This window comes from Lepidochelys kempii, chromosome 6 (genome assembly GCF_965140265.1).
Source record: "Lepidochelys kempii isolate rLepKem1 chromosome 6, rLepKem1.hap2, whole genome shotgun sequence".
NCBI lineage: Eukaryota > Metazoa > Chordata > Testudines > Cheloniidae > Lepidochelys > Lepidochelys kempii.
Window position 1 is genome coordinate 13,381,182 of NC_133261.1, and position 60,948 is coordinate 13,442,129.

General features: G+C 49.1%; 1 protein-coding gene across 10 annotated transcripts; it reads right to left on the minus strand.

Annotated features, from left to right (window-relative positions):
- Nucleotides 1–1,031: 1,031 nt before the first annotated feature.
- On the minus strand, nucleotides 1,032–60,135 carry CTNND1 (catenin delta 1). 10 transcript variants are annotated; one of them, XM_073346742.1, is made up of 22 exons: nucleotides 59,989–60,134; nucleotides 59,597–59,655; nucleotides 30,481–30,599; nucleotides 29,122–29,432; nucleotides 26,803–26,874; nucleotides 25,606–25,764; nucleotides 24,786–25,318; nucleotides 16,842–17,305; nucleotides 16,574–16,757; nucleotides 16,046–16,163; nucleotides 15,228–15,381; nucleotides 14,869–14,886; nucleotides 14,536–14,604; nucleotides 12,722–12,849; nucleotides 6,311–6,461; nucleotides 5,691–5,883; nucleotides 5,425–5,539; nucleotides 4,501–4,588; nucleotides 3,999–4,046; nucleotides 3,659–3,759; nucleotides 3,264–3,326; nucleotides 1,032–3,025 (listed from the first exon to the last, which is right to left on the minus strand). In XM_073346742.1, exons 4-22 carry the CDS (start codon nucleotides 29,314–29,316, stop codon nucleotides 3,014–3,016), a joined length of 2,865 nt encoding a protein of 954 aa, XP_073202843.1. In that variant the 5' UTR covers nucleotides 29,317–29,432; nucleotides 30,481–30,599; nucleotides 59,597–59,655; nucleotides 59,989–60,134; the 3' UTR covers nucleotides 1,032–3,013. The 10 variants fall into 10 exon arrangements, with proteins under 10 accessions (XP_073202843.1, XP_073202842.1, XP_073202846.1 ...); XM_073346741.1 differs by having other exon boundaries at nucleotides 59,597–60,134; XM_073346745.1 differs by lacking the exon at nucleotides 3,999–4,046 and having other exon boundaries at nucleotides 59,597–60,135.
- Between the last annotated feature and the right edge of the window lie 813 nt (nucleotides 60,136–60,948).

Below are 60,948 nucleotides of genomic sequence, written 5' to 3' on the forward strand. Positions count from 1 at the left end.
GCCGTCGCAGAAGCCTATTGCATGTTAACAGCACTGTGACTGCAAATGACATTTTTGTAATATATTTGTTTAAACAACCCACTGGGGGCAGTTGCCTACTATTCAGAGACTCGGGGGATTAAGAGCAACTGAGTTGTGCTGTTCAGAACTCCAGTTACTATATTGTTCCTGTGCATGGAAGCGTTCGCCCCATCTAGGGGCAACCTGTGGAAATTGGAGAGCAGAAGGGTTGTGGATGGAGGAAGAGGCATGGTGAGCCAAGAATTGGGACTGGCCTTATTGGGATCCAGGAAGCGGGCGGGCGAATTACAAGGGCCAGCTCACGGTCAAGACTGCTGGCACCAAAGGCCTCAGATCACGGGCACTGCTGCTATTGGCGAGGGGAGCCACCCCAGCCAACTAGATTACAGGGTTTAGGGTGAAACAAGGAGCAGTGTAAGGGGGATGTAGTGGAATGGTCGGCTGCTATGGGAATCTGGGATAAAAAACAACCCATACTACTGGGCTGGGCTGACAAGTGCTTCTTCTGTAGCCAAGAGGGAGTGTTCTTATGAAGTGTCTCACTATGAGCCAGTGGTGCTCAATGTAGTGGCCTACAACCCCAGTAATGGCCACAAGCCAACCTATGCTGGGCTCATATACCCTAGAAAGCAACATGAATTCACCCTCTACAGTAGCAGATACAAGCAAAGGGTAGGCCCAGTGCTTAGGGCACTACCCTAGGACTTAGAGACCCCAGTTCAATTCCCTTATCTGCCACAGCCTCCTCATGTGATCTTAGGCAAGTCCCTTAGTCCATTCCTCAGTTCTCTCACCTGTACAATGGGATAAACAGTATTGCCCTACCTCGCAGAGGTGCATGAGGATAAAATACTGTAGCATCTGAGCTTCTCAGTCAAATGTAATTAGGAGTCAGAATACTGGATAAACCCCTTCCATAGTCCTACCAGAGGACCAGCTCCACACTGGTTTGCCTTACTCTGGCACATGGCTCCAGCCTGTTCTGAAGGAGCAACTCCACTTTCCCCAGATTCACACTTTAAAAACTTTATTTATATAAAAAATCATTTTGTTTTAAAAGCATTACAAGAGAGCGCGCAGGAATCAGACGAAGAACAGGTTCCCGGCACCCCAGAACAAGGGGTACAGAAGAGAGCAAAATAGTTAGTTATTGGTTCCCCACTGCAGACGCTAAAGCAGTCTGTGGGGGAAAGGAGGAGTTTTTGGTTCATCTGGAATTAAAAAAGGAATTAGTGTTTTACATACATAAGAGTTAGACCCCAGAAAGACAGCTTGGATTTGTACTTCAGTCTCTTCCAAGGGAAAGAGGCTGGAAGCAACAGAGGTGGGGTTAGAGAGGCACAGAGATCTCCCAGCCCAGACCCTTCCCCCTTGTGTAGTGCATGCACAGTGGGGGGGGGGCAAAATGAGAATCCCATTTGAGCATGCAAGACTAGAGCAATCCAGGTCCAGTTTGTGGCCTTAAGGGGAGGCTTCCAGTTGCACTGTATGCAGAAGAGGGGCTAGGAATGTCTTCCATGGGGAGGCAAAGACACCCCCTTCATCAGAGCACCCATGGTTTCCTCTTCCACCTGGCTGAATGGTGTGAGAAGGCCAAGACCACTTGGTGTTCCCACCTAAGTCCATGAAGCTTCCCAGTCACAGGTTGACAATGCTCTCCCTTCCCCACCTCACTCCAATGAGGATTTAGGTAGGACAGAGAAGCCCTTATTTATCCCCACAACCCAAACATTCCAGGAATCCAGCTACCCCTTGTGTCAAGGGGAGGTATCAACACAGTAAGACTAGAGCCCCAAGTGGGGAGGAGAGCAGAAGCTAGTCTATGCCAGAGATCCCCAACCCCTTGAATCCAAAACACACTCCTCCTCTACCAGGCAAGAGAGCCTACGAGTTGGAAGAAACTGTTTCACAGTGGCAAAGAAAGGCACATGTCGAGAGACCGACAGACACTGCTGCATTCACCCAAGGTGTATGGGATGGGGATAGTAGTTACAAGTCAGTTTTTGCTTCCTATCACCATCCCTCCCAATCCATCACCCCCTCCTCCCGGTATACCCTAAGCCATGGCACTCTCAGACTTAAGACAGTTAACGAAACAGTGCACCTCTTAAAAAACTTGACATCTGAGAGCCAGCCCTGCCCTTGCTACATACCAGGATCTTCTCCCTCACATCCCTCGCCACTTTCTTCCAAGCTGGCTCCTCTCTCAAATACCTGCCCCGAACAACCCATCCGGATGAACGCTCACCCAGGCCCCACTAGAGAGTGGGAAGTGAAGTGTTCCAATCCTCACCCTTGCACGTCCATTTACACACCTCTCCTCCCCCATATAAGAGGCGATAGGCCAACTAAACAGAACTCAGCTCAGGACAGACTTTCCCCCAAACAATTATCTGACATCCAAATGCAATCAATCATGAGACAGGAGTATTGTGATTTCCCCCTCCCCACAATTGCCAGTCCCTACCCCTCCCATCACCACTGCCTGGAATGTTCCCGTATTCCCAGCATCCTTTGTTGCAAAGTGATCACACACAAAAATATATTCTATAGGCTAAGAGGAGGCAGTGGGCTTTAACCCCTGCCTCCACGAGCAGAGCTGATGTCTCTTAAAGGAAAAGCAGACCCAGTACAACAGGGCTCCACTGAGATCCACCTTGCGCCGAGAGTGCAGCAGGAGATTGTGGCGTCAGGGGAAGAGTTCCTTGAAGAGCCTGCCTTAGTCGCTCCAGTGAGATCCATCGGAAGTATTTGGTCTGCAGGAGTTGCTCTTGGAAGGAAAGATAAAAGGCGTCCAAGGATCGAGGGGCAGCCGTCTACAGAAGGGAGTGGAGGGCCCCATCCGGATGTCCCCCACCCCCAGGCAGAATCATTTGGCTGGGTAGTTGGCACAAAGAGTCCAGCAAAAGTAAGGTAAAAATCAGTCCATTCCACCACAAAGAGTTGTATATAACATACTATAAGCCCAAACTGAGCGGAGGCAGGGAGGAGACTAGATCTTCTGCTGTGGAGAGAGAGAAATGAGAACTGGTTAGCACCGGGGGGAGGAGTTGTCATCAAGCAGGAGCACAATGCACACCAAGCAAAACAAATCAAGGTAGATTATGGTCACAGATCAGCAAGTGATTGGGATCTGGAATAGAGTATGATTTGACTGGCCAAGCACCACCAGATTGCCCAAGAAGGTTATCCTCCAGCTTCCTGGTGTACATGAGCAGGAGACTCAAAAGTCTGGGACATACCATAGGGGGATAAGCCAACAAGTCGTCATCCTCCTCATGCAGGGATTCCTGCCCTTCATCCTCCTGCAGACACATATTGTTAGTGGGGTGTGGGGAAGGATGCAAGACAAAGGAAAGGGAAAAGAGAGGCTGAGCTTGATGGGTTGAGAGGGAAGACGGGGACTGTCCAGGCAGCAGATAGGGCAGAGCAGAAAAGCAGAGTCACCTGACGAAGCCTGGATCCTCTCCTTGGCTCCTTCCAACACAGAGGCCAACAAGTATCCTTCTTCCAGTTTGCCTGTCCTGGTGACCTAGGTCCAGAGCCCTTCCCTCCCCACCTGCCCCAGGTTTCTGGGATTCAGTAGAGCAGAAGTAGCAGGGGACTAAAGAGACTCGAGAGGGGTAGCAGGTCTTACCATCAGTGGTGCTCCCTTCAGTGGCTCCACATCGCCCAGGTCTCCAGACCCGTCTAGGGTTCTGTTGTGGTCTCTCTCGTCCAGCGTGGAGTAGTTGTTGTCTGGATTAGAAGGACACATGGCAAGTGAGACAGACCCCTCCAACCAGCAACTGGGAGCTTAGGCCGCAAGAAGCTGGTAGTGCCAGTCAAGAGTTATTTACAGTGACTTTCCTGACCCTTTACATATTCCCTCCCTCTCCAGTGTTGGCTCTGATCTAAGCAGCAGGACATGTTCTAGGCAGATCCCCACATACTCTAGTCTGCGTGTCTGTGCCGTAAGCCAGCTGCCCATTTCTTACCTGGTCCCATGTTGCTCATCTGGATCTCCTCTCGGGAGGATTTCTTATCTAGAGAAAGAGGATGGGAGTTTCAGACTCCAGACCTCAAGGGTACTCACCCAGCCAGGCAAACTCTCAGACAGCAGATAAGCTGGTTCATTGTTTGGGCTCACTCAGGTAAGCAAGAATTACCTAAACCTGCAGTGAAGTCAGATGGCTCACAAACTCAATGCAAGATGCTGTACGGCCTTTATAAACACCAGCTACATTCTCAGTCTAACCCATGGACTGTTAAGTTTGGAGCATAGACACTGTCAGAGGTGCTGAGCAAACAGCTCCTAGTGAAACCACCAAGAGTGAGGTGTAGAGGCAGCTCTTAGAACATGGAGCCCACTAACTGCACTGGACAACAGTCTGGGTTTTGCAGAAAGAGCAACTGAAGCAATCTGAACGTAGGGGGTCAGTAGGTATGACTGGACTTGTGAGGGCTGCATGGCTGTCTACAGGGAGTGGCGTGACATACCTGCTTTTTGGTTCCTGTCAATGAGGGGCAAGGTGCTGTCATCAAACGAGTTACCTCCCTGGCTCCGAGAGGCATTGTTTAGATTCACCTGAAACAGGAGGGGGGCCTGTAACATCCATGACCCACACATCCCAGTTTCTAGATCACACAGAAATAGGTCCCTTAGCCTGCCACACCAAGATACCCAGGCCTCTACAGCTGGAGCTCAGCAATGGCAGAATCCAGACTGATCCAAGCGTGCTGCCCTCTAGTGTCTGAAGAGAGGTCAAGCCCATTCCAGGGAAGGCTAGGAACCGCTGACACGAGAGGTTCAATATGCAGTGGAAGACACGATTTGGCCTGGTGAATAAGCTTCTTTGCATTTTGACTCTTCTGCAAGGAGTTGTGAGAATAGTGGTCTATCAAGGGGGAAGTTTAGTGACAGGGATTCAAGCCAGAATTCTAAGATCTGTTCCTAGATCTAAGATCTGTTCCTAGAGAAGTAGCCAGATTGTCTGGAGTTCTCAGCACCCAACAGTATCTATTCAAAACAAGCTGAGAATTCTGCACTGAGAATGGGAGCTGCTGGCTTCCGAGTATCTGGCCCCACGTGACTTGCCCAAGGTCACACAGGGGGAGCTGGGAACTGAACCCAGACGTCCAGAGTCCCAGGCCAGCACCTTAGCCACAGGATGGCCTTCCTCCCCAGGATTTCATATAAACACAGCTGGGATTTTAGCCCACCATGAGGCAGCAGGGCTACTGGCCAGCTTGTGTCAGAAGGCTGGCCATTGCTCTTCAGCAACAGGGAAGGAGTCTAAACATGAAGCATTATTAGAAACATGCTAGAAGGTCCAGTGGAGTTCCCCTCCCCAAATACAAACCTTTTCTCTCCTCTGAAAGCCAATGACCCCACACCAACAACCTCCCAGTCACCTCAGGTACCTGGAAGTCAGATTTCTTCCATCCTTCCTTCTCCAGTGGCTTCCGCAGTTCCTTATACCCCCAGATTGTCTGCAAGACTAGGGCAGCAGCTCGGACTTCCCTCTCTGATCTGTTCCTGGAAAGAGCAAGACATGAATGTGAAGATGCAGTACGGGGTAATATCCAGCCCCCTCTGAGTCATGCATGGAAAGACAGAGGGTGGGGAAAAAGGGGGCAGGAAGTCTCAGGCAAGATTCCAGCATACCCTTCCCCTGGGACACACCTACCCAGATTTGTTGATCAGCACCAGCTTCTCGATGCCCTGAGTCTCACGCAATTTTTTTGCAGCCTCCAGGTTGTCCACAATGACCTCATTGATAGTGTTGAGGATCGACACCACTGTGTCCTCAGACAGGTTCTTGGCTGGGGTCTGCTGCCCACCTGGCAGGTTCTTCACTAGGTTGGGGATGGCATGTTTACCTGGAGCAGGTGGGAGAATTAACAACTGGATCAGAAGGCATGAGGAACACTAAGCAGCCAGATGAATTGGGGGAAGCCATGCAGGAGGGAAGATGAGTCAAGAGGATCATCATGGATGGACAGAAGTGTTTGGCCATGCTTAGTTCTGATGCCTTTCCCCCTCCCTCCACAAAGCCTACTGGAGGCATTCTGGAAGATAGCACAGCACCCATGTTAGACATGATTGGGGTCAGACGAATGGAACAGAAGTCAGCAGTTCCCAGAGGAATGAGGGGCATCACAGTACCCTTGAGGTGGCAAGGGCAGCAAGCAAGAACCACGACAGCTCCTGGCTGATGCAGAGAAAAGACATGCCCTCTTGGTTGAGTGGAGTGTAACGGGGAGGGGGAAGCAGCTACAGAGCAGACATTGCCTCCACAGCTCTTACCTATCAGTTCTTTGTTGCGGGAATCCACTGCCAGGTTACGCAAGGCTCCAGATGCTGCTTTCACCACCCGCTCACTGTCATGGGTCAGGAGGTCGGCGACAGCAGAAAGCCCCTTCTCCTGGCGCAGCGCTGAACGGATGTACCGGCCATACTGCAGGAGGATGAGAGCAGGGTGCCATGGGGTTACAAGGGAAGGCAGGTAATGGGTCCTCACTGACAGCATTGTGCCTTCCCCCCACTTCCATCTCTAGGGCTGGCACCCAGCCCCATACATGAATTGGGGGGGTGGGGTGGTTCAGTGGAAGCAAGGAGGGTCCTGCCCAGGACGACTACAGGAATCATCCCACTCCAGCAGGCTGGTATTGAACAGCTAACACTACATGCTACCAAGGTGGGCAATGCCCCCTAACAGCCTAATCAATGCAATACTACAGCAGAACAGAAGTGGGAAGGTTTCCCTGACCCCAGCTAGTGAACAGTTTCTGGCAGGTCTGTGCACCTCAGGCAGTCCATGGTAGTATTTGAACTAGGAAGCTGTGGTCGTTCAGGGAATGAATGAGGTACTCAAATAATGGCTGAATCACCACAGTAGAGAGACTTGGGTAACCTTGTCTGGAAACTAGCAGTACATGAGTCCCTTAGATTAAACAGCACAGGAGAGACCAGGTTCTGCTTTGATGGACTTAAATAGTGCAAATTAACCACGTGTTCAGCCACAACACAGGAACCAGAGCTGTGCTGCAAGTACCACTAAGACAGAAGGTTAAGTGGTCATACATCAGAGCATGAGCCATGGACTTACTGCCCAGGGTCAGGAAGAAACTGCATATGGGACCAGTCATTAACAGTTGTCCATTAAAGTCTCACACCTTCATCTGACAGCTGGCCTGACCACATCAGAGACAGGATACACTGCTGGAGAGACCATTGCCTGACATTTGCAGGAGCATGGGTAGAGGTCTCAACCAACTCAGGAGTCCATTGTGCTAGAAGTGGCAAGGGACAGTTCCCATCCCAGAGAGTTTGAACCAAAAATACAATTCACTATGCAGTTATGGGCAACTCAACCATTGACTAAAGAAGTTGCATTTAATGCAGGGTCAGTCTGAAAAAGGAAAGCAGAGGCTCCCCAAGAAGCTAGGCCCCATAATAAGCATGTTATTCAGACAGCTTGCACAGCACATGCAAGACGCCGCTTCAAAGGCACAGATGACAACTAGTTTAGCTGGACTTCGGCATCTGACTCACAGCTGTGGGACTCAAGACACTAAGCACCCCTTTGTGGGACACAGAAGTAGTTGTGGATGCTCCACTTTAGGTGCAAGTCTGTGCGTCCCTACGCTGCAGATCGGAGATTTTAGGTAGCAGTGCGCGGTTGGGGCATGCGCACACAGCAGCTGTCTCAGTGTCACTGGCGCCTCTTGTAGCACGCGCACAACCCGAGCCCCTCCGTTCCTTCACCACCGCGGAGTCAGATAGCAAAAACTCCAAAGCAGAGGGGAGGAGGGCGGGTAGTGGAGCACCCACAAGGGGACACATCTTGAAGAACCATCGTTACTGCACAAGGTGAGTGACTACTTTGAGTAGTGTCCCTGTGGGTGCTCCACTTTAGCTGTCTGTAGAATACTGCCCCCCTGTGGATGGTAGGGGCTTCGGCGCGTCCGTCTCTCTCTCACACACCATTAAAGGGACATTGTTTAGGAAGGCTATTGATGTAGCCATAGCACATTTCTAGTGGTAGATCGTCTGCTGTTTAGTAATCTCTGTTTCACTCTTTCTGAACAGTCTAGTTCTCCATTTTGAAACCATGTAGGAGCCATGCTTTGAGGTGGAACTTCTCCAGATGGGGATGGAGTGTTTGGCCCTTGTTCTGTGACAGAAGATCCGCCCATAAGGAAAGGGTGTGTGGAGCACACACTGCCAGGTGTAAAAGGTAGGGGAACCAAGTCTGTCTGAGCCAGGTGGGGACAATCAGAATGGTGTGCACTCTGTCAGTCCATATCTTGTGAATCAGTCGTGAGATTAAAGGTATCGGCAGGAACGCATACAGGAGTGATGTGTTCCACAATATAATAAAGGCACCCTTGTCAATTAATATAGAATATACATGTGATGTTGTCCGTTAGTATGCAAATTGATTTGTTCTGTATTATTGGCAGGAAGTGATGACATGCATTGTGTACTGCTCTGAGCTCTAAGAGGTTGATGTGAAGTTGAGTTTCCATCACCAACCACTTGCCCTATATGATGTGGCGGTCCAAATGAGCGCCCCAACCCATCAGGGACGCGTCTGTCGTGATAGTGAGCGATGGAGGGTCCTGTTGAAAGGGGATGCCCATACGAACATTTTCTGGTTTCATCCACCAGTGTAAAGATGTGAGGGCCTTTGGAGGCCATGTGACTCTTTTGCTTAGGCTGTTTGCACTGGGCATATACACAGCGCTCAGCCAGCCCTGAAGACAGCGCTTGTGGAATCTTCTGTACTTTACGATGAAGTTCATGCCCGCCATATGTCCCAGGAGCTGAAGGCAAGTCCTCACAGAGGTTTGTGGATTCATGGTGATAGTCGAAATGAGTGTGTTCATTGTCATGAACCTGTGGTTTGATAGTATTGCCTTGGTTTGTACGGAGTCGAGGTAGGCGCCTATGAACTCCAGGCGTTGTGTCGGGGTTAGAATTGGTTTCTTTGAATTTATCTGAAACCCTAGCTTATGGAACAGCTCTATGGTTATTTGTACCATGTGTGTCGCCTCCTCCCGGGTCGTACGTTTCAATAGGCAGTCGTCCAAGTACGGGAAGATCAGCACCCCTCTGGGTTGTAAGTGTGCAGCTATTACCGAGAGAGTTTTTTTTTAAAAAACACTTGAGGGGCAGTGGAGAGGCCAAAGGGTAGGACTCAATATTGGTTGGATCCTACTGTGAACCTCAAGAATTGTCTGTGGGCCGGATGTATGGCGATATGAAAATATGCACCTTGAAGGTTGAGGGCTGAAAACCAGTTCCTCCTCCCCATCTAGTGCTGGTATGATTATGGCTAATGTAACCATTTTGAACTATGGCTGTGGACAAATTTGTTTACCTTCCGGAGATTTAAGATGGGTCTCCATCCACCACTTTTCTTTTTGGTGAGGAAGTAGTTTGAGTAGAAATCCTTCCCTTCGTATTGATTTGGAACTCGTTCCACAGCACCCAGATCCAGGAGGTGGTCCACCTCCTATTGTAGGAGGTGCTCGTGAGAGGGGGTCTTTGAAGAGGGATGGGGAAAGGGGAAGAGTGGGTGGTATGGAGAGGAAGGGGATAGCATAACCAGATCTTATGATTTCCAGTACCCACTGGTCCTTTGTTTTTGCTGCCCAAGTGTGGTAAAATGGGCATAAGCGGTGGCGAAAAATGTGCACAAGTGTCTGATAGTGCTATAATCTGGGGGAGGTCATTCAGACCCTTGACCTAGACTTCAAAATTGAGGCTTGGTTGTGGATGGTTGAGAAGACTAGGCCTGATGTTGCAGGGCTCTACGTCTTTGAGGATGTTGTTTATTCCGATTATGGTCAAAATGCCGCTGTTGTTGGGGGTGGAAAGATGTGTCTTGTTCTTTGATATGGTGTGAAACGACATCATTTGTTAGGCAGGGTGTATGTGCTTACGGTACGTAATGTGGCCTGAGAGTGCTTCATAGTATGTAAGACCTCATCTGTTTTAGACTAAAAGCTTTTCACGGTCAAAAGGAAGGTCTTCACCTTTAGCTGTAGTTCTTTCGGGATTCCCGACACCTGCAACCAGGATGCTCTGTGCATCACCACTGCTGTGGCAGTTGTTCATGCGGCTGTGTCTGCCATATCCATTGAGGCCTGTAGAGCTGTGCGGGCTATTATCTGTCCTTCGGTCATGATGGCCTTGAGCTGGGGATGTTTGTCTTCAGGAAGATCCTCTAAGAATTCCTGCAGTTTGCCATAATTAAAGAAGTCATAATTTGCCAAGAGGGCAGAATAGTTCACCACCCTGAATTGGAGTGGGGCTGAGGAGTATATTTTACAACCAAAGAGGTCTAGTCTATGTTCCTTGTTCTGTGTAGAATGGAACTGGGGTTGCTTGTTGCTTGCTGCTGTGATTGACAGCTTCCACCACTAGGGAGTTGGGCTGTGTCCCATTCTCTGGCTCGGAGATTGCACTGTGTCAAATAGGAGCAATTGCGGTGCTGAGGAGTCAGTTATGTCCCTCTGGTGTAAAAACAGCACCGGTTCTGCTGTGGCCAGTGACACGTTGGTATTGCGGTCAGCTTTCGTGGAGGTAGTTGGTGCTGTTGAAGGTCGATCTGTCAGTGCCTACAAATGAGTCAGTGCTGGTAGCAGCAGCATGGGAGTCAAAGGAGCTTTCGGCACCAGCTTCTGCACCAGGGTAGTCAGTGCTATGGAGGAGACTTGGTGCCTCTATTCCGAGCCGGTGCATCAGACTTGGCAGAGGTCCGCGAGGGGACAGTGCCAGAGGTGCCTGGGGTCTCATAGGAGCTCTCTTTGGATAAGCTCGGCACTGAGGGCAAGGACCTCACTGGGGAACTCCTCTTTAAGTAAGTGTCCTGTTTCAGGAGGTCAAATCTCACTTCCTTGACGTTTTGGAAGGCTGAGTATTGCCCTTGTCAGAAGTTTTGCTGGTCTGTGACTGAGTTGTTGGTGTCTATGATGGAAAAGTCCCTGCAGCCATCTCAGGAATCATTTTAATGCAGAGATCTTTGTCTTGCCATGCCCTCGCTTTTAGACTTGTACAGTGAATACATTTCTGGGGGATACGAGTTTCCCCCGGGCAGCAGACAGAAGATGCGTGGCTGTCAGAGACGGGTACTGCCTTGGGGCAGGAGTCGCATCTCTGAAAACCAGGTGAGCCAGGCATATTGTGTCCTATGCTTTTTCCCTGCAACTGGGTCAGGAAATGTGAAGAAAAATGTAGAAATGGCTAAACAAAAAACTATTTCTACTGCTAATCTAAGAAACTAAAACTAAAGGGAAAGAAAAAGAAAAAGAAAATTCCACCCCTCCCCCCAAATAACTGCCTAAGTCAAGTCTAATCAAACTAAGCTAGAACTATGATGTAAATGATTTTTTTCCTAAAGATTTTTGAAGAGGCAGCACTGCCATTGAGCTCCGTCTGCAGCAGAGGATGATAGAGAAGGAACGGAGGGGGTCAGTTTGCATGCACGCTACAAGAGGCGCCAATGACACCGCGAGACAGCTGCTGCGCACGCCCCGAACGAGCACTGCTACCTAAAATCTCTGATTTCCAGCGCAGGGACGCACCAACACCTAAAGCGGAGCACCCACAGGGACATACTTGAAGAAGAAATAAGAGCTCCTGATTGGTCTTCCCTGCAACATCACCCTCTGTCATTTCTCCTGTCTCTCTCCTCCTACAGCAGGATCTGCTCAGCACTCCTGCATGAGGCTTAACCTCAGAGACAACCCACCACCAGCTTGTGCAACCAATTATATTGCACACTAATACAGAGTCGATGCCCAGGGCACAGATGGCTGAAGATGTTGGGCAGATGTTGGCATTTATACTGAAGGAGTGCCCACGCATGGCTCTGGAGGGAGGGGTATGTGCTAGAATTAGAGTTAGTATCTCTCCACGAGATTACCCGTGTCTTTGACTTCGGGTTGGTCCCAGTAATGAGTCTGGGAGTGGGACATGGCTCCTACAGCAGCTTTGATGTCATGGTAATGCTGGAAATCAGTTACACCAATGCCCAGGGGACCAAGACAGACCACCCCCCTCACAGCGGAAATCTGTTGCAGAAGGGGAAGCTCCAGCAGCAGCGCCCACCCCTGGTCCCCAGCAGCCTGGGGGCAGCCCCCAGAGCCCCTCCCCCCACCCGACAAGCCCCCACATCCCCCACCCATGCCTCGTCCTGGGCAGAAGCTTTGGGGTGCCAAGGGAAACCCCAGTGCTCCCCACCCCCTGCACTGCCCACCCATGCCCTGTCCCAGGAAGAAGCCTTGGGGCAGCAGGGGAAGCCTGATCGCCCTACATACCCCCACACCATCCCTGGCAGAAGCGCAGGGGTTGCAGGGGGAAGCCCCTGCACCTGGACACCCCCTGCAGCCCTGGAGGAGCTCTCTCACCACTGCAGCCCTAGGGCCAAGACACAAGGATAGAGCTTCTTGGGGCTGCAGTCAGGGGTGGATCCTGGGTGGAACAGGGGTTGGCCCCAATAAGGGGCAGAAAGGAGGGCTCACTTGTTCTGGCCCAGGAACCCAGGAAACCTTAATCTGCCTCTGGGTGCCTGGACCCCCTATGCCAGTACTGGATGGGTGATCCCTCCTTTCTGATGTGCCCCAGCCCCACCCAGCTCCAAGGCTTCATTCTCTCCTCATTTTTAAGATCAGGTTCCCAGTCTGTCTCTCCTTGGAAGTGACTCACCGTCCAGCGACCAGCACACAGGTTCTGGATGGCTCCTGCTGAGGCCTCTAGGATGGCAGGGGTCTTGCTCTCCTTCAGCAAGGAGATATATATCCGGACTACTTCTGGTTGGAAGAGGAGCTCATACCCTAGAAAGTGAGACAGGGAGTAACAGGTAGGGCTTATCCGAGAGGTTCATTAAGTAGCAGAGTAAGCAATGGCCTATCCAGTAGGTTAGACAATTGACACAAGGTGCATTTTTGCTTCTCCCCTTCCCAAGTGACTAGAAGTATAAGAACTAGATCAAAACAATTTAGTTTTTAAAACATTGCCCCATAGCACTGGAAACCCGGATAGCACAGCACTGTGGCCAGCACTCCTGCACTAGCCCAGACAGTTACTTCAGTCAATGAAGCAGCAGAGCACTCAGACAGGTGCTAGAATAATTTTTAAAATCTAAGGTGTTACTAAGAAAGGGTAAGGTTTAGCTATTTGATGCGGCATGCCCCTTTGTGCCATTCTTCTTACACCAGGCCAGATTTAGGGGAGGTAATGGTCACAGCAGCCAACCACAGCAGTGTCCAAAAGCTTGATACAGGGAGAAGAGGGAGGACTCAAGCCTCATCGCCAGTAGATACTCTTGGCACCTACAGAACTAGTTCAAGCAACTGTAATGTTTACAGAAGCCTTTCCCGCCAACACATGAGCACAGCAGGAACACTTCAACAGTGTTCACAGCCACAACTGCACAGAACAGGTCTTCAAACCAGATCAGCTGGAAGTGCTGGGGTTGCAGTGACATACAGGTGACATTAGGCAGAGGGGTTTTTTGTCTCCGGTCCTGCGAAGTGCTTTACTGAAAAAGACTAGTCTACATACTGATTAGGGTGCAAAGTCTCATGAGCACCTGTTCCTTTGTTTGGACTAGGGCCGGTAAAGTTTCATTTGAAATTTTCATTTTTAAAACCCATGTTTCTGCAAGAGTTTTCTAAATTTTCTCATTTTGTCAAAAATTGAGTTTTTAGGTTTATTTCTTCTCCACGCCTCATTTTCCAGTGGAGAAACAGAGAGAGAGAGAGAGACAAAAATTCACAGATGTTTGAAGAGAGCCCTTTGAATTTCAAACCCTGTACCTTTCCCAACCAGTTCTAGTTCTGAATGCCTGCAGCTCCTGGAGTTTAACACTCACTCTTTGTTTTACCAAAAGGTGTAATGTGCACAGTCTCGTCCTGGTTTCAAAAGAATCCAGGACATTTGCCAATACCACTGCTGCACTTGTTCTGCACAGCAGGAAAGTTAAAGTCAACAGTAGCTACTAGACACTTGCCATGACAATGGTATACCTGTTATTGCCCTTACCTTGGTCATGTGTAGCTCCAGTCACCCATGGTGCTTATCTGCTCTCCCCCACACACACCCCAAATCACTGTAGTATCTGAGTACCTCATAATCTTTAATGTATTTATACTCGACACCCCTTGGGAGGCAGGGTAGTGTTGTTATCCCTGTACAGATTGGGGACTGAGGCTAAGTTATTTTCCCAAGGTCACAGTATGGCATAGCAAGAAATTGACCCCAAGTCCTAGGCTAGTGCCCTGACCACTGCACCATCCTCCTCCTTATAAGCCAAGCAGGAGTGGCTCTTCCCAAAACTCCTGTGTGTCATGGATTTATTACACTAGGCAGCATTTATTTTCATGTAATTTAGTTGTCTGTATCTCCACCCCTTCTAAAACCGGTCTTTGTTTAACTGGCTTCTATTTAATGGAGTTTGAGATAGTATCACCAGGAGCTGGGGGAGGAGAAGGGTAGAGCAAATGCACTGGGGAGTATACCTTTTGCAGGGCTTGTTCTTTTGGGAAAGTCCACTGTATCGGCACCAGGCTCTTCTAGAGGCTTTTTGCCTTCAGAAGGAATGAAAGTAGTGAGTACAAGGTATTAGCATAGCTTATTCCACCACCTCCCAGCCATATCCCTTATTTCTCTCACTAATTGGAGCAAGTGTATCAGAATAAATCTTCAGGTGCTGTTGGGATAGCGTGGGCATCTCCTACAGAGAGCATTCCTTAGCCAGCGTTGTGAACATCCACCCCACATGCACTCACTGGGAAGTGGACAGAGGAGAGAACCCAAACTAACATGAGGGAAAAAGACAAGAGAGTACTCACCTCTGGTGAACCACTCGTCTATTGAAGCGGAGAGGAGGACAGGAGAGAGAGGAAACAGGAGAGGATAGGTACCAACAGGATCACAGGGTGGTTTGGCAGGAAAGCAAGAAGGGAGAGGGGAAAAAAGGAGATGGGAAAGGCCTGAAGTTAGTGGAGATCCTTCTGTCATTTCCCTGACAACACAGCACATCAACCCACCACAGGGCCCTGAACACCAAGGGCTAGAGATGCAGGCAGGGGCAGTCTCACTGTTGTTACAAGAGGTCTTGGGGAAAACAGTGATTTAGCCTTTTTGCTAGAGATTGTTAGCGCATGATGGTAAGAAGCCTCATTTTCCTCCCCACTAAGACAGGCATTACCTTTGCCTTTCTTGGCACCAAAGCAGCTGGCAGCGTGGGGCCCAGCATTGTTGACGGGGTTAAGGGGCGTCTCCTGGTAGCGCTCAGCGTGCGGGATCTCACGATGGACTTGGTATGATAGGTTCCGCAGCAGGCAGACACAATTCTCCACCAGCTGAAGGGGGGGGGAGAGGGAGGGCGGGAGTGTCATTCACAATGAGACACAGCTGGCTTACCGGTCACCTGATACTTCACAGTCATAAGGGATAGTGTGAAGGTTCAGAGGTCACAGGGAGGAAGGGGCAACTGTTACTTGGCTTAGGGCAGTAGCTCTCCAGCACTTCCATGCTTCAGGCTACTGCTTAAGATGATAATTCCATCATTACCTCTCCTTCCCAGCCTCAGATCCCCCAGCCTGGTGCTTGATCCTCAGATCATGCTCTGCTCTGTGGGCACCAAGGCTTGGTCACCTGCTGGTGATCAACCCATGGACCAACGTTTGGATACCATTAATTCAGAGCAGCCTCTACTTCCAAGCACAGAAAGATCACCCAGGCTGCAAACCATTCTGAAAAACTCAGTCCTGTCCCGTCCCCACCTTTAAAACGTCAGGTGGGTCCAGAATCTCTTCCCCTCCTGGCCCTAGAAGGGAACTGATGCTGAAAAGGAGGAAGGAGAGTCACAGGAAGGAAAGGCAGTGACTGAAGAGAGGTCAGTACTACATCTCTTCCTACAGGCACTGTCGGAATCAAAAGCAGAGCCAGATGCCAAAACAGTCACTGGTTTGGCCCCCGCAACATGCTCCCATCTACTGGGGATGGAAAGTGTTGCTCCATTACCTTGCTGTTGCAGTCTTTCTGGCCAATCTCTGACTGGACAACGTATATCAAGGCATCCACCAACCCATCGCACTCACGCAGTTTCCGACGAGCCTCGCTGCGCTCAGAGCTCACATTTCTAGAGGGGAATAGAGATTGGAGGGTGAGACGGCCGTAGTGGCAGCACCTCGGAGCATATGAAGGACTAGATTGCTCTCATGTTCCTGCTCCCCACCAAGCTGAACGACCCAAGTCTCTCCCTGACCTAGAGAAGGACTGAGCTAGACAAGCCATAAAAGGCACGCCAGGGACTGATCATGCATTGGAGAGGCAATTAATATCTTCCCATCACCAGCACTACCACTGCCATGCAGTGCCTCTAGTCATCCAGATACCAAGTCTAGAAATCTCCCCTTCCCCAAAGAGCTATGATGAAGAAAAAGCCACCAGCCTCCCGAAGGTGGGAGGGGAATTCCAGTTACAGCACAAGCTCAGCCTGAGGTGCCACAGGCTCAGATGCCACCCTCCTGTCACCTCTCCAGCATATACCTAAGGCAGCCAGCGGTGTTGGTGAGCACCGACCCCCACTCTATGTGGCGTGGCTTGGAGTCCTCGTTGGGCTCTCTTTCCCAGCCGGAGCGTGGGATGATGACCTCGTCAGTGAGGGCATGCAGCGCGTGGTCCACAATGGCCATCTTTATAGAGTCATGAGAGGAGAGATTCCACAATGTCCCTGAGACAGAGCACATGCAGCCAGTGAGACCAAGGCACTACACAGGTCCCCCTCCCCAGCAACCACTCCCAGACCACCCATTACCTGTGATGACCTCAGTGAGGTCCATGTCACGGGCCTTGCGCAGCAGCCGCACCAGGGCAGGGACACCATCACAGTTCTTGATGGCAATCTTGTTGTCCTGGTCTCGGCCAAAGGAGATATTCTTGAGGGCCCCACAAGCCCCATAGTGTACCTCCTTCTTGGGGTGGTCCAGCAGCCCCACCAGCACTGGGATGCCCTTCAGCTTTCGCACCTCCGTCTTCACCTTGTCATTGCGGTAGCACAGGTGCTGCAGGTAAGCGGCCGCGTTGGATTTAACCGCGTCCAGACGGAAGTTCAGCATGGCAATCACCTCAGGCAGCTCTGGCTGGCGCCAATTGGCTGGTAGGGTCCCTCCCTTCCGCAGGCTGTCCAGGCTTGCCAGGCTGCCCCGCTCATGCTGGGCCAGTGGGGCCCAGTAGTACTGATCAGGGACCACCTCATCCACCAGCATATCCTCATAACTCCTGCAGAGGAGAGAGGAATGGAGTTAGAAAGGGAAACAGAGCTTGAGCTCCATGAAGGGGAGTGGACTTCAGTCTCCATCCCCTAGCGCTGGGAAACAGCAGAACCAGAGAGGCTAACAGAAGTTCCATTGTGAGACTGGGACTCTGAGAACACTAGAAACCACGCGCCTCTGCACAGGTAGTATCAGCATCCCTTCATACAGGCCCCCAGGACTAGAGAGCTCTTTCCCTCTACAGAAGGGTAATTCTGTCTTTATGGTTCTTGGAGACTATTCATTGTAGAAGCCATTGGCAATTGCGGTGAAGGGGGCCAGATGTGGGTTTCTGTCTGATTGGAGCTGGACTGTGGCCAGCCAGGTCTACACCCTCTTCCCCTCAGCCCTTCAACCTAAGCCATGTAATGGTTAGCAGCTTCCTTTGCCTGGACAGATAAATGTACAATAGCAGGACCATGCCCAGGGCAATGGCAGCTACTCTTTCCTGTCTGCCCTTTGGGGCAGCATCTTACTAGGCTTAGAGCACCTGACAACAGTAAGTCAGGGCACCTGGGTGTTACATCAGCATGTCGTGATTATCCCCAGAGACCCTAAAACCACAGAAGCAGCAGCTCTACTTTCTTAAGACAGAGAACGGTCTGTGAAACAGTTCCACCTTCTGGCCGCTAGAGGGCAAGCTGATGCCACCAGTGTAAACCCAGATAAGTCAGAGACGGAAACAACCTATTAGGTCATCAAGCCTGCTCTCCCCACCCTAGCGAAGGATCATTCCTATTTAGTGTTCTCCAGAGCCTCTGCCAGGCTGGTTCCAAATGTTTCATGCAAAGAGGACGATTACAGAGTCATTAAGTGGGTACAGCCTCCTGTTAGGTAGCTGGATCAGATTTCAAGAATACCCAATTCCTATGGGATACAATAAAATGTCAATACTGCTGCTGCTGCATCAAGACAGTCAATTCCTCCCTTTGCCAGGAGTCGTCATGTAATGACGTTGAAGATACCAAAACACACACAGTTTAAGTGCAAAATTGCTTTTCACAAAATGCTTTGAGAAGCCAAATATGGACAGAGTTGTTTTCACATAACTAATTTTGAAGTCAAATATCAGAGGGGTTCGCCCTGGCGGAGGGGGTGGGGATGGGGCGGGAGAGAAGAAAGAAAAGGTTTCAGAGTAGCAGCCGTGATAGTCTGTATCTGCAAAAAAGAAAAGGAAGACTTGTGGCACCTTAGAGACTAACGCATTTATTTGAGCATAAGCTTTCGTGAGCTACATACAGCTCACTTCATCAGATGTAAGTGAGTTGTAGCTCACAAAAGCTTATGCTCAAATAAATGCGTTAGTCTCTAAGGTGCCACAAGTCTTCCTTTTCTTTTTTGCAGATACAGACTAACGCATTTATTTGAGCATAAGCTTTTGTGAGCTACAACTCACTTACATCTGATGAAGTGAGCTGTATGTAGCTCACGAAAGCTTATGCTCAAATAAAATTGTTAGCCTCTAACGTGCCACAAGTACTCCTTTTCTTTTTGGAGAGAGAGCGAGAGAGAGAGACACACACTTAAAAAGCAAAACAAAAAAAAAAAAATTCTCCCTGAACAGAATGTGGTGCTGATCCTGGCCTAGGGGCTAATGCAATACAAACAAAATTACTGTCTTCCTACATGGAGACTAGCAAGGGAAAAGCCTATACGAATGTCAGCTTGTGGTTACAGCACTGGAGTGTGACTCTGGAGATTTCACGTCAGTTCCCAGTCCTGACACAGACACTGTCACCCTGGCCAAGTCTCTACATCTTGGCTACCCCTCTTCTGCAGAGTGGAGAAACAATACTTCTCCCTCATACTTTGACTGGTCTATTCAGGGCTGTATGCTCTTTGAGGCAGGGGCTATCTCCATTGTACATGTGGTGCCTAGCACAATGGGGCCCTAGGTAACCAGGAGCAATACTGACTAAGTCTAATGTCACTTTTTGCTGGACGCAGACAGAGTAAAAAATAGCACACATGCTGACGAGTCCGTTCTGTTAACCTTCTCAACTGCGTTAGGTTTGTTTTAGGACTGTCAATCGCAGTTAACTCACGTGATTAACTGAAAAAAAATTAATCTGGATTAATCAACTGCAATTAACAGTGCAATTAAAACTGAAATTAAAAATTTTGGCAGTTTTTCTACATTTTTATATATTGTATTCTGTGTTATAATTGAAATCAAAGTGTTTATTTATTATAACTATTTGCACTGTAAAAATAGTATTCTTCAATTCACCTCATACAAGAACTGTAGTATAATTTGTTGTGAAAGTGTGACTTACAAATGGAGATTTGTTACATAACCGCACTCAAAAAACAATGTAAAAACTTCAGAGCCTACAAGTCCACACAGTCCTACTTCTTGTTCAGCCAATCGCTAAAACAAAACAAGTTTGTTTACATTTACAGGAGATAATGCTGTCCTCTTCTTATTTACATCACCAGAAAGTGATAACAGGTATTTCTATGGCACTGTTGCCGGTGTCACAAGATATTTACATGCCAGATGTGCTAAACATTCGTATGCCCCTTCATGCTTCAGCCACCATTCTAGAGGACATGCTTCCATGCTGATGGCGCTCATTTTAAAAAAAAAAATGAAAAAAAGCGTTAATTAAATTTGTGACTGAACTCCTTGGGGGAGAACTGTATGTCCCCTGCTGTTTTACCCACATTGTGCTATATATTTCATGTTATACAAGATTTCACAAAACACAAAGAAGGTACCAATGTGAGACTTCTAAAGATAACTACAGCACATGACCCAAAATTTAAGAATCTGACATGCCTTCCAAAATCGGAGAGGGATAAGGTGTGGAGCATGCTTTCAGAAGTCTTAAAAGAGCAACACTCCAATGCGGAAACTACAGAACCCAAACCACCAAAAAAGAAAATCAACTTTCTGCTAGTGGCATCTGACTCATATTATGAAAATGAACATGCATCAGTCCACATGCCTTTAGATAGCTATCGAGCAGAACCCATCATCAGAATGGATGCATGGCCCCTGGAATGGTGGTTGAAGCGACATATGAATCTTTAGCACATCTGGCACGTAAATATCTTGCGACACCGGCAACAACAGTGCCATAAGAACACCTATTCTCACTTTCAACAAGAAGCAGGCAGCATTATCTCCTGCAAATGTAAACAAACTTGTTTGTCTGAGCGATTGGCTGAACAAGTAGGAGGACTGAGTGGACTTGCCCGGCTCTAAAATTTTACACTGTTTTATTTTATAACACAGTTTTGTCTTGTTTTTTCACACACAATTCTACATTTGTAAGTTCAATTTTCATGATAAAGAAAATCTAATACAAGTACTATAGTGCCACTGAAAATTTTTACAGTGCAAATACTTGTAATCAAAAATATAAAGTGAGCACTGTACATATTGTATTCTGTGTTGTAATTGAAATCAATATATTTGAAAAAGTAGAAAACACGCAAAAATATTTAAATAAATGGTATTCTATTCTGTTTAATCGCACGACAGCCCTGGTTTGTTTCAATCCCTACAATGATGAAATTAAATCTATCATCCCAGGCACAAAAATATCCTCCTACTTGCCTGCCCTTATTAGGAGAACAGAAAAGGTATTTGTCAAAAAAAAAAAAAAAAAAAAGATTTGCCCTTTTGTACTTTGAATTGCAGATCTAAGCAGCCTAATTTAAAAGTAAAGCCAGTCTTAAGAAAGAGGCATTGCAGTAAGAGGCTGCTTAAAAAGCCTTGCATGTGCAAAACTCATACAATGCAGTGTTCACACAGGTGTTGACCAGGCCTGGAACATGCCAGCACAGTTATATCAGTGTAAGCACTAGTACAGATATACCTATACTGACAAGAACTTTTATGCCAATATACTTTGTCAGAGAACTAGTGTAAATTATGCCAGTAGATTATTCCAGTAGTGTAAATTATGCCAACCACTTTATGCCAGGCTGTACAAGCTGCATCTACACTAGGAGGGCTTGCTAGTATAGCTACGCCTGCAAAAACTTTTCTAGTATGGACAAGACCCCAGCTAGGTCCTGTACCTTGGATCAGCTTTGCCTACAGGAGTTTTTGACTGATCGTACAGTTGTCTCTTTGCATCGGATCAAGCGTAGGACATGCCCACTCTTACATTACAACCATGGATTATCTGAAGGGTTTCTGATTCCACTCACTGGTGAGCATGCTGGATATGTATTAGACAAAAGGAGTAACGGTCTGATCAGTGGTACAGCTTCAGGTCAGACCAGTTACTCCTGTTGGGGTGGCAATTCTGTTTGAGTCACCCTCGGAAGCCATTTTGATTGGCAAGTTCTGGGGCAATGGAGATTTTGCTGCTTCGCCACCATCAGTGGTTACCCTGCAATCCAGTGCCCCACAGCCATGTGACAGGGTGTACAGACTGACTGCCATGTCACCCTCTGCAGTCTGTGACAAAAGGCTGAAGCTCTAGCTCCACAAGACCTGATCTCAGTAACACGCCACACTGAAGACAGTTGGTTCCTATGCCATGGCTGTGGTCAAGACGGAGTACTCCTTAACTGTTACATCTAACTCCAGTTCAGCTCAGTATTAAGCATCCACACTAAGCTGGGCTGCATCAGGACACTGGCAGTTCTGAATGCCTCTTGCTACAGTGAAAGGTCAACTTGTTTCTATTGACTCAGGACAGTCCAAGTGTTTCCATGGGAAAGCGAAGGACAAAAGAATTCATCTACAGTGCTTTGATCTCATTCAGTTTCATGTCCTGAGGTTTTGTGCATGCTTAACAAGTTGCAACTAGACATGCAAGATGGACCCGTGTCCGTCATGGCTGATTATAGCCAGTAGAGACACTAGGCACACCGGGGGTGGGAGAAAGATGGATTGTTAATTACTTCCTTCAGGACGGCAATTTGCCAAGCACGCTTCAAAGTAAGTAATGTTTAGGACCTTGCTCAAAAAAACATCTTGGGGTTGTTAATCTTGCCAGGTACCATCCCCAAAACCAGGAGATTCAAGACAAAAAGGTAATTGAGATAGTGGTGATGAGCCAACTCCAACAACGCTTGGATTCCATGGATTTCTGTGATCTTTATCAGCCAGTCTGCGGATAAAAAACAGAGCCTGTTCCACAGCTGGGGAGCTGGAGGACAAGGGCATGACAGCCACACAGATTCTGCAGTTTGTGACACCAGTGATGACAGAGTACTGCTAGCTGCCAGGTGCAAGGATGCTGACGTGGCGTGACCCTTCAGTGAGTTCAGTTCTTCCCAGATGAGAGCCCATGGGGCTATGCTAGGACACTGCTTCTTCTCCCCAGATCAGGCCCCACAGAGTTCATCTAGTGCCCCTTCCTGTTTGGTGTCTGCATAAAGCCACCAGGGAGCTTGAGAGCCCTTTGCAAGTGCTGCAGCAACCCCAGAACACTTGTCTGTATCATTCCTTTCACTGAGTATGGATCTTACAGCCTTCCACTCCTCCCAGACTGACAGAGTGGGGGACCTGGATGGAAGAGGGGCTGTTGCTCAGCCTAGATAAGAAGGCATCAAGATGCCAGAGTCCAGAATGGCTGCAGAGCAGGTTACTCAGAAAAGATTTCTCATCCCTAGTCCAGACTCAGGACTCGCAAATTTGATCTCTCTATGGCGCTGAGTGGCAGGGCTTCTAGCCTTTGGAATCTGTTCCCCTTGGCAGCCCAGAGCCAGAACTAAGTGACCTTCAGGACTCAGAGAGATGCGAGTGGGGTTAGCTGGATGCTGAACCAGGCCTTTATAGTTTCATTCTCTACAATCAAAGACTAGCTCTACAGCAACATGCATGCTAGGAATTTTACTGAGCATTCAGCTTCGGGGCTCAGACCCCCTCAGACACAGCAGCACCAAGGCAGTGAGTAAACCTAGAGCTTCTCAGCTAAAAGGAGCCAAGTCCCTTGCACAAAGCCAAAGTCTTTCCACAGATTTTTTATTTTATTTTTTTTAAAACCACACATGCTGGAGCAGGTTGGAGCATCAAATACTTAGATAGCATCGAAGTGCAGGCAACAACTTCCTGTGGGGATGTTCCTGTCTGGTTCCCTTCCTCACATTGGCTCCTCAGTTTATTCTGTGTAAATAGTACATTAGCAGCACTCCTAGGACAATACAGTGTCACAGAAGCAGCAATGCCAGACTTTTATAGGACCCCAGAGTGCAGTCATCCCGTCAAAGCTGCACTTGGCTAATCAGCTAGGGAAGTGACTGATTTGCACAAGGCACAGAGGATCCAATTGCTATTGTTAGATTTGATCACTTCTCCTCCCCAGTGTGTTCCTTCAAGGCGCTGTGCACCCCAAGTCAGCCACCTGCCCAGGAATCAATCCTCCTCCAGCCTGACCCCTCACACCCTAGAATCCCAGTTCAGCAGTAGCTGCAAGTTTAAGTCAACACTCTGCGGAGACGTTCATGTCTTTGCATCAATGTGCAACAACAACAGATTTGATGCTGCTGTGCAGTGGCATTAACCAAAATGCAGCCTTTGACAGCAAACTTATTTTGTCCAACCCAAGCAGACTCAGGCTATAGGGCACAGGTGGGCAAATTACAGCCCGTGAACCACATCCGGCCCACGGGACTGCTCTGCCCAGCCCCTGATCTCCTGGCCCAGGAGGCTAGCCCCCAGCCCCTCCCCCGCTGTCCCCCCTCTCCCACAGCCAGCACTCTGGGCGGCAGGGCTGCCTGCTCATACAGGGCAGCGCAGTAGTGTGTCTGGCTCCAGCCAGGCAGCGCAGCGGCCAGATATGCTGCTCTGAGCAGCATGGTAAGGGGGCCGGGGCATCGTATAAGGGGCAGTCAGGAGACGGGGTGGTTGGATGGGGTGGAGGCGGTCAGGGGGCAGTAGCCAAGCTGTTTGGGGAGGCACAGCCTTCCCTACCTGGCCCTCCATACAGTTTCGCACTCTGATGTGGCTCTCGGGCCAAAAATTTGCCCACCCCTGCTATAAAGCCAGGCTTACAGGAACAGAAACCCCTGCCAAACTGGCAGGGCACATCTTGACACAATGCAAAGGGGGGCTGAGGAAGGAGAGAGAGATCAAGGCATCTTAGGACTCACAATCGGTCCCTGTCTCCCTCATTAAACTTTGCCGAACATCAAAACCATGGGGCATGCGATCAAGAGACAGTATGTCCAGAACAAAAGCCTCCAGACAGTGCACGATAACTCTAGTACTCATTGCTGCAGGGAGGTTAAATGCCGCAGCTGCATAATTTGAGAGTCAACTAGACTCCACAGCTATGACAATTAGGCTCAGACATTCAGGAGTAATCACCACAGCCCCAACACATACACAAGCTATTAATAGTTGCCTTATGGAGGTCCACACCTTTGTTGGAATCACCCACTGCTGGGCATTGGGGGTGGGGGGGAGGAGAGAGAGAAGAGGGGAATAATACTCAGAGGAAAAGTGTTCAGCTACAGTGTGTAAAGCCTGCTGTTCCTACCTGAGTCGCCGCCTGGGGTCTGAGGGAGTCCCCGCCCGCCTGGCCGTGCCATAGTCCGGCATCATCCCATAGTCCAGGTCTTCGTAGCCAATGCTGCGCTGGTCGTCCTCCAGCCCATACGGTTCTGGGTGAAAGCGGTTCAGGTCCACGTTGCTCCCCCCTACCCGCACCTGTGGCTGGGGACCATAGATATCCTGACGGCTGGGGGCCCGGTAGCCATCCATGGTGGGACGATAACGTTCATCGATACGGGTCACACGGGACAGGCTGCCATAGCTGTGGTCGCTGCCAGGGTAGCCGTCCTCATAGGGGCGACCGTAGCCATCTGAATAGTGATAGTTGCGGGGGAGCGTGGCAGTACCAGGCTGGCTCATGTAGCTGCCAGGCCCCCCATTACCATTTTTACGGAAGTTTCTGTCCACTGTCTGGATGTAGTTATTGGAGACAGGAGAACCCTCCACAGGTAACCCATCTGGCCCAACGGGGACCTGCTGTACTGTCCGCGTGGTCACAGTCTTCACCACCTTCTTCACCTGAAGAGATGGGGAGAAGGATATGCTCTCAGATCACAAATGCAAGGGCTGTTGATGTCCCCTAATCATCCAAACCCCCTGTCGTCTCAGGCCTGAACTCCTCCAGCTCTGCTTGTGCCCCTCCATCTTGACCAGTAGCCCTCATCCCCAGCTTCAGTTAACAGTGCTACAGAAACACGTAGGATAGAGAGTTTAGTGTACAGGCCATCTCACCAACCCCGGGGGAGGGCAGGCCAGATCAACACTACTGAAGACAAGACAGTCCCCTTTCTTTTACTGTCCCTCACCGTGGTCTCTGTGCGCCGGGTGGTCCCATCATCAGATGTCTCCACTGAGACAACCGACATGGCACCCTCTGGGTCCTCCTCCATGGTATACGTCTCCTCCACAATCTGGCCTGGGTCCTGCATCCTGGGGATCGTGCTGTAGAGGAGGTGGCTGCGGTCCTGGGATGAGGGAAGAGCACACCAAGTCAGCCCAGATTGTGAACAGTGCCAGATCCCACCCACAGGAGACAGCATTTCCACGACCTTAGCTCTCTATCTGTACCATCTAGGCAAGGATGCACTGAGCCATCTCCTGGCTAGAGCAGCATTTCCAAAACAGTGGGTTCCAACCCACCAGTGGGTTGGGGGAAGGATCTAGGTGGGTCACCTGTCATTGCCCCCACACCCTCACAGGCCCCAGATGCTCCCCCGACCCAATTCTCACTGTGCTAGGCTGGCACAGTAGGCAGTAGCATCTGGGGAGCAGCAGCCTGGCAGCAATGGTGGCCAGACCGGGGAGGGGGGGAAGCCAAGCAGGGTGCTCTCCTCAGCTTGATGCAGGAGGAAGACAGATTGCATGGTCCCCTTGTTGGGAGGGAGATCGGTGTCATTTGGGAGGTGGTGCATAAAGGAAATAAGAGGATCTCAGAGCCTGGAGGACTGTTCTGTGTTTCCTGTTGGATCCTGTCTTCCATTCTCATTTAAAGGAGTGATAACTGAAACTACCTGGGTGTAGCAGGAGCCCTTTATTAGAGTTTTCTACCCACACCACTCTCCTCCCCCCACACACTTTAAATGGAAACCACTAGCTACAAGAGGAGACTGGCCCTATGCTGACACTGCCCCTCACGTATGTGGTTGCCTGCAGAGCCCAGTTCTCCACCACACAGGCCAAGCCTCATCCCTCCAGCTTCTACTACAGGGCATATGCCCTAGCAGTGAAATGGGAGGAGTGCCCAGGATGAAGGGATTTGTGGTAGGGCTTTCTGCCGAAAGCCAGAAAACATCTACCCAAAGGAGAGAGGCTTCCCTGGCATCACTGTTGTTTGCTGGTGGCTGCAGAGAATGCACTATGGCACAGATAAGGGTGGGGAAGCCTTGCCAGCAACACCTAAGAAGATGGGTCCCTTCCATAAGGAAGAAAAACCAGCCACTGTGCCCCTGAACTCAGGCCTTGCCCCCAACAAGAGATCCCAGCTCCTCCCAGAAGTCCTTTACCGGTGGTCCGTTGAGTTTCAGATCTGGAAATTTCTGCCTCTCCAAGTCAGCATCGCCCAGGAAACGGCCGTTCTGAAACAAGCCACATCAGCTCATTATAATGCTTCCTAGTCCATCGCCTAGGATGCATCGTCCTGTTGCCTCCAAGCAAGAAAGGCCAGGCCTCATGCCCTTGGGATTAGTGCCCCACTCCACCTTGTAAGGACAGTACTGACAGACTCACACCCTAGTCTCAGTTCCAGACTCAGCAGCATCCAATTCCAGTGCCCCAGAGGTTAGCAGCAGGTAGAGGTGGTAAAGAGCAGCCAGGGCGATTCCATGCCCTGAGATCTCAATCTCTTAGGTGAAGGGCATGGTGCTGCAGAGATTGTGCTACACAGCCAAGCAGGAGACCGATGCTATTCCCCAGTGCAGTCTAGGGAGTCCCCAGGAGGGGTTAAAAAGCAGCCATTTCTAGTGCTCCACCCTCCAGACATCCCAGTGCTCCACATGGTGGGCCAGACTCTTCAGAACTCCATGTACCTCCTACCAGAAGGGCTAAGGCCCCCTTCTGGGTACACACACCCCAACTCCATCAGAGAGAGAGAGAGAGAGAGAGAGAGAGAGACACAAGACATTTCACATCTTCTTTTGATGTGGAAGCCACAGGCCACCAGATGAGACATACCAGCATTTCAGGGAAATTAGAGGGAACAGCGTGGAGAGTCAAAAGCAGACCACAGAGCATAATGGCTTTTCACTGCCTATAATATTCATATACGTTCACTTCTCCTCCCACTTACAGCCCAGAGAACTGTTCTCCTCCCCCACCCCGCCACTTTGAAGAATAAAAATCCACTTGTCTAACTCCAATGTGGCCTGGGAAGTTTCTCAGTAGCACCAAGAAAAGGAGTTGTGGCACCTTAGAGACTAACCAATTTATTTGAGCATGAGCTTTCGTGAGCTACAGCTCACTTCATCGGATGCATACCGTGGAAACGGCAGTATAATGTCTACTGCCGTTTCCACGGTATGCATCCGATGAAGTGAGCTGTAGCTCACGAAAGCTCATGCTCAAATAAATTGGTTAGTCTCTAAGGTGCCACAAGTACTCCTTTTCTTTTTGCAAAGACAGACTAACACGGCTGTTACTCTGAAACCTGTCAGTAGCACCAGTATCCTCAGCTAGACAACCAAACCCTCTGTGCATTGCCAGTGCAGCTGTCCTCTGGCCCTTTAAAACAGGGCACAGAAGGTCTTGACTTCTACCCCTTAACAAAACCCCAACAGTACAGAGCGTAAAATAGCCACAAGAAGAGAAAGGAGATCAAGCCAGATAAACTGCCTGCTGCAGTGTAAGTTAAGAGCCCTGGAGACTCAGGCAGACTCTTCCCTCATCCCCTCCTGGCACTTGGCCTGTCCCATCTGACTACTCAGTGTTTAAAGGTGCTAGCCTGGGACTTCAGAGTAGGGTATTGAACCCAGGTCTCTGCCACACTACACTTGCGGGAGCCTGGGAAAGTAATTTGATCTTTTTGTCTCAGTTCCCAATCTGGAGTTATGGGGATAACAGCAGCTCTGCCTGCCACACCAAACACTAGGGGGTGAATAAGTACATTGAAGATTATGAGGTACTCAGATACTGAGCCCGTGGGGGCCACAAATACAACATGGCCTCTAGATTGGTGCAGCAGCAGATTTCTTTTTTTCCGGGGGGGGGGGGGAGGGGGGGAGGAGAGGAGAGAAGTGGCACTTAGCTAGAGCCCAGAGTGCCACTCAAAGCCACCTGTGAGAGTTCCTGGGCTCTGCCTGCCACGTCCCCAGGGTGGGCACTTTGTACAACAGGCGTCACGTCATCAGGTTATAGAGGGTACCAGGCAAGCACCCCAGAAGAGCAGAGACGCCAGTACCTCTGGCCTCACAACTAGTTATAGGGCTTCTGGGGCAAGGGAGCCAGAGGCCCCTGGTTTTCTGGGCAGGGCTGCATCTGTCATGGAGTCCCAATCCACAAGTCTACAGCACTATGGAGGCTGGCCCATGCAGCTGTTCCCCAGCACACTAATCCTACACTCAGATGTATGGAGGGCCCTCTGTGCATCAGTGAGAGGTCAAGCAATGCCACCTCACGCCCCCAGACCTGCAGTTCATCTGACAAGTTCTTACAGCAGTTACTCAAATCTATTAGGTGCAGAGACAGCTCCTCTGTGAGCCAGTTGGGAGGGGGCAGGGCAACTCTGATAGGAGCCAGACTGCCAAATACTCCTCCCGCGTCCACCACAGTTCATGCAGGAGCAGCCAAAGGGGCTCTGCCGAGCCCACCTCTCCCCCAAGGGGGTTTACCTGGTGCCGGCGGGTGAGGGTGCCGTTGGCCATCGTCTGGCTGGCATCCTGCGGGGAGACCCGGACGCGCTCCAGCTGCGCCGAGACGTGGCGCCGCTCCTCCTCCAGCGCCCGGGTCAGCTTCTCAAACTGTGCCTCCTGCTCCTTGACGGAGGCCAGGATGCTGGCAGTTGACTCCACTTCCGAGTCGTCCATGGTGACGAGGGCCCCACACAGGGGGTGGGGAGGAGGGAGGGTGTAGGGCACGGGGCGTGTGAGAAAACCAGCGTCAGACGGGTTGGAGGGGAAGAAAGAGGGGAAGGAGCCCCTCACTTCACGACATACAGTTGAGGGAAGGAAGGAGAGAAGAGATCAGAGGAGACAGATGAAATATCAATCCCAAGGCCAGGTTCTCTCAGCACTCAAAGAAAGAGCAAGTGTCAATTCTGCCACCCTTCCCATGGGACAATAGCAGCGGCTGGCCAGGGCAACTGTCCTGCCATACATGGTAGTAGTGTCACCTCTACTACAGGAAACCCTGATCTGTACTCTCAGCAGCTCCCGCCTTCAAGTCTAGGAATTAGACTTTTCAGTCTCCCTTCTCACAAAGGCCTCACCAGGATAGGATCTGTACAGGCAAGGCAGTTCTATACCCCCTTGCCCGAGCCAATCTTCTCTCATCTGAAAGGATCCCCTGATGGATAGGAAGGGAGCCAACCCTGACCAGGAGAGAAGCATGAGTAAGTAGCCCAGAGGGAAATCTCTAAAGCCAGTAGTGCTTAAAACACTCCCATTTTATTTGAGGGGCATCTAACACTCCCCTCTCACGACCTGGTGGAAGGAAGGGTGAGTGAGACAGTCATAGGACAGGTGGTGATAAGTCTGGCTGGAAGGGAGAGAGGAATCATAGGCTCCTTCACCAGCTCCAGGTGAGAAGAGGCCCTCTAGGGAGCTGTTTTGACTAGAGTTTTGGTGGGTATGTGCTCTGGTAAGGGGAGAGGCTTCTTGCCACCCCATTCATTGATGGAGGCAGAGTGCTGCAGTTTAGAGGATTACCTACTTGACCTGTGAGACCCAACCCAGTCCATGCTAATTCAGTCCAGAGTTTCACAAACCCCATTAGACACTGCTCCCCTAATGGGTCCCTGCCCCATGAGGAACATTCAGCTTCCACATTAACTTTATGAATCTCAACCCAGTGAGGCCTATGACAGTCAGACAACCTGTGAGGAACATCTGTGACCCTAAGTCCTAAAGGGGCAGGAGTTGCACTGCCCTCTGACCCACCTTCTGTATTTGCAGAGAATTACATTACATATAGTGAAAAAAGGAAGAAATCAAAGAGTTTAATTAAATATTTAAATAGTTTTCCATACACACCTGTAAGGAAGGAAGGTCGGATTTGATTGGCTAAGGCACAGCACAGCCAGGTCTAGATGCAAAAAATCATGGGAGAAGCAGCCCAGCCACCACCAGTGAGGAAGCAGGAGGTAAGAGAGCTGTAGAGACAGTCAGGGAAAACCAGAGTGAACGTAACGCAGGGAGGGAGGCAACAGACGGCAGGCTAGAACTGAACAGTAGTGAAGGGGATTATGGGAGGGACATGGAATTGCTCAACGTGACCTCAAGTACCATTTCCAACCCCTTCTGCAAGGGATGGGGATGGTCATGGGAGAAGAGAATGCCTCTCATCAGTAGGGGCTCCTCGGGGTCAGCTGTACACATCTTGTGCAGCATCCAACACAGCAGATCTTTACTTCCTGCTGCAAACTGGTGCTAACCAAACCTGCCCCAGTGCTGCCTACCCGATTCCAAAGGTTGCTGGTCCCCACTACTTCATACGGTCATCCAGATGCATTCCCACTAGTTTACCAGGGCAAGGTAGCCTTTCACTGGCACCCTCAGCACTCACTCTCCTGAGAAACCTACACTGATGTAGAGGGGTGGGCCCCTCCTTCACCCATCTCAGACCACGTCCCAGCATGTCTGCTAAGATATTTTAGCAACAGATACAGCCATGACAGGGCTAGTCTGGCCTCTGCACCAGCTGCTTTGGCTCACTTTCCCACTCTCCCCAGCAAGACACCAGTGTGTGGAGAGTGGGCTGTGCACCAAAGTTACAAGGAAGACATAGGCACTGTTTGAAAAACAGACACAGGGTGCAGGGACAGGAAGTCTGTGCTGTATTTCTTCCCCTCCAAAGCATGTCCTGCCCCATTCTTGCTGATGTCCCCCAGCCCACTGCACCCTGCTATTCCAACCCTGGGCTCCACCTATGCCCCTCAAACCTAATATACAGCAAACCCAGTTACTCCAACGCACGGATCTCTAAAGCAGAGGCCTTCCAGTCATTTTACTTGTAACAGTAAAACCAAACCAGGCTTGCCCCTTTTAGCAGGTCTTATTCCTTCATTGTCCAAGACCTCTTCAGACATACAATAGCCTTCTTGGCTTCAGTTCTTATCAGGCACTACAGCACAGAGAGGACTTTGAGCCCAGCAAGAGATTTTCAATTTGCTTTGGAGACAGTCTGAACTGCATTTTAACATCTGGTGGCCTCCGCCCTGTAATCTTCCTTCACCAATAAAAAAAATCCAGTTCTACTGCTGGGCACATACGAAGCATGAGCAGAAGAGACCGTGATAGGCACGCACACACCTATCCCCACCAGCACGTGCCTCTTCTCCCAACGCACAAATCAATTTGCTTTATCTTCCAGCACCATGGTTCTGGGGTGAGAAAGAAGGAAGTCTGTTCAGAGAGAAGTGATTGCAGGCTGCCTGCTAGCCCCAAATGGTTGGTGAGAGTGACTTTCTACTGCCACTCTAAGCAAGGGTGAGGGCTGGGCCCCAGGCTGCCCATGGGCTCCAGCATTTATGGGGTACTGGGGCACAGGGGAGGAGGACACAGACTTGTAGTTAGAGAGACTGTAAGCCAAAACTTTGAGACAGGGCAGCACTGCTGACTTGACAGACAGAAACCTCCTCCCCCTTCACTATCTATTAGCCAGTGAAACACAGACAACCAGCTCCTTCTCCAAGGATTGAGCATAAATCACACCCCTTGGGTCTCATCAGCAAAGGGGCTTCTGAAAGCCATTGCCAGAACCTTTGGCCTATTTTTCTCCAATGTTAGTTTTCAGAGCAGAATTTTGCCCTGTGCTCCACTCTGGAGAAAAGCCACCCCCTCCCCAAAGACTTTTTTTTTTTTATGGTGTCTGCCTCCCAATCCTAGCAGAGTCGTTATTAGACAGCTACTCTTGTCTCTTCATAGCACATTTGTGGTAACAGCTCCCAATCCTCTCCCCCTTGGTATCAGCTGCCCTGTTAGCCATGTGGAATAGGTAGTTTTCAAAGCAGAGAGAAGAGGACGAGCCTAGGACTTGGGAGCCCTGCGTTCGAGTCCCTACTCTGCCACAGACTTCCTGTACGGACCCTGGTGAGTCATTTATCTGTATTGTACAGGAGGGAATTGAGGCAGAGAGCAGCTAATAGCTCCATCCTGCCTCACAGAGATGTTGCAAGGATAAGTATTTAAAAGATTGTGAGGTGCTCATAATACTATGGTAAGAGGTACCTAAAAGATATTGCAACCTTCTGCCTAGCTGCCAGCTTAGGCCCAACTGAATGGGCATCTGTTGTCACTGGCACGGATCTGCACAAGAGAATACTTAGCAAGCCCATGCTCTTTGGGAATCTGGTTTTAACAGGTGTATTTAGCCAGTTCTTTAGTTCCTAACTTAATGCAATGAACAGAATGGTTAGGAGTATGATGTACAAGATATGGGAATGTAGCAGTAATGAGGCAGTTTCCTTCCTGTCTCCTTCACATTAGAGGCTGCGAGACACAAAGAGAAGGGGCAAGAATTCAGTTCCTTGCCCACTGTGTCCTTATTCCTGTGCTATACCCAGTCATGTTGGGCTTCTCCAAGACTCAGCCAGGCGCCCTTCTGACCAAAATTACAATCCCAGTGTTTTCCACGCAAGAGAAAAGGGACAGACTTGCCATTACATGAAGGGAAAGGGCTATGACACCCTGAAATCTATGCTCCCATCTCCCCTCAGGGGAAGGACCAGCATTGTAGAGAGATCAGTTTTCCCAGTCAGCCAGAGAGCACTTAAGATGGTGCCTTTGCTTCCCTCTACCCACGGTAGAACAAGTCTGTGTGAGCAGCACTCCAGACCAAGCAGACACCCACATGTCAGTCTGGTTCACTTGTTCAGGCTCTGCCTTGAGGACCAAACTGCATCAAATACTCAAGTCCACCAGATCAGGCCTGTCAAGTATCCATGACTAATGGATACAAACAGCCCCACGCTGGCACAAGTACTCCCCAATCAGAAAAAAGGTACAATCTTCCTCCAGAGGAGTGTGTGTAACATGGAACCTTGGCAAACCAAGCGTTCGTGGTTATTACCCCTTTATCACAGTTGCACCTTGGAGTCCTGTTGTGCTAGGTGCTGTATATACGCCAAGTTGTATAAGCCCTTCAGGTCAAGAGCTATCTAAAAAAGGCAAGACAAAGGGCAGGGAGGTGAAACAGGCAAAGCAACATGTGAAAGGCTTCCCAGCAGGTCAGTGGGAGAGCTGGGGAAAAGACCCTCCTGAGTCCCATGCTAAGGCTTAGCCACAAGAGAATATTGCTTCTTTTGATGTCTCCTTCTGTATAGGCTTCAAAGATCTAGGTTTTCATTAGCACTAAGCAGTAGCAGTTCTAGAATAGATTACATGCAGAACACCTTAATGCCAGACACCATTCACGCCACAGTATAGCAGCATCCTACCTATGGTACTCACCCTTCCCCACACCCACTCTCCAATACCCCTCGAGTGTATCTGAAGAGAGCAGTTTTCTGAGATGCACCCATGAATAGTAGTACCTCATTACCCTTAATTCATACAGTGAAGCAGCACCTCATGCAGTCTCTCCAATGGCTGCTAGTCTACACTGGGAACTCTCTCCCAACACTTTTTTTTTTTAAACAAACAAAAAAACACAAACCACCCACCCCACCTCCACAAGGGGCGCGACTCCCAGGGCTGGGGCACTGTCTATACTGGTGCTTTATGGCACTGAAACTTGCTGCACTCGCTCAGGGGTGTGAAAAAACACACCCCTGAGCAAGAAAGTTGCAACACTATAAATTGCCAGTGTAGACAAGCCCTCAGCTTCTGATGATAGTATGAAGACTTGGTCCTAATCTTCAAAGCAGTAGCAAAATCAAGCCTCAGCTCCATTGGACCAAATTTTGATCTATGAACCACTAACAGCTGTGCTCTTCCACAAAAATGTGGATGTGGATCACAAAGCATGGAAGAGCTATGGGGTCGAACTAACTTCCCGAGGAAACCAGGCAAACCCAGACTGAGTATTTTTAGGAAATGCAGCAAAACCTTCCTCTTCCACAGCCTTGTGATCCCCTAAAAATGGCTTATGACACACTTGGACCCAAAACAAAACATTTACCTGGAAACACGTCAGCCTTAAAACACAAAACAAAAAACAACCAACCACGCACATTCTCCCCCACCCCACCCCACCCCCACACACACACACACACACACACTACCCCTCGCCCCCAAGGTACATCTCCACAATGGTTTATTTTGCACAGGTAGCAAGAATCTTCGGATTTATAAATGCAAACTGAGTAAGATAAGGGCTTAGCATCTTTCAGGGCTAACATCAAGACCCCCTCTGCTCCATATATAATCCCTACTGAGAAGCTAAACACAGACTATATCTTCACTACCAATGTTGAAGTGCAGTGCTTTAATGCAGCTGCGTAGTCGCGGCACCAGCGCTAGGAGAGAGCTCTCCCAGTGTGTGGGTGTGGGGTGTGAAGCAAGCCACCCCCATGAGGGGAGCAGCTCTCAGCACTGTCTACACTGCCACTTTACAGCGCTGAAACTTTCTTGCTCAGGGGTGTGAAAAACACCCCTAAGAGATGCAAGTTTCAGCACTGTAAAGTGCCAGTGTAGACACGGCCTGAGTACTTTAGAGCAGAGTTTCTCAAATGCCGCTACCAGGGGCTTTTATTGTGGCCAAAGCCTCTCCCCTGGAGCCACAAATGCCAGAGAAGTAGGCAGCTGGGTGGAAGTTCCCCACCTTCCCGGGTTCAGTGAGTCTTGGGCTTCAGCCCTGGGGTGGTGGGCAGCAGGCTCCATCCCCCTGCTGCCTCCTATACATACCTCTGCTGCCTCCCTACCCACAGCCCCATCCAGAACTTAATTTGTCCCCCATCTTCCCAGAATTGAGTAAGTCTGCTGTGAAAACTGATACGTTTATATCACTTTTAACAACAGACTTAGTAGCTAGCAAGTCTTTTTTTTTAAAAAAAAAAAAAAAAAAAGCGCAACAGGAACAACATGCAAAGCACCTTAATTGTGTTTCTATTCAGTTTTGGTCCAGTAAAGAATAGACACAAGTATACATTATTTTTATTGAGTCTGCAAAAAAACCAAAACCCTACATAAATGAGTTACAATTTGAGCATGTATGTGGGCATATTTGTTTTTCCTAGAGTTAAGTATTTTACGAAAAATTGTCAGAGCAGCCACCAGCAAGAGTTGGTGGCTGAAATTTGAGGCCACCAAAAAAAATGTGTGACAAAAAACAGTTATTCACCTTCTCGTAACTGTTGTCGTTAGAGAGGTGTTGTTCATGTCCATTCCAATCAGGTGCACATGTGTACAGTAGCCAGAAGATTTTTCCCTAGCAACAACCGTAGGGTCGGTCTGGGCACCCCCTGGAGTTGTGTCTTCATGGCATCCAGTATAGAGCCCTGCCGACCCCGCACAGTTACGAGAAGGTGAGTAAGAGTTTTCTGTTCGAGTGCTTGTCCATGTCAATTCCAACCAGATGACTCACAAGCCCAAGTTCAGGAGGTGGGGACAGAATCTTCCACTGATTGGAGCACTGCTCGTCAGAAGGCCACATGTCTCTGGCCTGCTGGGTAATGGTATAGTGCATGGTAAAGGTGTGGATGGAGGACCACCACATCGCTGCTCTGCAGATTTCCTGAGTAGGGATCTGGGCCAGGAAGGCTGTTGATGAAGCCTGCGCCCTGGTGGAGTGTGTGGTGATCGGGGGTGTGGGAACCCCTGCAAGGTTGGATCACGTTCTGCATACACGAGTGCTACAGGAGGAGATGCGTTGTGAGGACACAGGTAGGCCCTTCATTCCGTTTGCCACTGCCACGAAAAGCTGGACTGATTTTCTAAATGGCTTTGTTCTTTCGATGTAGAAAGGTAGCGCTTCGCGAACTTCTAGTGAGTGAAGCCTCTGCTCCCTGCCACTAGAATATGGATTAGGGTAGAATACCAGGAGAAAGATGTCCTGGTTGATGTGAAATTGCAAAATAACCTTCAGGAAGAAAGCAGGATGGGGCCTGAGCTGAACCTTGTCCTTACAGAACACGGTGTAAGGAGGCTCTGATGTTAGGGACCTGAGCTCAGACACTGTCCTGGCTGAGGTTATTGCTACCAGGAACGCCACCTTGTAAGAGGTAGAGCAGGAAGCATGTCACTAACGGTTCAAAGGTGGACCCCCACCTCCCATGAGTCTAGAGAGGGCCAAGTTGAGGTCCCAGGCAGGGATAGGCTGACAGACATTAGGGTATAGCCTGTCGAGTCCTTTTAAGAACTGGCTGACCATCTGGTTAGCAAACAGAGCGGCTCTCCTCACCCGGGTAAAAGGCCGAGATGACAGCTAAGTACACCCTTATTGATAATGAAAGCCCTGCTGCTTCAGATGGAGGAGGTAGTCCTGAATAAGTGGCACTGAGGCTAACGTCAGGGGCGAATGGTGCTGCACTGACCAGATTGAAAAGCTCTTCCACTTGGCAAGGTATGTGGCTCTTGTAGAGGGTTTTCTGCTGCCAAGGAGTACTTGCCTAACCTGGCCTGAACAGGAAAGCTCCATCAGGTTTAACCATGGAGCTTCCACACCATGAGGTGAAACAACTCGAGGTTTGGATGTTGAAGACAACTGTGATCTTGTGACAGAAGGTCCGGGCAGAGTGGCAGGGTGATCAGGGCTTCTACGGACATGTCTAGGAGAGAGGTGTACCAGTGCTGAGAGCACCAGCATGGCCCTATCAATATGACCTGAGCTCGTTCCCTCCAGATCTTGAGGAGTACCCTGTAAACGAACGGTATGGGTGGAAAGGCGTATAGGAGGCAACCTCCCCAATGGAGGAGGAACGCATCTGCACTGGAGCCCGGGCTGCAATTTTAGAAGCAGAACTGCTGGCACTTCCTGTTGTACTGAGTGGCAAATAGACCTATCTAGGGAAAGCCCCGCCTCTGGAAGATTGAAATCTCAACATCCAGGCAAAGGAACCACTCGTAGCTATGCCAGGGTTCCATGTTACACACTCCTCTGGAGGAAGATTGTACCTTTTTGCTGATTGGGGAGTACTTGTGCCAGCGTGAGGGTGTTTTTATCCATTAGTCATGGATACTTGATAGGCCTGATCTGGTGGACTGAGTGTTTGATGCAGTCTGGTCCTTGAGTCAGAGCCTGAACAAGTGAACCAGACTGACATGTGGGCGTCTGCATGGTCTGGAGTGCTGCTCACACAGATATGTTCCACTGTGGGTAGAGGGAAGCAAAGGCACCATCTTGTTAATTGCCCTCTGGCTGACTGGGGAACACTGATCTCTCTACAGTACTGGTTCTCCCCCTGAGGGGAGGTGGGATCATAGATTTCAGGGTGTCATAGCCCTTTCCCTCAATGTAATGGCAGGTCTGACCCTTTTCTCTTGTGTGGGCTACTATGTGGAAAACACTGGGATTGTAATTTTGGTCACAAGGGTGCCTGGCTGAGTCTTGGAGAAGCCCAACATGACTGGGTATAGCACAGGAATAAGGACACAGTGGGCTGAGGTGGTCCGCCAGCTCATTCTGTACTCCGGGGAGGTACAATGCCTGCAGGTGTACTGAATGTTCGACACAGACGTCCCACAGCATGAGAGCTTCCTGGCATAGGAGAGGAGCGTGCACCCCTCCCCCCAACCCCATTTGTTGATATAGAACATTGCCGGTCATGACCGATATACATTGTCCCACTAAGCATGCTCGGAAGGTCTGGCACGCCAGAAGCACCACTCTCAGCTCTCTGACACTGATGTGGAGAGCCAGATCTGCCTGAGGCCTCGAGTCCTGTGGTCTCCCAGATATGCACCCCAGCCCAAGTCTGATGTGTCCGTCACTAGTGACGGAGATGGCTGTGAACTGGTGAAGGAGATGCCGGAGCATACCTCCCGAGGGTCAAGCCACCACAGGAGGGAGTTGAGGACCAGGCGAGGCAGGGTCACTATCCTGTCCAGGCTGTCTCTGCCCAGGCAGTACACGGACGCAAGCCGCAACTGAAATGGTCGAAGCCCGAGCCTAGCATGCTGCACTACACAGGTACATGTAGCCATATGACCAAGATGCCTCAGGCAGTTTCTTGCTGTGGTGGTGGGAAACCATCTGAGGTCTCAAATCAGGGCCTGAAACCTTGCTTGCGGTAGGTATGCCCTGGCCTGGGTCAAGTCCAATATTGCCCCTATAAATTCCATCCTCTGGACTGGGGACAGAGTGGATTTCGATTTGTTTAGAAGACCCAGGTTGGCAAAGGTGGCTCTGATGAATCCGACTTGAGTTTCCACTTGAGTCTTGGAGCGGCCCTTGATCAGCCAGTCGTCGAGGTAAGGATACACCTGTACCCGGTGCCTGCGCAGAAATGCAGCGATGACTGCCATGCATTTGATGAAGACAAGAGGTACTGCTGACAGGCCCAACGGAAGGGCTGTAAATTGCTACCACACCACACCAGAGGTACTTCTTGTGGGGTTGGATGACCACGATATGAAAGTATGCATCCGTCAAGTTGAGGGCGACATACCAGTCTGCTGGATCCAATGAGGGAATGATGTCAGGCCAAAGAGACCATACGGAACTTCAGTTTCTTCAAACTTGTTGCGTTCTTGCGATCCACGATGGGTCTGAAGCCGCCTTTGGTATTAGGGAATACCAGAAATAGAAGCCTTTGCCCCAGTGTTCCTGAGGAACCTCCTCCACTACCCCTAAAGAGATCAAGGAGGTGCAGTTGCTCCTAAGGAGCTGCTTGTGAGAAGCATCCTTGAAGAGGGACGGGGAAAGGGGGGTGGAAGGGAGGAAGGGCACAGAATTTGATGGAGTATCCCCTCTACCATGCAGAGCACCCATCAGTCCAAGATGATACTATACCATGCACGGTAGAAAGGGGGTTTTGGGGATGAGAAGGTAAGATGGGGTGTATCCACTGTTAGGTGTGCTACACCGTCCTCAAGGAGGCCTTCAAAAGGCCAGCTTGGACCCTGAAGATGGCTAGAGTTGTCCTGAGCCCTGTCCAGAAGGTTGGCATGACCTTCCCCTGGCGTTAAGATTCCTCCTTCTGGACCTGTGTTGGCTGTTTTGTGACCAAACTGCTGCTGGGGCTGTGGGTGGAAATGTCTCCTTTGTGTTGAGCGAGTATAGAGGCCCAGGGATCTGAGGGTGGCTCTGGAATCTTTAAGACTGTTCAGACACTTGTCAGACTTTTCTGAGAAAAGAGAGAGTCTCACCCTCAAAGGGCAGGTCTTGAATAGTTTGCTGTACCTCATAGGGGAGGCCAGAAACCTGGAGACATGCGCCCCTTCTCATGGCCACACCAGTAGCCATAACCCTGGTTGCTGCATCTGCCCTGTCCAGTGCTGCCTGAAAGGAGGCTCTGGAGATCAGTCTCCCTTCTTCAACTAAAACTGAAAATTCAGTGCAGGAGTCCGAGGGGGAACAACTCCATAAATTTAGCCATCGCCAAGCAGGCATTGTAGGAGTATCTGCTGACGATGGTCTGTTGATTGGATATACGGAGTTGCAGTCCCCCTGTGCAGTAAACCTTTTGCCCAAAAAGTTCTAATTTTTTGGCGTCCCTATTCTTGGGCAAAGGGTCTTGAATGTCTCTCCTGCTGGTTAGCAGAGTCCACCTCCAGTGAAACAGGCTGGGCGTGGGCATCTGAGTCAGCAGTGTGCCCTTGTTGAGTCAGCAGTGTGCCCTTGTTGAGTCAGCAGTGTGCCCTTGTTGCCAAGAAGGCTAATGGCATTTTGGGATGTATAAGTAGGGGCATAGCGAGCAGATCGAGGGACGTGATCGTCCCCCTCTATTCGACATTGGTGAGGCCTCATCTGGAGTACTGTGTCCAGTTTTGGGCCCCACACTACAAGAAGGATGTGGATAAATTGGAGAGAGTCCAGTGAAGGGCAACAAAAATGATTAGGGGTCTGGAACACATGACTTATGAGGAGAGGCTGAGGGAACTGGGATTGTTTAGTCTGCAGAAGAGAAGAATGAGGGGGGATTTGATAGCTGCTTTCAACTACCTGAGAGGTGGTTCCAGAGAGGATGGTTCTAGACTATTCTCAGTGGTGGAAGAGGACAGGACAAGGAGTAATGGTCTCAAGTTGCAGTGAGGGAGGTTTAGGTTGGATATTAGGAAAAACTTTTTTCACTAGGAGGGTGGTGAAACACTGGAATGCGTTGCCTAGGGAGGTGGTGGAATCTCCTTCCTTAGAGGTTTTTAAGGTCAGGCTTGACAAAGCCCTGGCTGGGATGATTTAATTGGGGATGGGTCCTGCTTTTGAGCGTGGGGTTGGACTAGATGACCTCCTGAGGTCCCTTCCAACCCTGATATTCTATGATTCTATGATAAGAGAGATGTTCATAGCCCTTGAAGGGCACAAAGTACTAGTGCTCATTGCGCTTGGCCGTAGGTGGCAGTGAGGCTGGGGTCTGCCAAAGGGTCTTGTTCATGTCCGTTATTGTTTTTATTAGTGGTAAAGCGATATGGGTGGGGCCAGAGGGAGCCAGGATGTCCACCATAGGGTCCACATCATCCACAACTTCCTCTGCCTTAATGCCCAGACCCTGGGCAACTCGGCGCAGCAGCTCCTGCAACACTCTAGTAGTCCCAGGTCTAGAAGGCTCCAATGTGCCTACTAGGCTCTCAACTGGTGAAGAGGAAGAGGAAACCACCAGGGTAGGTGGTTGTTCCCTATCGGACCCACCAGAGGGATCTCTTGACCCAGTGGGAAAAGCGGAAGGCTGGCCTGGTCCCGCAGGTGCAAGAGACATGCTGTGTCTGTGCTGGCATAGAGTCTGGTGCGGCATGAGCGCTGGGGTTCCTGTGGGCACCATGGCAGCTGGCACCAATGACGGAGGTGGTATCTGGTTCCGAGGGTGTGTCTTGCACCGAGGCTGCAATGGGGGCCGCTGATACCTCCAGTGCCGAAGCAGTTGGTTGTGGTGCCGCAGTCAGCACCAGTGCCAAGAACAGTGCTGCAGGTGCCGGCATTAACGCCTGAGGCACTGGTTCTGGGACGAATGTTATGGAGACCACTAACACTGCACCCGACCCTGGGCTTGATGGAAGGCTCACGGAGTACAAAAAGGCCACTGCTGTGGATTTTGCCACTGAAGGGCCCACTGGATTGGAAGAGACCGCCTACGGTGCTGCGAGGAGGATCTTCTGCTCTTCTGTACAAGTCCGACTCTGAAGACCAGGGTGGCACTGCTCCTCTTGAGGTAGAGCATCAAGAAGCAGGGGACCAACTACACACTCTGGATGGGGGGAGGGATAGGTCAGTGGTTTGAGCATTGAACTCACAATCCTGGGTTTAGTAGGCCAATCTCTGAGAGGGCCATTTAGGGATCTGGGGCAAAAATTGGGGCTTGCTCCTGCTTTGAGCAGGGGGTTGGACTAGAGGACCTCCTGAGGTCCCTTCCAACCCTGATATTCTATGATTCTATGGTGGAGCTGGCCGAGGTGATGGGAATTGGCATGCTATCATTTCTGGCTTTCCCTTAGAGATGATGAGGGGGGGTCTAGATGAGACCTGCAGTGCCAGGACACTCTCCTGTCTTGTTGGAGAGAACGGTACTGTTAGCCTCAATAGGTCCCGTGCCGCCTCAGAGGTGGATGGGAGCAGTAGATGCTCCGATGGGTGTGGTGAGCAGGACGGGCCAGGACTAGACTGACTCCTGCCCAAGTGAGACAATGTGGCCCCACTTTGAGTCCTTGAGTTGTGGCCTGACTGAGGTGTCACTGGTGGATGGTCCCTCGGTTTTGCTGAAGGAGCTCGACCTCTCTCTGACCTTTCTTCTGTGACACCGATTGGGGACCAGTGCTGAAGGCTCAAATGACCCCGAAGAGGTTGCATAACAGTGCCTAGCTTCCCTGCCAGCATCTTTCTTTGGCGCCCGAGTGCTCCGCGGTGAAGACAACATGCTGGGATCCGTGGTGCCTGGGTCCGAATGAGATTGGAGAGCTGCCTCCATAACGCACTCTCCCTCTCCTTGATGGCTCTTGGTCAGAACTCCTGACAGATCTTGCAGTGGTCTTTCTGGTGACCCTCACCAACGCACCTTAAGCAGGAGGTGTAGGAATTATTTTTTGGCATGCGCTTAGCACAGATCTGGCAAGTCTTAAAGTCCGGGAATCATGGTATTCCCCAGCAACAAAATGGGGGAGGAAACCCCCCGTAACTAAAACTTCTAAGGAAGCTACTAAACTAACTATATTAACTAGTGGAAACTAATTATGCACAGCGTACAGAGTACTGCTAATCCACTTGCTGAAGCAAGAGAAGAGCAAGGGGAAATTCCAGCTACAATCACTGGCGGTAAGAAGAAACCGGGGGTGGGGGCGGTGTGTGTGTGCAGGGTTGGTAGGGTTCTATATTGGACATCATGAAGACACGACTCCAGGGGGTGCCCAGCCCAACCCTATGTTTGTTGCTAGGGGGAAAAAATCTTCCTAGTACTGTGCACGTGCGCACACACCTGATTGGAATTGACATGAACAACCACTCGAGGAAGAACCTGGTGTTTTAGAGGAATAACTAAAGAGATATGCCTAGTCACTCAGACTCCAGTGTACATTGCTGGAAGGAGTGGGTTCCAGAACTCAGGCCTTCCACAGAATGCTACAGTGGAGAATGTAAACCCAAGAATTTACAGATTAACCTAGCAGATTGTGGCTTACACAACAAGTTAGGGAAAGGGTGAATTACAGAGATCTGTCAGATAACTAGGTGCCACAGCACACGAAAGGCTCTACATGTGAAAGCCTGCCCGCGTTCTAAAGCGGATCTGCAGTGCCCCTGCCACTTGTGCGTTCAGACCAGTTCATCCAACTCAAGATGGGCTGTTCACTGTGTTCTAGAGATGAAGCTTCTAGGTTCCCTGAGCGTAGGGGCTCCAAGCCTTGAAGCCCCAAATGCAGGGATCACTCTGACAAGGTCTGACTCAGAAGAAAATAGTCTAAAGCTGGCCAGAAAGCTGCAAGAGAACTACTGCACAACTGCTACCTGAGAACTGAGATGCAGCAATGGGGTCAGTGACCAAGAACCATAGTGGCAAGATGTCTGTCATACACAGCAGTGGGAGATGACCTCACCACCTCCCCTCCATGAACATCAACTTCCCCACTTCAGTACTGAGAGCACAGAAATAGCTCCATCCCAACTAAAGGAGACTGACACCTGGACAAGATGTTTGTCATCCAAATACCAGGACACCAGACACCCCTACAAAACCTCATGTCACAACCCCGGGGGTTTCTCCTTCCTTTGGAGAAACTCTCCTTCAAAGACCCCCAGGCAAGTTAGAAGAGCTTATTCTATGAGTGGCTTTCAATATCATAAGCAAGAATGGACACCTTACACACACAGCAATGAACTTCACAGATCAAGAAACATTTATGTTACATCTCAACAGCTGAAGCCAGGCTGGTGAGGCAGGAAACACTCATGACATCAACTTGGGACTGAGCTACTCCAAGAGCTCTTTCCAAATAACCTCCTCCAGTGGTTTGAGACATGGTGTTTATGGGTTGGGTGTTATCAAGCAATAGTTTTTAAAACAGCTGATACAAGGTCAATTACCATCCCATCTTCCCAAAAGAAAAGAGATAAACCTCAGGTCCGCAATAATGAACCCCAGAACTTCCCTTTAATAGCAGAGGCATCATGTTACCAAGACTCAAATCATATGCTATAGCACATTTTGTAAAAATTAAGCATAAATAAAACGGTATGTGTCCATAAATTGAGTACATGGTGGCACATTACTCTTGCTTACTTTGCACTGGTTCACCTCTGCTAATCCAGCAGAGCTTTTAAGTCATCAGTATGACTTGGATGTGGGGGGTAGGGGGTTGTTTCTTGTTTAACACCCCTCCCCACACACACACCCCCTTGGGACTTCTACCCATTTCCAAACAGAGGCGCTGAAGAGGTTTTTACAGGCATGAATCAACCATCACTCCCCTATGAGGGAAGTATTAACCCTAGCATACCACGGAGAAACTAGTATCAAGAGGCAAACTAACTTGTGCAAGTTAGAGAGCCTAGGAGTCCTGACCCAGTTCCAGCTGACAGAGTAATAGTAGATAGAGGGTAAAAAATTAACCTTATTTCCACACTCAGTTCACAGTAGCACATAAAGTCAGTGTGTTTTGCCCCTTCCCTCCTGAAAGATCTAGAGGCCCTCAATTCTAGTCCCCATTAATCTGGTCAAGATTGGGGGAGGGGTGCACAACAAAATGGCTGAGAAAACTCAAATTTTCACAAAAAATGTTTAACAGACGAAAATTCAGGTTAAGAAAAGTGTCAATTTCATAAGGGGAGGGGGACCAACTAGCAGCATAGCCCCAACCCAAAAGGCAGAACAGACCACAAGCACCACCAGATCAGAAGCTTTGATTCACCAAGACACACTCAAAGTCTGGAACCAGCCAAGTTGCTAGAAGAGGAATATTTTTTGGCTTGAAGTCTGACTGTTCAATCTAGAAATGACGCAGCACCCAGAGACCAAGTACCAATGAGGGAGTACACACCTCAGAACACTACCTGGCCTTTAGCTTTTCCTCTCCTAAAGGAGATTCTGGAATAGCCTGGAGGAAGAGAGAGGTAGATAGTTTCGTACTGACAGACATGCCATTACTATTACCACATTATACCATGGCTGTTTGGCGGTCTGAGTGAAGTGAGCTGGGGCTCCCAGCTCAGTTCTCAGTGGACAGATGCTGCCACCAACACCTTCTTGTTTGCACTGTCAGGAGACATGCCAGGGAGAGCCTGGGCCATGGAGATGTCAAGGATTTTGATCTTCATGGCTGCTGCTTTGACAGCCTTCAGATTCTCCAAGTGAACTTTGGTGCTTCTGAAGCTCATCTTTGCTTTGTTTCATTCACTTGTTTCTCACTGTTGTGACCTCACATCCTCCCCTAGGAAAGTAAAAGGGACTTTCCTAGGAAAGCTGTTATGAAAAACCACAAGCATAGTTTTTAAATGTGGACTTTGCACTCCCTGATGCCCCCCAGTCAGCTGCTTCCCCACTGGGAGATCTGGATCAGGCATTTTAGACACCATGTACTCATGCAAACCCCACAGAGCCCAGCCTCCTTGGAATGAGTCACACTTCAGCAAGGAGGCTCTGGCTAGATTCAAGGTGTATCTCATGGTGAGCAGAGCACTGGCCTAGGACTGAAAGAAAAAGCTGCTCCCTAGTATGTGTCACACACACACACAGGACTGGTCTAACTAGTCACACTGATATCAAAATGGTCTGGCTACTTCCCTCTCCCCCACTCCCTGTCCCCTCCCAGAAATGAGGATTACATACCTAAATTAGAAAAGGAGGACTTGTGGCACCTTAGAGACTAACCAATTTATTTGAGCATGAGCTTTCGTGAGCTACAGCTCAATTAGGAAGGCTTCCTGTGAGAGAGTTACCTACATCCCTGCTTGCACCAACACCACAGCCTCACCTAACCTTATATGTGGAAGGCTCAGCAACTAGAAGAGGCTGATAAGGAGGTAGAGATAAGAAAGGCAGGGCACTTACAAACCAGATTTGGGGGGGAGGGGGGCAATAGATGCAACGCCTCCTCCCCCAAGCAAGAGAGACTCAAGAATGGGACTTTACTCTCCTAAGTAGGTCTGGAGGATAAGTTTCTACACACAGGGGACTGAGCAGTCAGGAAAGGAATTGGAAGTAGAGATCACAAATGACTAGACCAGCAGAGAGCTCTGCTTCTCAGGGGAGACTGTGGAAAGTGGAATGGGAGAGTTTGAGCCAGATTGCTGCAGGTCCCTAAATCCATCTCTGTTGCAGAGGGGAAATCCCTTTCGATCAGTAGTTCTCAAACTTTTGTACTGGTGACCCCTTTCACATAGGAAGCCTCTGAGTGCAACCCCCCCCCCTTATAAATTAAAAGCACCTTTTATATATTTAAAACCATTATAAATGCTGGAAGCAAAGCAGGGTTTGGGATGGAGACTGACTGCTCACAACCCTTCCTCCCCCCACCATGTAATACCCTCACAACCTTCAGAGGGGTCCCGACCCCCAGTCTGAGAACCTTTGCTTTAGATACACAAGAGACCCACTGAGTAACAGTGGGGATTCCCCCACACTATTGGGGTACCCAGGAAATTCAACCTCTACATTCATTCCACATGAAGCTTTTACAAACCTCTCTTCTGCCCTCATTTCCCTATCCCTCCAGACCGAGGCAATTTAGCCACCCTGCTCAGAAACACCATTGCAACAGGAGCACAACATGAGCGCTGATGTGCCCAGGCTGTAACTCGGTTACACCGCCTCTCGACTTGCAGGGGGAAGAGAGAACCAAGTGGAGATGGCAGAAGGGAAGGAAGCTGGGCGGGCGGGTCGGCAGCAGAACAGAGGGAAAAGATTGTTCCACTGGTATGTCAGCAATCTGGCTCCAGGGCAGCTGTCCTCTCTGGCAGTCAAAGGCAGATTTGTATGCGTGTGTGTTCAAGGGCTGCCCTCCTTGGCAAGAGGCTGTGGGCTCAGCTACGCAAACGCCTGAGATGCCCCCATTCCCTGCACAGCTGGGGACCCATACAGAGTGGGAGAAAAAAATGCAGAATAAAAAAGTTATTTATTCCATTTCTGTCTAGACAGAGGTGAATTATCCCTGTGCAGGCACTTCCTGACTCCCCTCAGAGATCGGAGAGGAAACTCCTCTCCACATTCAGATTTGAGAGTAGGTATGCAGCAGCAAATTGGAGGGGGGCCCCACTGGCCATGGCAGGGCAGCCTGTCACAGGTTTCATGCTAACTGCTTCTTGTTTCTCCCTGTACCCTCCTCCCTAAGGGCTCAATGCAGCTTGGAGCAGAGTATCTTAAGAGCTCCCCACTTCGAGAGGAAAGAGTAGTACCATACCAAAAGTGGCTCTGAGCCGCCAAACCACTGCATTCTAGATGCTACAGCCACAGGAACTAGCCTCAGCTCTCCCCTTCCTGCAGTAAAGCCAGATCCAGCCCCAGCCCCTAGAGGGCATGTGGATCCCATTGCACAAGATCCACCCAGCCAGCTCCTCCTCTACTTAAACCACCGCAGAGGAATACACCTTCAAACCTGAGCCACATACCAGGACACTAATGCCAGGGTCCATGTCCCAGCAGGAGCCACACACTAGAGTGCTGGACTGATACCCCAGAGCTGCCTGCCCTCCCCACACCAGCAACCATTCACCCCAGCCTCTCTTCCAAGCATAGCAGGATCCACATAGCAGGCCATGGGCACCCATGTCAAGATTCACACTCCCAGCCCCCACCCCAGCACAGGAGTCACACATGTTGGAAACACTTTAGCAGCACAAAGGCAGCTCTCTTCTCTGTGGGAATTTGCAGCTGAGGCTGAGCTGCTCTCTGGGGACAAAGGGATTTCACAGGCACACAGGCAGACGTCTCCCCTCTCCCCCTCCCTCCCAGCTTTTCCACTTCCTGTCACAGTAGCACCAGACCTAGGGCTCAGAAACAAACAAACAGAAAGCACTGGATTCTGGGAAATGGGCCAGAGCATTCCAGAGTGGCCCATTCGCCAATCACCAGCCAGAACTCCCACTTCGCCCAGTGCAGCTCCCTGTCAAGGAAAACAGCCTTTCCCTCCCCACTGCACTGCCCCCCCACGCACACCCCTAGGGCCAGCCTGAGAGGAGGCCATTTCACAACAGGCATAGCAGGTAAAGAATCAGGGACTCTGGGGTTGGGGGCAGGGAGAAGGTTACAGATTTACAGTTCAGCTCAACAGCTCCTGCCACTGTGCCTACAGGGACTCCCTATGAGACAGCAGAGAACATAAGCTAGTTAAAACCCCAGATCCCATGCTCAAACCCCTCCTCCTAGCACAGCTCTGGGTTAGAACCCTGTCCCTGAGGAGCCTTGAGGCTCTTCAGCCCTTTTCCTCCTACAGCCTTGAAAAAACATTTCCATCTCCCTACGGGTTAGGATGTCCCTTGCCTTCATTCCCTGCTCTCCCCACCCCTCAAAAGATGCTCAATGGGAAAGTCCACACAGCCTCTGTAGCACTGCTTTACAGCAAACAGAGGCCCCATAAGTTCGTACAGATAAGGCCTCTCCTATCAGCTGCAAGGGAGCAAAGTCCCTCAGGGTGAGGAGGGCTGATCCCTGGTGACAACACAACACCGTGCCAGTCAGGAGTGTGGCCTTCTCACACTGAGAGTAAGAGTGCAGCAGATGGGAAGGGCTAGCAGAGCCACAGCACCTAAGAGGGAATTTAGAGCAGACTCTTCTGCAGAGGACCCACAGCAGATGCTGCAATACTAGTAGCATATCACACTGGAAATACCAGTTAATGAGGACAGTCTAGTTTAAGGGACATCGCCGGTGGAGGGACTGCACCTGGACAGAATGTACCAAGATGTCCCCATGGCACCAACATCCCAAGACTATAGCTCTGCCAGTCACAACTGCTGCCTAGCACTGAGCCATAGGGACAATATGGGAAGTCTGAGCAAAGCAGCCAGAAGGAAAAGTGATTCAGCTGGTGGGCGGATGCCAAAGTTACATGGACTTCACTCCTGCCCCATTCACTTGCCACCATTGGTCTTCAACCCTCTGTGCTCCCCACATCCCACCTACTGGGCGCAGGCCATTTCCTCTTTGACAGCACAGCTGCAGACATAGGGGAATCCACACAGCTATGGAGGAGAATAAGGTGCTGCAGCACAAGAGAGATAATCTGACCAACTGTTGTACCCTGCATACAGAGGGCTACCCTGCATCTGGTATGATGAGGGATCAGAGAACACATGAAGGCACACAGGGAAATAGGATGAACTGGGAGTCAATTTGCAGGGGGCACTGCACAGCTTGCGATGCACTGGCAAACTGCCTTGTACAGTAAAGCTTCCATAGCTCCTATCCGCCTTTAAGGTCCATATCAGACACCCAGAAGAGGGGTTTTGAATTTCTTTGATTTAGCTTAGGATCTTAAGTGAGATCCCAGAAGAACAGCAGTTGCAGGAATTGGAGCACGTTTCTGCCACCATCCTGACTGAAGGATGACTGATCCTCTCGGAAAGCCCTACAGTTTTACTTTCCATTTACAAAGTTCAGTCACAGAGGGACACCCTCCACTGCTGAACAGCTGGAAAAATAAGACATTTTCAAAATTGATTTCTACCCATTCCCTCACCCAGACATGCACCTCCTCCTCTGAGCCCCTCCCTCATCTCCTCAAATGAAACCCTACCAGTTAATTCATTGAGCTCCTGTTTCACCACTCTGAACAAACAGGCAGGTGGTTTAGAGAGGCTGAAGTCATGTTGTGTGTGGGAGTGGTGGGCAGGGAGTTGCTGAAATCAGTCTAATACAGCATTTCCAGGAAAGGGAAATCTGCACAGTGAGGTGGTAATTGCCTTCCACACAAACCATGCTGCTGTGCTTGATACAAGCAAGGATGTTCTGTGGGTTGCCAAATCTCCTCTCCCTCCCTACCCTCCCCCATTCAGGTACGCTCACAAGCTGACTCACAGCTCCAGTCACAAAGGGTATCAGAAGGAGATGGTACAAGAAACCTAGCTCAATTCAGCATGACCTCATCGGATGCCCCTTGTTCCAACTGAGCATGCGTACACACACAGAGACAGATTTAGAAATCCTGATGAAAGAAAGGACTGGGCAAGGAAAGCAATTGGAGGAGCAGGATATGAGAGCCAAAGACTGAATCACCCCTAAAGGGGAAGATTCACTTCACCAACTTGGAACAGTAGCCACCTTCCCCTGGGGGTGTGGAGCTGTAGTGGGCGCTCACAGCTCTTCACACCATGGATGTACTACCAGATATCACACCACGCTGGGGTCCTGCTGAGATCCACAACTGCTCCTATGCCCACACACCCCCTCCCATAGAGGGGAGGAAAAATAGAACTATCTTGGCAAATATATCATCTGGCACAGTATTTGAGACCAGAGCTCACAATTACATGTAACTGACTGTGAGCAAGGACGAGGACTGGAATAACAGGATGCCACACGTCAGGATTAAAGTGCATCAGCAAACTGAGATGAGGGCAGAGGGAAGGAGACCTGAACAGGACCTGTCTATCCTAGTCAAATAAGGACTGAATGGCATTATTATGAATGCTAGAGAACAAAAATACAGTGCAAACAGGGTAGAGAGCTTCCCATCCCTCCAACAGCATTGGCACTGCCCTACCTCTACCTGCCCCAGGGCACACAGCAAAGCTGGAGGACTTCCATTATCCATGGGCCGTTGCTCTAACACCTTTCTCCAGAACTGCATCTGTATATCCCCTCCCCCATCCATCCCCCACCCCCAACAGCTTTCTCTGCCCTCTGCAGAGGTAGAAGGGAAGGAAACCAATATTTCCTGATCAGACAGGAAGTGACATAGAACCTTGCGGGAAAGGAAAGGCACAAAATACAACGTCCTGCCAAGCGCTGCTCCCTGCATCCCCCAAAGTGCAGAGAGGAGACTCCCTGGAACCAATGGGAAGACAGACATTGAACTATAAACCAAGGCTGCAACACAGACAGTACCATCTCTGCCACAAGGTATCTGCACAAGGGGAGAAGGAGCGAGAGTGGTTTAATTCACCCACTACATCAGGTGCCAACAAAGAGGGTCATCTCTTCACTAAACTTACCCAACTCTCCACCCATGCCCTCAGAACAATGGGCAGCCAGACAAGGCCACCTCCCCTTACTGGAGAATGTCCCCTCTCCAAAGGGCACACTAAATAGCCACCTTGCATTGCTAGAGCAGTGCACTCACACCTGAAACAGGAGTATCCTCTCTGGCACCATGCCCCCACATGGTTTTAGTGCCACGATATGTCTCACTGGAGTTACTCACAAATGGGGAGTGTATGTCCCACTTCCACCTACTACTAGCCTCCTTAAACCTCTCACTTTATTGAAGTAAAAGCATCTGTCAGATGTGCAGCCCCTTATGTCCAACCTTCATTGGTGGATGACCCCAGTTTTGGTGTCACCTCCCACTTAACCTCACAAGCACCCGGGGGAGGCAGAGAAGGGAGGAGAAATCCCATACTAGGCATTGTAGGAAATGCTAGCGGTGAAGCACTAGGAGTTGTAACCTGGGATGCTGATCAGCTGCAAGAAGTGAATGCCTATGCTTGTTCCCGACAGCATAAATTTGGGGAGCAAGGGCACAATGAAGACCCTCCTCCTTCTACCCTCTCCCCACCTGGCTTGTAGCCACATCTCCTGTTTTGCACACAGAGGTGAGCCCTTCTCAGACTGGCCACAGAGCAGGTGTTTGTGGACCAGCAGAGTGGCCTTCCAGCCAGGCCATTTACTGGATACAGAAACAGGGTGAGGCTTCAGGGGAGGGAGAGAAGGTTTCCTGTTTGTTGTCAGTCTGATGTAATCTCCCAAGGACCACATCCAGTAACAGTACATTGGTAATTAAAGTCACAAGAGGGAGCATTCAAAGGAGGTGGGGCTTGGAGTCCAAGCCTGTTTCCACATCACAGAGGATCCCTCCAGGGAGTGGCCCCCTGATATGGGATTTTAGTTCATAAAAGGAAAGTGTCACTCGCTTCACCCTCCCCCTTACCCCGTAGACAAAAATCAACCTGTCTGACATCACATAGCTAGGTAGTAGCACCAGCTTTGCATGCAGCAACACGCTCTGAGGAATGTACTCCTCCTACAGGGCAGGGACATGCCAGAAACATGCAAACGAGATCAGTGAACTACTGATCTAGTGAAGGAAAGAGGCCTTTGCAGTTATGTATTTTCTCAGGTTGATATGACACACCCACCCGCAGAAGTTATCCATACACTGTCGTTCTGGCTGAGATAACCCACTTTTCTCTTAGAGCCCTCAGTTAAGAGAAAAGGAGTAGGGATAGCAGTGGAGGAGAGGATAGGGTGCAGAGGTTCCCCAGTTAAGGGTTCAAGATGAGACAAGAGTCTCATCAAGGAGCAACAAGATTTGTTTTGCTCCCTGCATTGATTAGAGAGACCCAAGGATTAGATGGAAAGCAGTGCGAAATGGAGGTTGGTGAAGAATCCTCCCAAGTTCTGGGGTTAGAGGCACTTTCCTGCTCCTATTCAGGATGGGAATTCAGCCTCCATGTTGTTAGTGTACTCCTGGGCCACCCACAGCTCCTCTACTATAGGCCACCTAAGCTCGGGGGGGGGGGGGGGTGTGGAGAGCCACACACCAGTTCCTGAAGCATGTGGTATCTGTTCACAATAACCCTTCTGCAGTTGCAACAGCCACAAGAAGAAGAGAAATCTGAAGGGAAGGAAGTGGGCAGAGAAGTGGTGTCCACACCATTTCTTCCCAACCCCCACTTTTATGAAATAGCTGCCTGCTGAAAAAGCATGCTAGGGAATGATATATGCCAGCAGACTTCAGTCAGACTTCCAGATTCCTACAGCCAGGATTTGCTGGTGGAGGGAAGCCAGTGAACTTTGAGCAGGGTTTGCCACAATGGGTATTACTTCTATTGGGGTAGAGCAGCCAGGGCTGGGAAAAAAGAGATGGAGATAAGTCTTGTCCAAACGTGTTTAGCCAATGGACTAACACCAACATCCCCCATTTCCCATCCCAACACGTGGACTTCCAAATTAAGTCAACTGGATACAGTTAAGCGTGAAGCCAGAAGTGGTTTTTCACCTGTCCTGGAACATTAACAGCCATTTTAAAAGAGGTGCAAAGACAGTCTCACTGCAGCTTTGGCAAATGCTGCTTGGTTTCCTAGTGCGCTACCTTCTAAGGGAAACCCCAGATATCCCTCTAATTCCCAAGTTTTGCCAGACTGCTCTAGTAGCAGGAGGAGAGGCTATTCTTTCCCTGCACTGGTATGCCCACCACACCATCTTCAAGGCTGTGCTACACCACCACTCCAGTCTTTGCAACACGAGCAGCAATAGTTTCTGCACCAAGGAGGGTCTGCCAACACAGGGCCCTCTACACCAGCCATCATGGTGGAGGATATGGTTAATAGTTGTTTTTAACAACATGAGGGGGACAGTGTTGGAGCCAGATCTGCCTACACTACTAAGACAACCGTAAGAGCAGGGAAGGGATACCTCCCATCATTCTTGCTCAGACAGATATACCCTTAGTTTGTAGGTCTACATAGAAGTGCTTATGATAGTACTGCTGTAGCACAAACACTTGCTACACCAGCGGAAGAGCCTCTTCCATCACTGTAGTAAATCCACCACCTCGAAAGGCTGTTCCTCCATCAACCTAGTGGTGTCTACACTGGGGTTCAGGTTGGCTTAGCTACGGTTTCTCAGGAGGGGTGAATTTTTACACACACACACACACACACACACACGTACGTGACATAGCTAGGTCAGCCTAAGTTTTATGTTGAGACCAGGCCTAAGAGGTCAAGGACCAAGGTCACATTTGGCTTCCAGGGTTCACACCTAGAATTTCCACTGTGAGCATCAGGGTACAGACACCTGTCCATATTCCTTGCACAAGGGCAAGGGTGGGAGCACAGATGGCACCCCATTAAAAGCTCAGTGTCTCTTCCTCTCTCCTGGCACACTGCCTGATAATTAAGCAGCACAAGCAACCATTCTCTTCCTCTACAGCCACCCCCTCAGTTCCCTCCCTCTTCATTGTGTGGTTTGATACAGACCACTAAATAAGAAGTGATATCACCAATGGGGAAATTCATCTTCTCCTTTAAGAGGAACCGAAAGCTGTTGTCCAAGATTTGATGACCATGTGGTGTCAATAACCACATCTAACCCCAGGCCTTGTCCCCACCCAAGACACACAGTCACAAGGGAACACAAGAAACTTAGTAAATGCTTTGGTTAACAAGATCAACAATTCTACTCAGGACAAGTCTCCCTGGCAGCAAAATTCAATAGAAACATCAACCATCTTCACTAAACCACTACTGGCAAGTGAATCACTGTGGGAAGAGGCCAGAAAAGTCTGTTGGAGCTCTGGTTCCAATCTGGCAGTGGCTGAAAGTAGACATTGGTGGCCTGTGTGAAAGCAGGTGGGAGTCAGCCCATTTCCTAGTGAGACAGGTGTCCACACAAACTGGTCACCATTGCCCCAGTTGTTGTAGGTCTTCTAACCAAGGACTAGCTGGGCCAAGAGTTCCCCCTACATGTGAAGGGGGATTGTCCAATCTAAGCCCAGAATCGAGACACAAAGGCAGTAGCTTTTACTGCTATGCCAGGCCTGTGTCTGCCATGTGGATCCAGGAGACTTTGGTTATAAGGGGCTATAAATCCCGACCTTTTCAATAGCATTATGCTTACAGAAAACATTCTTGTCCTCCAAGCCATAGTTGAGTACCTCAGAGAGTCAAGCCCTATGAAAGGCACAGAGCAGTTTCACAGGACAACTGAGGCTACCCATTTTAGCCAACGGGTTTGAGTTTTATCATCTCATTAGCTAACATACCTGTACATTTAGAAACCCAAACTGTTGGCTGATTCCATCTATCACTGTTAGCAATTGAGGCTGTTAAAGAAATTATATGGGAAAGGATGTCATTTTCTTCCAGGATAAAGGCTCACTGAAGCCATCAAGCTTCACATCTACTGATGCAGCCACAAATGGTACTTGTTGTCCAAGGATCTTAAACTGCTATACTAACATTGAGTTAAACCTCACAACCCCCACAAAGTAGGGAGCTACTCCTCTTTTCCAGATTGTGCCTCAATTTCCCTTAGGGTAGACTGCACAAAGCCAGAAATAAAACTTGAATCTCATGACTGAGCCCTGTCCTCTAGATCAAGCTTCCTGAGCTCCACAGCAACTGCACAAGAGCATCCAGGCCTAGCATCAGAGCCAGAAGGGAGGCTGCTAGTCATATCATAGAAAACCTGCATGAATCAAGCAAAGTTGTCCAGCACACACCAAGCCAGTTGTTTTCCTCTTCCTACCCTTCCAGAAAGGCTCCTTGTAAGATTTCCGCAAGAATGCGCCACACAAGGAAAGGTCAGTCATCTGCATGCACAGGGTCCCAACCAAGTTCAATCAGACATTGACGACAAGCTTCAAAACTGCTTTTAAGCATGTGAGCAAAAGTATTTGTGACAGTCTCCTCTACTTTGCTATCTGCTTAGAACCAGCTCTGTATGCAGGGCATACAGCATGCTGGCTTCCCCACTCTTCCCTAAAGCACTCCTGTTATTCCAGTCCAGCTCCTATCTCACCCACCAACAGTTCTTTCAATGCACCTCAGTTCTGCCTTGCATTACCCTTTGCTATTCCAGACTTGTGCCTCTGAGCAGAAAGCTGGTTACACCAGGTTTTGTGGTTTGGCTATGTACACAACCATGTGCATTGGGGAGCAGGGGGTGAAATGAACAGGATGAGCCCCAAGTTCATCTTTGTGCCCAGTCTGAATTTGAAAGTGGACCTGAAAACTAGAGTCTGCATCCGTTCTAATCCCCAGCTCCACCATAAACAGGAAAGCAGCAATTTCTTTGGGGAGCTGAAGGAAAGGACAATACAGAAAATGTATATTCCTATAGTTAGAAGGGATTGGAATTCAAGACTCACAGAACCTGTTCCCAGTTCTGCCACCACCTCACCATGTGACCTTGGTGAAATCACTGTACTTCAAGTTTCTCCATCAGTAAATTTGGGACAATCATGTTTTCTTGCCACTGAGGAGGGGCTGAGACTAAGTTTAGTGTCTCTAAAATGCTTTGAGTGCCTCAGATGGAAGACACTAGGGAAAGGCTAAGTATTATTACAGCCATATCTAGTCCTGTTCCAAGTGATGAATTGGAAGCACAGAAAGGATCCAAGAATCCCGCTTCCGGTTGGGCTCAGTGAGGTGCCCAGTGATGCTCTATCCTATCAACAGCCAAAAACTACAAGCAAAGCAAGAGAGGGGGATGGAAGAAGCGTTCAAGGCCTCTATCCTACTATTAAGGAACCCATGGAATTCAAGGTATTCAGACATTATCGAGCCTGAATGCTGAATCCTGGCTCCTCAAGGGACCGACAGACTCCTTTCTGGAGGGGAAGGATGGTCCTGTGGGTAGAGCATAAGCCTGAGATTTTGAAGACCAGGATTCAAGTCCCTGCTCTGCCATAGACTTAGGAAGCTGAGGCACAGAGAGACTCTGTAAAACAGGGAGAACAGCACTGCCATACCTCACTGGGGGGTTGGGAGTGAGGAAAAAAAAAATACATTGAAAATTGTAAGAGGTTCAGATATATGGTGATGTGGGCCATATAAATACCTAAAACAGAATCCCTTCAAGACTACTTCCCCCCCACACACCAAAAAAAAAAAAAAAAAAAAAATGACAGCCCCAATTCTATAAGAGGGCTTTGTACGATAAATGGCAACAGTCCCTCAGAACAAGAGGCACAGAAGGGGCAGGGTGGGGAGGGAAGAGATATACTGCTATTTGACGAGAGCTGCCAATGAAAGCAGGAAAAAAACAACTAGGAGTCCGGTGGCACCTTAAAGACTGTTTGTTAGTTTAACAGTTTAACTGTCTTTAAGGTGCCACCGGACTCGTTATTTTTGTGGATACAGACTAACACAGCTACCCCTCTGATACAAGGGAAAAAAATAGCCAGCTGCACCCAGCACGCTTGGGAGTGGGCTGCTGTGGGATTTTTCCTTTACTGGAGACATTTCAATGTCGCTGGTTAGACTGAGCCAGAGAAAAAGGGTTTTTTTTATTATTAAATTATAATAAATAAATTGCCACATTACCAGGAGTCTGTGGGGTTGTGGGGGGTTTTTTTTTGGGGGGGGGGGGGGGCGCATGCTAGATGGGCTCCACCTAGCAGTTTTGACCCTCCCTAGAGGCACAGTCCCTTCCCTGCAAGAACAAAGGAGGAGGCAAATTAGATAACAGGAGAGTCTAGGAAGAGGTAACAGTTTGAGATCTGCCCTGGCCAGCTTTAGTCTAGTCTGCATAGGGTTCCTCACACACACCTAATCCCAATTCCCAACTCTTTCTCCCCTTCCACAGGCCAAAATCTTAGGGAGACATCACAGCATATAACCTTGGGCCCGGATACCCCCCAGCCCCCAGGAAAGGCCTCCGCACCCAAAATACTCCCTGCTTCTAACACACATAAGCAACTTCCCTTACTTTAACAAAGGGAACTATGTTGCAGGGGGAAAGAGCAGGATACCATTTGCAATGCTAGCCGCCCCTTACTCCAACATTAAATGCCTGTCCAAAGAGAGATGCATTCTCTCTCCTGCTCAGAATTAGGAGATTGGCACAGAAAGATTACTTTTTTTCTTTTTCTTTCTTTTTTTTGGGGGGGAGGGGGTTGGGACGAGAGGTCAAGGTTACATGCTTCACTCAAATCTCAGACACCCCAGAAACCAGCCAACATAACTCCTAGCATGAGAGGAGAAGGATGAGGGGGTTAGACAATGCTGTAAGGCAATAAGTGAGCCCAAGGCCACACTCCAGGCCCTACAGATAGGCCACAAGACTGAACATAGGAACAGGGTATTGCAATCAGTTTTGGGGGTGGGAAGTACCAGCAAAGAGTCGCACCACTCACAGCCACCCAGCAGAGACATCAAGTCATTCTGAATCTACTTTCAGAAGTGCCCGTGTTCTTTTGCCAGCTGTCAGAGCACTTCGTCTGGGCTCCCTGGCTGTGAAAGGCTACTACAGCCAAAACCATGAGTTGTTCACAGCAGCTACCCTCTTACACCAACCCTTTATAATCCAGATAGGGAAGGAGTGGGGAGAGAAGAATTATGAGGGGTACTAAATAGAACATGAGTCACCACTGAAACCCACAGACCATTTCCAAACCTGTCCTCTAGCCACTCTCTAAATAGAACACCCTCTTTTCTTGCTCTGATGCACCCAAGACCAAAACCTCAGGTGAGGGGAGAAGAGATACAGGTGCTTAGATGCAGGGCATGGGTCTTAACAAGTTTCCAGAAACTAGACTGCTTGCTGCTTTTTTCCCCCACCTGGAATATTCCCCCAGGATCTCTGGCCACAAGAGCCTTAAATATAACAAGACATCACAATCTGTGCACAGCAAAGTGAGAGAAAGAGAAGAGAAAGTATGTTTTTAAAAATATGCTTAGGAGACAAATTAAACTTCCTATAATAATTTTTAACAGTAGCACAGACTGTTTCTCCGCCCCAGTTTGTTGCAATTAGTGTCATATTGAATTCCAGGCTTTTGTTTTGTTTTGAATGGAGGAGTTAAGCTTACAGATGACGACTCTCGGGACTAGAAACTAGCCCAACGTCCTAGTTCCCAGTGAGCTGGCTACATAAGCACTTTCTTAGTAGTATCTAGAAACCCCAATCCTCACTCAACACGCTTCCAAGAGACTAAACATAGGAGTCTAAGGAAAGTTACAGGGAAACAACTTTTTTTTTTAAAAAAAAAAAAAGTACATTAGACTACAAAAAAGTCTATTAGACTAGGAGTTCCTAAAGTACTGCTTCAAAATAAGTTTGCCTAAAGCTTTTTTTTAATTTTGCTTTCTTCCAGTAAGTTTTAACATAAGCAAAGTCTCGGGCGTAGAATGTGAACCGGGTTTAGATTTCCACACTTAATAGAGGCTTTAAGACGAAGTCATTCCTCACCCGCCTCAACTTGTTGATTAGAATTTATAATCTGTGAAAAATATCCCCTTTTTCCAAATCTTTTAACCCACTCCCCCCCCCCATATTCAGCATTAAAAAGAGGTTCTAGCTCAACGTGGATTCTTTTTAGAAGACTAAAAGGTGAAAGGTCCCCACCCAACTGCACCTGGGGGAAAAAATGGGATCCACCCAAGCAGAAAGTGTGGATCTGAGACATAGAGAATAGACCGCAACACTCCCAACCAGAATACAGCTTAATACAAATACTTTATCAACTGCAAAACCTCCCTACAACTCAGTTTCCCAAAGTTTTAAAATTAATATCTTAAAGGGAGCAAATAAAACCAAAAACCCACTTTCCAACCCCAATCACATTCTTCCCCCAGCCTGCACAGAAGACACCACAAAAAACAACAGCTTCCCAGCAACTCAGCCCAGGAGAAGTTGTTAGTTTGTAGTACAAAAGGAACAAAAAACCAAAGTGAACAACAAGCGTTAAAACAAGAGATGAGATGAATTTACAAAAAAAACAAGAAACAAAAAAACCACACGATTCTTACCCTGGCTTTCTCCCTTCTCAGGAGCTGCAGTGGCGAGATCTATAAGTTTGCTTCTCCTCCTTGTGGGATTTTTTTTTAAGTACCGGGGGAAGAAATAAAAGCAAAAATAAATAAAAGTTGTCAGTGCGGCTGTTCCTCTGCCCTATAACTTCCCTTCTAATCTCTCAGGATGACAATGTCAGTCTCCAGCAAAAATTTCCCTACGTGAGACTCTTTTTTACGGTCTCTTTGCAAACACACACGCCCAAAACTCTAACGTGGACTTTTCCAACAAATCTCTAAAGGAAATGTAAGAGGCAAAACATGTGGCAAAACCCTGCCAAAATGTGGTGTTGGTTTAAAAAAAAAAAAAAAAAAGCAAAGCAGCCAACGTAGTGATTTTTTTCCTCCACCTCTTTCTCCTCTGGGATCTGCTGCTATTTCTTCCTTTCTGGCTTTTTTTTCCCCCTCGCCTCCTCTTTCAGATCCAACACCTAAAATGGAAGTTGCACCCGACCCAGCCAAAGACAAGCTGGCGGGGTTGATGGTAATAAACTAAGCTTTCCAACCAAGCCCAACGCCCAACCCCTCTTTCCCTAAGTGATGTCAGCTTCTGCGAAGCTCCAATGGGAAGCAGACATCAATGCGGGAACCGGCAGTATCCAATAGAAAACTTTATTGTAGAATATTAAAAAAAGAAAGAACGAAAAAAAAGAAAAAAGGGGGAAAAACCAACAAAAGGAAGAGGGCAGAAAACTTTTTTTGGGGGGAAGGGAACAAAATAAATAAAAATATATTACAAATATCAATTGCAAGAAAGAAGATTAAAACAGGCTTGGCAGAATGATAAATGTATTGATGTGATATGCAATTCACAGTCCAATTTCTTTTGATCGGTATGTTTCTTTCTCCCACTCACCTCCTCTGCCTGTTTGCAAATGAGAATAAAAATCTTCATTTTTATTTGTCTCCTGTGCTTTTTATTTATATGTTTTCCATCTTTGCAAGAATCATGTGAAAAGGAGGAAAGACGATGGTACAAAAGATGTGTGGGGAAATGTTTGGATCTAGGGAGAATTTGGGATTTGAAATTCAACCTTGATTCTGCTGTTTTTGTTTTAATTATATGAGCCCAGATTGGGGGATTTGCAATCAGCTCTTGTTTTCTTTCAGTCAGTGGCTTTTGCTAGCAATTAAGCAACTGATTTAAAAGTCTAGAGTGGGTAAGGAATTTACTTTCCTCCTTCTCAAATCACTGAAGAAAATAGCTCTTTTGCTTTGTATTACTAATTTAATCCAATTTACAGTTTGTAAATTCCAAACCACCAATCAGGAGAGAGACAAAAGCTTCAACAAGTTTTCCTTCATCAGGG

Coding starts and splice junctions, on each gene's coding strand:
- CTNND1 (XM_073346742.1), bottom strand. CDS start 29,316: ATGGACGACTCGGAAGTGGAGTCAACTGCCAGCATCCTGGCCTCCGTC. Junction 25,765..26,802: donor TGAAACTCAACGGACCACCG/GTAAAGGACTTC, acceptor CCCTCATCCCAG/GACCGCAGCCACCTCCTCTA. Junction 12,850..14,535: donor AAGAACAAGCCCTGCAAAAG/GTATACTCCCCA, acceptor CTCACTTTCTAG/GGTATGAGCTCCTCTTCCAA.